At 41.8% G+C, this 72,089-nt stretch overlaps 3 protein-coding genes across 4 annotated transcripts in view; 1 reads left to right on the top strand and 2 right to left on the bottom strand.

The window, feature by feature from the left end:
* The window catches only part of slc12a2 (solute carrier family 12 member 2), an 80,475-nt gene extending 76,196 nt beyond the window's left edge, over positions 1–4,279 (bottom strand). For both annotated transcript variants that reach the window (XM_036976792.1, XM_036976793.1), the window contains exon 1: positions 3,190–4,279. In XM_036976792.1, coding sequence (XP_036832687.1) covers positions 3,190–3,726 — 537 coding nt within the window. In that variant the 5' untranslated portion in view covers positions 3,727–4,279. The remainder of the gene's footprint in view (positions 1–3,189) is intronic.
* Positions 4,280–50,478: 46,199 nt separating this feature from the next.
* On the bottom strand, positions 50,479–71,344 carry LOC110523206 (cortexin-3). The gene is made up of 2 exons (XM_021601693.2): positions 70,121–71,344; positions 50,479–51,011 (listed from the first exon to the last, which is right to left on the bottom strand). Exons 1-2 carry the CDS (start codon positions 70,149–70,151, stop codon positions 50,608–50,610), a joined length of 435 nt encoding a protein of 144 aa, XP_021457368.1. The 5' UTR covers positions 70,152–71,344; the 3' UTR covers positions 50,479–50,607.
* On the top strand, positions 65,502–68,127 carry LOC110523205 (diacylglycerol O-acyltransferase 2-like). Its single transcript, XM_036976791.1, has one exon. The coding sequence runs from the start codon at positions 65,642–65,644 to the stop codon at positions 66,620–66,622; it is 981 nt and encodes a 326-aa protein (XP_036832686.1). The 5' UTR covers positions 65,502–65,641; the 3' UTR covers positions 66,623–68,127.
* Positions 71,345–72,089: the final 745 nt, after the last annotated feature.

Raw genomic sequence — 72,089 nt, 5'->3', positions numbered from 1 at the left:
GTACACATCGATGCATCCCAAACATGCTCAATGGGTGAAATGTCTGATCATGGAAGAATTTCAGGTTCCAGGAATTGTGTACAGATACTTGCGACATGGGGCATTATGTCGAAACATGAGGTGATGGCGGTGGATGAATGGCACAACAATGGGCCTCGGGATCTTGTCACGCATCTCTGTGCATTCAAATTGCCATTGATAAAAGGCAGTTGTGCTTGTTGGCCGTAGCTTATGCTTCCGCATAACATAACCCCACCACGGGGCGCTCTGTTCACAACAAATCGATCGCCTACACAACGGCATACACTCTCTGCCATCTGCCCGTTGCAGTTGAAACCGGGATTAATCTATGAAAAGCACAATTCTCCAGCGTGCCAATGGCCATCAAAAGTGAGCATTTGCCCCCAGAAGTCAGTCACAATGCCATACTGCAGTCAGGTCAAGACAATGAGCACACAGATGAGCTTCCCTGAGACGGTTTCTGACAGTTTGTGCAGAAATTATTTGGATGTGCAAACCCAGTTTCATCAGCTGTCCGGGTGGCTGGTCTCAGACGATCCCACAACTGAAGAAGCCGGATGTGGAGGTCCTGGGCTGGTGTGGTTACACGTGGTCTGCGGTTGTGAGAACGGTTGGATGTACTGCCAAATTCTCTAAAATGATGTTGAGGCGGCTTATGGTAGAGAAATTAACATTACATTTTCTGGCAACAGCTCTGGTGGACATTCCTGCAGTCAGCATGCCAATTGCACACTGCCTCAAATCTGTGGCATTGTGTTGTGACAAAACTGCATACATGCCACACTTGTTAAGGATGCATTATCTTTGCAAAGGAAAAATGCTCACTAGCAGGGATGTAAAGAAATTAGTGCAAAGAATGAGAAATAAGCTTTTTGTGCATATGGAACATTTCTGGGAACTTTAATTTCTGCTCATGAAACATGGGACAAACACTTTACATTTTGTGTTATATTTTTGTTCAAGTTACATAACTAATGCATGCCTTTAATATGTATTCAAACAGAGCCTGTCTGAATCTCAAAATGTCTATGGCAATGTGTTGTGCTGCTGAGATATATTCCGGGATAAGGAGACGACCACAGATCTATAGTAGGAAACTGAAGTGGCGATTGTAACAAGACTAGAAAATAATCTCAGTCTTGACTACGAATTAACTGTTATTCCTTGTGTAGCCAATATTGGGCCACAAGAGCATGGCACACAAATGCCCTCAAGGACATACAGTAGGTCAGTTACCATGTAGAGCACGTGTCACTCATTCCACAGATGGTAGAGTGTCTGCAGATTTTTCACACCTCTTGTACTTGATTGATGAAATAAGGTCACCAATTAGTAAGGAACTCTCCTCACCTGGTTGTCTAGGGCTTCATTGAAAATAGAAAATAAAAACCAGCAGACACTAGGCCCTCCATGGAATTAGTTTGACAGCCCTGATGTAGAGGGTTGTCGCTTCATGAGTTCATCATGCCAAATATATTAGCCCACATGCCTTATCAATATCATAAGCATGTTCTCTACATACAAGCTGTAAGGCGTGTGGTTATAAAAGCCATATGGGAACGGTCTCCATACTCACTGGCAGCTCGAATGGACACCACTAGAATACAACAAAAATGACTGCAAAAAATGTAGGTATTGAGAAGACATGGGTGAAAAGTGGAAATGTATGTCTGGAGATATGGAGCCTAGACAAAGGCTAATGGATAAAGGAAGAGGTCATGCTGCCAGTTAACCTCCCATGTGTCAGTCAGGAACGCCCCCGCCCGCTTACCAGTCTCCAAGACATAATGGCCCATGGAATGTCAACATGGCACACGGCCTTCAGTTGTTTTTCTTTCATCCGCCAATATGTTTTACAGAACGATATGAAGAGCACAGGACTGGCATGCCATCTCAATGCCAGGGAAATGTGTCAATGCTTAGCAGTAATGCTCTGGAATTGAGAGACACGTTTGGGTTATTATTGGGGGCAAGTTTTAAATAAAGTAGGATTTACATAGATTTGCTGACCAAATATTCGTTCGTGCTTGGGATTCATTTGTCATGGTCAAGTGTAAAAGATTACATCAGTACTTAGATAAACCCATAAGCTACTAGACACAGAAATGGTATTACTTAGCTGTAACTATTTTATTTTACCAGGCAAGTCAGTTAAGAACAAATTCTTATTTTCAATGACGGCCTAGGAACAGTGTTCAGGGGCAGAACGACAGATTTGTACCTTGTCAGCTCAGGGGTTTGAACTTGCAACCTTCCGGTTACTAGCCCAACTCTCTAACCACTAGGCTACCCTGCCGCCCCCTAACATTATCAGGTAAGTTAATTTAAAATTAGGACAGGTCAGAAAACGTCTCGTATTACAAAGCAGGAAGTCCGGGTGTCTACAGACCACATCAATAGCCAAGTAAAATGTATCCAAGCAAATACACTTCAACCTATCCTGTGAATACAACTGCATAACTAACGCCAGTATAATACTTAAATAATAGCTCTACCAGAATGACTGATTATAAGTAGGCCTAGTTAGATACAGTGTAACGGATAGCTGAGCTGCGAGATAAATGTTGTGTTCATCCTAGTGGGAGTCTCACGTGCGCACAATTGTTGGACATATTCTGGAAATATTAGCTACTCTAATATATTACTCAGTTGGGAACTATCAAAATACACCGAAATATCGATGACTTGCCATAGCTAGGTAAACAAATGTGTTTTTGCTAAGTAAAACATAATTTTGTCAATTCCTGATTCCAATTTCCTACTTTGTGACAAAAGCTTTCATTCTTGTGACCCGAAACCATGCATTCTATGCGCTACGTAACACTGACAAATAATGTGTGACGACATCATTCAAGTACAATGAATACGTGGTGGAGCCTATCCACATGCGTTTCTATTGAAGAATGCGCACAGTTCCTCTGTTCCACACCGACATCCCACCAATGTTGCTAATGACAGGCATGTAGCTAGCCATCCTTTCTACCAAGTACAATAAACGAGCATGAGACTGTAAAATGATCCACTGACCACAACGTGGTCTAAATACAGAAACTAAAGCTAACAAATTGACGCCCCACAAGCTTGGAACGTTGATGCAGCAGTGGCGCCCCATGTGTGCTCTGTCCTAGCACGCGCTAGCATCCGTGTCAAAGCCATGAGTTTGCTTACTTTGTCTAGCTCGTCATGCAGCTCCGAAAGGGTGGGTCTTATCAGCTTGTCCCCCAGAGGCGCAGCAGTTTGCCGGTAGAAGTCGATGTTCGGCACGGCATCGATGGTGTTGTGACCAAAAGTCCTTAGGTAATAGGTGTTTGTATGGGTGTCGTAATGGTAGTGATGTTGGCCTCCTGTCGAAGAATGTAGGCTGCCCTCACTCATCACGGTGTCTCCATTCTGGAAACCTTCAGCGGGCACTGCTTCTGGAGGGCTTGCTCCACTCGGATCTACAAAGTTCACCACACGGAACCGACCCTTTGCCTCCTCGCCACCCGCCGCTTGCTCCGAACCTTCGGGTGCGGGAGCGTCTTTATCGCCAGATGCGAGCGTTTTATCAGCGGCACCGGCTGCTTCGGCCACCAGGTCCACCTGGAACCGACTCGAGCTGGGTGTCGGGCCGGCGGGCTTCAAACCTGTATCCACGGCCAGACCCTCATTTTCTGGCGCGGGGTTCTCTCCCTGGGCGGGAGGCAAGGAGGATGGCGCCGACATTGCAAATATTACCGGTAAATGAAGGACCTTTTAAGGGGAAAAATCCTAGCTAAATGTCCGGCACAACTCGTGTGCAATAGCAAAACTACACCGCTTCTAAACCCCGGTTCTTTCCGACATATAAGTAGTCAGCTCACACTCCTGGTACCGCCCAAGTGGTGGAAGACCGTCTGGATAGTTGGTCCCAGAGAAACGCGGTGCTTTCGAATTCAGAAAAAGCCGAATGCCACTTCTGCCTCTCTCAAAAAGGTAGCACAACCACAAAACATGCAGAGCTACAAATGGAGAAGGGTGGCTTGCTAGCTGTCTCAGTATACACTCTCAGAGATTAAAAAAGGCATCAACTTTCAGCCCTAGCCAACGCTACTCATCAAGAGATGAAATCTCCGAGTAGCCTCTCGGTCCTCTAGCTTTCCGCACACTTGTACGAAAGCGAATAAAATCCGCGATGTGATGTTTTTTTAAGACTTGGATGCTCTATCGACCTTGCCGCAACTCTTCCGAGATTCCCAAAACAACCCTCGCCTCGCTCATATATACACACTGCAGTAAGGCAACGCTTTAGGGTGGGTTCCAAACGGAAGGTAGAGCTCGCGAGATTTCAGCACAGCGTGTTTTTTTTGCACTGAGGTATGTTTTTTTTTTTTTACGTAATACAAAGGATGTTCCAGAGTCTGTAGGTAGAGAAAAAAGTACAATCATTCTAATAACATCACCTATAGATATGCAAAAATGTGGTTAACTTTCGTGCAATTGCGAATGGTAAATACTGTATACATCATCCCAAACCACAGAGAAGGAAAATGATAATGAAATTAAAGTTGCCTCACACGTTCTAATCATAGAAAATATATTACACACACATTAAAATAATATAAAATATATAACAATTTTGAAGTACTAAGTGTCAATTTATAGTGTCACTTGCAGGTCCAGACAAAACCAAGGATTTGGTTTGAGTTTATCGCAATTTAATTCAATAATTTTTGTAATTTCAAAGTTACAAGTGAGTTATGTGTCCAAAATAGAATGCTTTTTGGATTGGTCCACTAGCCCACACATTATGGTCATGTACGGTATGTTAAAACATTTTTTACGGTTTACATTACACCGAACAGCAATTGGTCTCTGTTTGGTGGTTGGCCGGGTCAAATGCACCAGCCGTTGTACTTTTTGTTTATCACATGCACAATTAGGGCCACCCTAAACTTGTTGTAAATGTTGGTATTCATTGTTACATTTGTCCAGCAGAAAACGGTCCATTAGGGAGGACCTGCAGGGTTTTTGGTTATTCTTTTCGATTAAGACGTAAACAACTAGGTGAGTGGAGTTCCTTACTAATTAGTTACCTTAATTTATCAATCAAGTACAAGGGTGGATTGAAAACTTGCAAACACTCGGCCCTCCGTGGAATGAGTTTGACACATACATTAAAGACATATTTAATCTGTGTTGTCGTTTATAGTCTAGATTAGATACAGAAGAAACAAAGACATCAGATTGCATGGGTTTGTAGTATTTTTTTGCAGGCTACCTTTCTGACGCGTAATAAGGACCTTTGGATGTCTGTCTGGAGAAGAGCTGTGTCCAATGCACAATGCTGAGGGCTTGTTTACTGTTACATCCACATGCATACCATAGATCACACTCATATCAATGGATTGTCAGCAATGTGACACCACACCCCTAATTCCTGACCCTTCCCACCCAACAACCCTATCTACCCTCTCCAAGTCAACCAATGTCCTTGTTAACAAAACAGTTGGGGCTTAAAGTTGGGAATATGGGATATTAATATTGGAAATGTGAAATATGTTTCCACAGGATATTGGCAATAGAGGGGATTTTAAATGGCAATGTATAATATAAAAATCCATCCGCACCACATGAAGACATCATCGTGATTGATTATGACATTTTAATGAATGACAAGTGCATTTAGAACAATACATTATTAATCGGAGCCCTATGATTGTCTGTTGATTTTTTTTTCCATTAATCCCATAGCTTTCTTTCCTCACTGCATAATACACTACTGTCCAATGTCCATCATTTGGTTGCAACTTCTAAGTTTTCCACTTCAATGGTCTGGAGGTCTGCCTGTAGTGTGGAAGTTGGAGATCTGGCTGCTTCAGTGTGCACTGCAGCTCTTTGCTCTTGGCACCGCAACATCTTTGCCCAGCAGTGTTCTAAGGCCAGAGGTCAGACCCATCAGAAAGTTTCGTCTCCTCATTACCTAGCTCCTCTCTAATCCTGTTAATACAATTCTCTACAGCCCAGGAGCTCATTACAGTGAGCCAGTCAGCCAGGTCAGGCAATGACAGCCACTCAGTCTGTCTGCTAGCTAGCTCACTAGCTCAGACACTCACGACCCAGTAAAATAAGTGTGCTGGTCACATCATTTAATTATTTAAAAAAAAGAGCTTTGGAGAGGTTGAGGGTAAGTAAATGTATAAGATCCTTGCCTGTCAAATGGTCCTTATGGAAGGCTGAGAGTTTAGGATGGGGCATAGTGGCCAGGGGATGAAATGTGGAGTCCAGACTGGTTCAGAAGAGGAGGCATGCTTCTTATGCATACGTACACTACCAGCATCAACGCATGTTTGTCCAGAGTGGCAAATGTGGAAGACTCCATTGCATGCACTGGTGGGCAATAGGCATCAGCCCATCTGTTGTGAAATTATTTCATTATTTGCGCAGGTCTTTTCATTTGAAGGTCATCTGTTATTTGAAATGAAATGGTTGCAGTGTATTTGTGAAAGTAAAAGAGCAAAATGGCAGAAATAATGGATAGATGATGGCCTTTAAAACAAAAGTATACAACTGCACAGGACCTTGATCACCTAAATTAGTCTGGTTATGGCCAGGAAACTCCCCAGGACCTTGATCAGCTGAATTAGTGTGGTTATGGCCAGGCAACTCCCCAGGACCTTGATCAGCTGAATTAGATGGCTCCCGAATGGTGCAGTGGTCTAAGGCACTGCATCAGTGCTAGAAGTGTCACTACAGACCCTGGTTCAATCCTGGGCTGTATCACATCGGCCGTGATCGGGAGTCCCATAGGGCGGCGCACAATTGGTCCAGCATCGTCTGGGTTAGGGGAGGGTTTGGCCGGCCAGCTCTAGGAAGAGTCTTGGTGGTTCCAAACTTCTTCCATTTAAGAATGATGGAGGCCACTGTGTTCTTGGGGACCTTCAATGCTGCAGACATTTTTTGGTACCCTTCCCCAGATCTGTGCCTCGACACAATCCTGTCTTGGAGCTCTACGGACAATTCCTTCGACCTCATGGCTTGGTTTTTGCTCTGACATGCACTGTCAACTGTGGGACCTTAGACTGGTGTGTGCCTTTTCAAATCACTTCCAATCAATTTAATTGACCATAGGTGGACTCCAATCAAGTTGTAGAAACATCTCAAGGATGATCAATGGAAACAGGATGCACCTGAGCTCAATGTTGTGTCTCATAGCAAAGGGACTGAACACTTATGTAAATAAGGTATTTCTGTTTTTTATTTAGAATAAATTTGCAAACATTTCCAAAAAACTGTTTTCACTTTGTCATTATGGGGTATTGTGGGTAGATTGCTGAGTTTCTTTTTTATTTAATCAATTTTAGAATAAGCCTGTAACGTAACAACATGTGGAAAAAGTCAAGGGGTCTGAATACTTCCCGAAGGCGCTGTAAGTGAAAGTAGGAATTTTGTGTGAATGAATGAAAGAAGTGCTTTTTTTCATAAAAGTGAATAATTCAGGGCAATAATCTGATCGCTGGGAGGAGGAGTGGGAGGGTGGATGGAAAAGCATCATTGATTGCCAAGCAACCTTGGACGTTTAAGTGGGTGGGTGATTTAGGGGTGGGGGTGAGAGAAACTTCTAAGAACATTTAGTATTACTTTAAAACTCTGTAATATGCTAAAAATGATCAATACTTTGTATTTCTGTACTTTTTTTATGTTTATTTTTAATTTGAGTGGCAGCCCACAAATAAATGCGAAATCAACTGAATATGAAGCTATATGAATTTGTATATTGTTTCTGTAACTCCTGCAACGAAAGAAATTACAAACAAATGTAATAAAATTGGTGACACTAAAAAAAGTGAATTATTCATCAAATTGAAATGAGTCATTGAAAGAGAAAAATTCCACTCTGGCTTTTAGTCTCTGCCTCTCCCCTTTCTCCCAGTCTTCCCCTCTCTCCCCATCTCTCTCTTCTGTTACGTGACACCCCACACCTCCCTCTTTATCATTCCTCTGTCACTTTCTCTGAAAATCATTTTCACCTCTTGGTCAGGAATTACAGCTTGTCTCTAAAACCACAGGAGACGAAGTTTCATCCCACTTGAATGTCTACACCTCTAACTAGTTTTGCAATCCATTTTGGAGTGTTCACACTTACCTTGGTGAAGACTGTTCGACTTTCCCTAGTAGGTGTAGTCACTTGCAATAACACACTCTATTTTCCAACAATAACATGATATTAAATGTTGGAAATAGTGATTACTACCATACCCTTTAGGTTATAGCAGTATACTCTGTTATTCACAGTGAACATTGAATTCTGAATGTGTACCGGGCCAATTCACTCTTGTGAATTGTACATTTTGCTGTATGATATTGTATTAAGGCATTTCAGAAGTGTGTAGCCTAGTAGTTACACTCCTTTTGAGTGAATTATAGTAAGGCTTCTCTCACAGACAGCCAGTTGTTCTGAGCCTCCACACTAACAGGAAGGCTCCTTTGACAGAGTCACTGAAGAGGAGCGCAGGGGTGTCGTAACCGGTCCCATTTGGAGGATGGATAAGGGGATTGTTCACAAAGCCTCGCCGTTGGGACTTCACAGGTCATCGCTTGTCTCTTCCAGTCTTTTCCCACAATTACCCCCTTTCTTTCTGGAGCCACAGAGAATCACATAGATTATCTCTCTGTGTCCTCCTGACTGAAAAAAACTAAACAAATTCCCACCTGGGCTGAGGGCTGAAGGCTTCTTGCAGCTGAAAGGGAGGGAATCCACCTGGCAACAAAGCAGGGGTGCCTGGGAGGTTTGGGGTTAGGTGAAACAGGTCTTGTGGAGATTCTAATGGTTTTATAAAGTGTCACTTACACTTTATCTTACGTTTTTAAAGTATAGTCAATACAAGTCCATTTGACAAAAAAATGTACCTAAATGTTATCAGGGTGAACAACTAGTGGTATGCCACATTATTATTATTTTTAAAATATTTTTTTCAAATCTGACCTAAAACTGTCAGTGACTGAGATCTGTTTTACACCTCTGATTAGGTTGAAATAGACTTGCAGTTTTTGTCTTTTGCTGAGCACATGAGTTCTCACTGATACACTACTCAAATGTCAACCAATTCTGTTCATATGTTCATCTGTTCATTCTGTCATATGATTATGAACAGAATTGTTATTATGTAAGATGTATCCTTTTTAACTACGAAATGTATTCTAAATGTACACCAATCAGATTTCAGACTAGGTCATAGCACCATCTCTGCTACTTCTTTGGATATAAATGATGTTCTTAACTGGTTGGATAAGAAGAAACACAACCCTTTTTATTGACCTGTCTAAAGCAATGGTTCCCAAACTTTTTATAGTCCTTCAAACATTCAACCTCCAGCCTTTATTTAACTAGGCAAGTCAGTTAAGAATATATTCTTATTTACAATGAGGGCCTACACCGGCCAAACCCGGACGACGCTGGGCCAATTGTGCGCCGCCCTATGGGACTCCCAATCACGGCCGGTTGTGATACAGCCTGGATTCAGGCGGAAGTTAGAGGGCCTTTTTACGGAAGTTGTTTTGCTTTCATTGTTTTCCGTTTGTATCTATTGTGTAATTGATGTGTATATAGATATGTATAGTGTTGTTTTGTGTTCATGCACAGCTCATCTGAAAAAGAGATCATGGTTTCAGCACGACTCCCTGCTTAAATAAAGGTTAAATAATAGTATGGTATTTATGAACGGTCCGTCACAAACTCCTTACCCACAGACTTCCATGTTTTATTGATGGTTATTCCAATTTCAATTATTTTCTCATGAAAGTTTTTACAGAGCACTCAGTGATATCACTGGTGTAAATAATCCTTACACATGCAAGTTTCTCGTTCTTCAGTCATCTCTCCAACAGCCTTTTTTTCCCCCGAACAAGCCATACTATGTTGATTACATTGTTGAGCCTAAATCCAGGAACCATTAGTTTCACATGAGCGCACTTAAGTGCTCTTTAAAGACCAGTGTGATTGGTGAGTAACTTGTGTCATATGAACCATGACATTTAAACACCCAATTCATGACTCTTATATTTGTAGTAGTGATTTAAGGTTAGAGAATAACTTGACTCCACTAAGATCCAATAAACATCAATCAGTAATGATAATATGACACCTAATGATGCCTTTCTCAAATATCCTAATTCTATTTAATTCAAAACTACTGTATATAAGCAAAATAAATGTTTATAGAAATACTGGTAGCTACTTGTCACAGTTAATGAAGTGTTCTCAGAAGATTAAAATGGCATATTTGTATTCCTTGTATTGTGTTCCATTCATAGTGAACCTCCCTGAAAAAATGTGTGGGAAATTAGCATTGTGGGAAAACGATATAGTTAAACTGAAAGTACCTACTTTGATAGAAGCCTACTTCGATAGAAAGTAATAATGACATAAGTTATACATTTGTAGTTACCCTGGTTTAACGCCTAATAGAACATGTGACCAATGTTTGCCGCCCCTACTTCCTGTAACTCACCAAAACCTCTACTATGACATCTATTAGGACAGTCACTGCAAAGTCAAGGGAATGTGTCATATCTGCAGGTCAGCTTCAGTGATGGTTTGACGCCCTTGGAGCCAATTGAGCGACCAAGCGGGCTTGCCTGTCGTACATGGAGGTGAATTTTAAGGATAGAGCCGGGAGGACACAGGCAGTGTTGAATTTGTAAATGGAGGTGAGTTTTAGGGAGAGAGCCGAGAGGAGAGTTTTAGGGAGAGAGCTGAGAGGTGAGTTTTGAGTAGAGAGCCGGGAGGAGAGTTTTGGGTAGAGAGCTGAGAGGTGAGTTTTGAGTAGAGAGCTGGGAAGAGAGTTTTTAGGTAGAGACCTGAGAGGTGAGTTTTGGGTAGAGAGCCGGGAGGAGAGTTTTAGGTAGAGACCTGAGAGGTGAGTTTTGGGTAGAGAGCCGGGAGGAGAGTTTTAGGTAGAGATCCGAGAGTAGAGTTTTGGGTAGAGATCCGGGAGGAGAGTTTTAGATAGAGACCTGAGAGGTGAGTTTTGGGTAGAGAGCCGGGAGGAGAGTTTTAGGTAGAGATCCGAGAGGAGAGTTTTGGGTAGAGATCCGGGAGGAGAGTTTTAGGTAGAGATCCGAGAGGAGAGTTTTAGGTAGAGATCCGAGAGGAGAGTTTTGGCTAGAGATCCGGGAGGACAGAAGCAGTGGTGGCATTCTAGGATGACGGAGGCCTCTGAGGTGTCTGGTGTCAGAACATGACACTAGATTGTTGTTAAAAAGTGTCTGCCAAAATGTTAGTGATCTAACTGTTGTATGCATGTCCAATTGGCAGTTCTCAGTACTGACTGCACAAATATCGTGTCCATTCCTTTTCAAAGGATATGATCCAGATTTCTAAATGTAGTCTACTGCCCACACTGAAACCGACATAGACTCATTAATCTCAAGATTATCAGTACCCAAAAAATAAACCACACAACCCATCTTAATTGATTTTTCAAGATAAGTGTCTATGTGCAGCCCCATTAAATGTAACATTCAGCCATGCAGGCTGCTGGTAGCCTAAACCACGTAAGCCCTGCAGCCAGTGAGCAAGACTGAGACACTGCACACAAACAAGGGCTGCATGACGCAGGTCCCCCGAGAGTCCCCTGAGAGGGTGACGCAATGAGAGACTATCAGGCTCGATAACTAACGAACAGCAGGCTCGTTCGACTATGAACGTATGGCGTCATATGCTGCGTTCAAAACAACTGGGAACTGGGAATCTCCGTCTTCCGACTTCAGTGCTTTCAGGACAACTGAGAACTGGAAAAATAATTTTGAAAGGTTATCCTTTATTGGAATTCCAAGTCGGAAACTCAGGCATCTTGCTAGAGCTCCGACTTTCCGACCTGAAGATCACTGAAGTCATGATTTGACCTCATTTTTTTCAGTTCCCAGACCTCTTGAAAGCATCAATAAGTTCCCAATAGAGCCTGGAACCACCACAGCACATCATTAACTGTGATTGGGTCACAGAACCAGCAGGATGTGTAGTCAAATGCAACAACTCGAATGCGTAGGCATGGCTTAGGCTTTTTCAATTATCAAATCACATTTTACTAGTCACATGCACCGAATACAACAGGTATTCCTTACAGTGAAATGCTTACTTTCGCGCCCCTAAACAACAATGCAGTTTAAAAAAACATACGGATAAGAATAAAATATATAAGTAACAATTAATTAAAGAGCAGCAGTAAAATAACAATAGCGAGACTATGTACAGGGGGTACCGGTACAGAGTCAATGTGCAGATGTACCGGTTAGTTGAGGAAATATGTACATGTAGGTAGAGTTATTAAAGTGACTATGCACAGATGATGACAACAGAGAGTAGCAGCGGTGTAAAGTAGGGGGTTGGGGGGCGCAATGCAAATAGTCTGGGTAGCCATTAGATTAGTTGTTCAAGGGTCTTACGGCTTGGGGGTAGAAGCTGTTTAGAAGCCTCTTGGACCTAGACTTGGCGCTTAGGTACCGCTTGCCGTGCGTAGCAGAGAGAACAGTCTATGACTAGGATGGCTGGAGTCTTTGACAATTTTTAGGGCCTTCCTCTGACACCGCCTGGTATATGGGTCCTGGATGGCAGGAAGCAGTGTTGTACTGGGCCTTTCGCACTACCCTCTGTAGTGCCTTGCTGTCGGAGGCCGAGCAGTTGCCATACCAGGCTGTCAATGGCGTTGTCGGAGGCCGAGCAGTTGCCATACCAGGCTGTCAATGGCGTGCGTACTGGGAGCGGAGTCAGGTGCAGGAGAACAGAGAGTTGTGAACAGGCACACACTTTACACAGGCAGACAGATGCCACTGCATAGAAACCTCCAGCCAATGCAAAAGTGCAAACGAGCAAACAGTCACAATAATATTGTGTAAACACAATAACATACCTCGTGAAATAAAACACGGAATAAACGCATACCAGTAAAACGCGTCAACATAGACACGTAACACAAACAATCTCACAAGACATGAGGTGGAACAGAGGAATAAATACATGTAGTGTGATTGGGGAATGAAAACCAGGTGTGCAGGGAACAAGACAAAACAAATAGATAAATGAAAAATGGAGCGGCGATGGCTAGAAAGCCAGTGACGTCGGCCGCCGAACGCCGCCCGAACAAGGAGAGGAGCCGACTTCGGCGGAAGTTGTGACACAAGCAGTGATGCAACCATTCTATCGATGGTGCAGCTGTAGAAACTTTTGAGGATCTGATGACCCATGCCAAATCTTTTCAGTCTCCTGAGGGGGAATTGGTTTTGTCTTGCCCTCTTCACGACTGTCTTGTTGTGCTTGGACCATGTTAGTTTGTTGGAGATGTGGACACCAAGGAATGTGAAGCTCTCAACCTGCTCCACTGAAGCCCGGTCGATGAGAATGGGGCGTGCTCAGTCCTCTTTTTCCTGTAGTCCACAATCATCTCCTTTGTCTAGATCACGTTGAGGGAGAGATGGATGTCCTGGCACCACACGGCCAGGTCTCGTCGTTGTCGATGTCTACCACTGTTGTGTCATCGGCAATGATCTCATTAATTCAGTGCTAGGATCATTGACTTCCTTTATGTGTAGCCTATTATTAGAACTTCAATATTGCTTTAAAATTCTTTATAGCAGCTATATTACTCACATCCTGTTTCATAGCCAATAATATCAGGAGTTGAGATTTTTCCAGGAAAACTGGAAGCCAAATGGAGCCAGAAAAGTAAGTTTTGTGGTCTGATATAATGATGTGAGAAGTGGAAAAGTTTTTCCATTCTCTCTTCCAAATTGAAACCAGTTCAGTCATTGATCCGATTCCCGACATGGAAAACCCAGTATAGGATGATTTTAGTTTCTCTCAGTAAAATAGAAATTGCTTACATAATTCTTCAATGGAACCAATTGGTGGCTCTGCACAATGTACACACGACTGGTTTACAGATTGATTAGTTTAGGACACATCTGTCCTAGAAGTAAAGGTTGTTGAAAGGTCAACGTTGTAATACAGGATTAGCTGTATGAAATGGATGCCATGACGACCAACAATGTAATTTGAAACATAGTTATGCCTTGACATTTCAACCTTATACTGGGCGAAACACGAGGCGATTGATGTTCAGTTGTCAAATCGTTCCAAACCTAATTTTGTCCCGTTAAGATATAACTATTCTCTCCAATTAACCACCTGGACTATATTATGACTCAGTAGGGGGATGATGAGGATAAGTCCCATAAGCCAATCAAACTGATACTCCCTTAATGTACCAGTGCAATTGATACTTACAGTTGGCCACCTAACATTTCAATATAATATAACATAGCTACTTTGGAAGACATCCAATGTGCTGCTCCCAGTTCTTAGTTACTAAACTTAATTTTTAAGCCCATGTTTAATCATAATTATTTATAAAAATATCTGTCAGCTGTATTTTGCGGAGGGGGCTAGATGACTGGACCAGGCAAGGCATGTCAACACTTCTTACAAAAACAAGTAATGATGAAGTCAATCTCTCATGAGAGATTTACATGCCAGCAGCATACCACCAGCAGCATATCACCAGCAGCATATCACCCTGCATCCCACGGCCTGCTGGCTGCTTCTGAAGCTAAGCAGGGTTGGTCCTGGTCAGTCCCTGGACAGGAGACCAGATGCTGCTAGAAGTGGTGTTGGAGGGTGAGTAGGAGGTACCCTTTCCTCTGGTCTAAAATAAAATATCCCAATTCCCCAGGGCATTCCCCCGTGTAGGTTGCTGTCTTTCGGATGTGTCCTGACTCTTGGTGGTCACTAAAAGATCCCATGGCACTTATCCTAAGAGTAGGGGTGTGCTAGGGTCCTGGCTAAATTCCCAATCAGGCCCTCATACCATCATGGTCACCTAATCATCCCAAGTTTACAATTGGCTCAATCATCTCCCCTGTAACTATCCCCCAGGTCATTGCTGTGAATGTGTTCTCAGTCATTTTACCTGGTAAAATAAGGGTTAAATTAATCAAATAAACATGCATATTATTAACGTTAGCTCTCCGTGTACATTTAAGGGCCAGCCGTGCTGCCCTGTTCTGAGGGCCAGCCGTGCTGCCCTGTTCTGAGGGCCAGCCGTGCTGCCCTGTTCTGAGCCAATTGTAATTTTCCGAGGTCCCTCTTTGTGGCACTTGACCACATGACTGAACAGTAGTCCAGGCGAGACAAAACTAGAGCCTGTATGACCTGCCTTGTTGATAGTGTTGTTAAAAACACAGAGCAACACTTGATTATGAACAGACTTCTCCCCATCTTAGCTACTGTTGTATCAACATGGTTTGACCATGACAGTTTTCAATCCAGGGTTACTCCAAGCAGTTTATTCACATCAACTTGCTCAATTTCCACATGATTTATTACAAGATTCAGTTGAGGTTTAGGGTTTAGTGAATGATGTGTCCCAAATACAATGCTCCTAGTTTTTTACATATTTAGGACAAATGTATTCCTTGCTACCCATTCTGAAACTAACTGTATCTCTTTGTAGGAGTAGGAGGCACCCTCCAGTGATTTCACTCTCGGCAGTAGCTGACTTCTATAGTGTTGCGTCATCCGCATACATAGCCACACTGGCTTTACTTCGTGAGGGCACACACTTTCTAGTAGGCTTTGATTGAAGATATGGCAAATAGGAGTGGCAATATCGTCCGCTATTATCCTCAGTAATTTTCCATCCAAGTTGTCAGACCCGGGTGGCTTGTCATTGTTGATGGATAACAATCATTTTTCACGTCTTCCATACTCACTTCATGGAATTCTAAATTACAATGATTGTCTTTCATAATTTATTTATAAAAAGAGAAAATATATGCTAGGCAGGACGCTACATACTCTAGTGCGTGTGTAGCACATGGGGATGTGTGAAACTTCTGCCTCCATGCGACGTGACTGATAAGACTTTTTGTGAGGGTGGTCACGTGTGCTAGCAAAGCAGAGGCCCTGGGTTCGAGCCTCAGTGTGAGCCGAATCAGGAGGAGGTGGTTCTCGCTAAGCAAGCAGCATGACGTCCTTTACAGTGGCACCTAGTGGCTGGGATCTCAGCCAGGGCGGGCTTCAGCGGGCCAGGGGGTACCTTGGGGCGGGCCTAGACCATGTATCTGATGCTGTCTGGACCAAAAGAGTATGGTATGACATTGTCTTTTTTGCCAGACCGCATCAGATACATTGGGCTACATATTGTAATCTCTGTTGTAACGGGGCTCCATCCGATCGCTGTTTCAGTCGATCGGATGCTAACGTGCGAAGGTAACCTACGTTTGGAAGTGATTTGTTTTACAATCAGATGAAAACACCATGACTGGTTGTATTCATCATTTTTTATTTTTTTACAAACAGTTGAAGTCAGAAGTTTACATACACTTAGGTTGGAATCATTAAAACTCGTTTTTCAACCACTACACAAATGTCTTGTTAACAAACTATAGTTTTGGCAAGTCGGTTAGGACATTTACTTTGTGCATGACACAAGTCAATTCTCCAACAACTGTGTACAGACAGATTTTTTTTTTTCCGCCTGGGTCACAGACAGCTGATGTGGTGTGCACTGAAGTCCACAAGCAAAGGAAAAAGGTGAGAGGAGGAGAGCGTGTAGATGCGAGAAGGAATTATACAATGATCAAAATGTTCATGCTGTTTGTATGTGGCTGGTATGAAAGTGAACTGTGTTTTCGTGTGATCATGGGTATAATCATACCGCCGATTCTATTGAAAAAACGCTTCTTACATGGAAGAAAACTCAAGGAAACGGGCATAACACACCAGAATCTGTCCAATAAAAACTATTGTTTGCATCTGTTGGACTAATGATTACACCCCAGATTAGCTAGAGGCAGGGAGGGGTGTGCAAGGCGGTATTGAATGTGTCACTGTCTGTCACATTGATTACTCAAATATTTCCCTTGACCTGTGCGCTCCAAGCTTTCACTCCAAAGCTAGGTTGTAGCAACCTCATAATGGGTATAGGGAAATTAGAACATCATGTATTAGCCTAAACCTATCGATGTTACATTGAGCTGAGGGAATGGAATACAAAATGGCAGTCATCCAATATGCTGTCATAGAAATAAGAATAGAAATGATCGTGCTCACTCCTCTTAAACGTCACCAACGGCCACTGGTACTGATGTTTCTACCTTTAACCAGTTGAACTGCCTGCATCAAATGTCTGCCAGTGTTGAATGGTTAAAGTTTGATGCCAGGCTGAACCGAGGACACACTGAAAATGTCAAAATAAAATAAAATGTTATTGGTCACATACACATGCTTAGCAGATGTTATTGGGGGTGTAGCGAAATGCTTGTGTTTTTGTGACTGTGTGATTCTGTAGCAGCTGATGTTGTGACTTCCTACAAGCCTCTCGGGCTGGTGTTTACAGAACCGTCGTTGCTGTATAGTTAATTTATAAGGGCCTTCTCAGGCCTGTTAGACATTTTCTCTGTTTTTTATCTGGATTTGTCTCCCTGTTGCAACTTGTAATAAACAGAATAGATTTTTGACTGACATTATGAACGACTGCTCTCCTTTCTGTTTACTTGGAAATGCCCTTTACAATAAGAGAAAAGTTAAAGGGTGTTAGATTAGTATTAGCTCTCTTCCAATGAGGAGAAAATATACTGTATTGCCAAACACAACACCGCAAGAGGGTTTCCATTACAGATAGGATGCAGGTGAAAATATTTATACTCAAGAAAGAGGCTCTGGGGATTTGCCGGCTAAAGGAATTGAACTTCAGTGTATGGATAGAACTTCAAATTTGGATGAATCCTACAATGACTAGTGTATGTTCAAACTGCAACTAACATTAATGTGCTTCAAATCCATTGGGCGAGGAGACCTTTTGTGACCATCCCCAATACCAATGGGAATAAATTGCTATTGTTCAACTGTACTGATACAGTTCTGATTTATGAATTACTGTATTATTGTGTGTGCCCTTACTCTCACAAAGTGATGAGCAGTGTGCAAACTACGGAGAGTTCCTCTGTCCAGTGTCTGTGTTATTTTGCCCATCTTAATCTTTTCTTTTTATTGGTCAGTGTGAGATATGGCTTTTTCTTTGGAACGTCCCGGAGTTGCCTCTCACTGTAGACGTTGACTGTAGACTGTACTATTTAATGAAATGGCAAGTTGAGGATTTGTGAGGCATCTGTTTCTCAAACCAGACACTCTAATGTACTTGTCTTCTTGCTCAATTGTGCACCGGGGCCTCCCACTCCTCTTTCTATTCTGGTTAGAGCCAGTTTGCTCTGTTCTGTGAAGGGAGTAGTACACCGTGTTGTACAAGATCTTCAGTTTCTTGGCAATTTCTTGCATGGAATAGCCTTCATCTCTTAGAACAAGAATAGACTGACGAGTTTCAGCAGAAAGGTCTTTGTTTCTGGCCATTTTGAGCCTGTAATCGAACCCACAAATGTTGATGCTCCAGATACTCAGCTAGTCTAAGGCCAGTTTTACTGTTTCATTAATCAGTACAACAGTTTTCAGCTCTGCTAACATAATTGCAGAAGGGTTTCCTAATGATTAATTAGCCTTTTAAAATGAAAAACTTGGATTCGCTAACACAACGTGCCATTGGAACACAGGAGTGATGGTTGCTGATAATGGGCCTCTGTACACCTATGTAGACATTCCATAAAAAATCTGCAGTTTCCAGCTACAATAGTCATTTACAACATTAACAATGTCTACACTGTATTTCTAATCAATTTTATGTTATTTTCATGGAGAAAAAAATGAGCTTTTCTTTCAAAACAAGGACATTTCTAAGTGACCCCAAACTTTTGAACAGCAGGGTACAGTTGAAGTCATAAGTTTACATACACTTAGGACATCTACTTTGTGCATGACACAAGTAATTTTTCCAACAATAGTTTACAGACAGATTATTTCACTTATAACTCACTGTATCACAATTTCAGTGTGTCAGAAGTTTACACACACTAAGTTGACTGTGCCTTTAAACAGCTTGGAAAATTCCAGAAAATTATGTCATGGCTTTAGAAGCTTCTGATAGGCTAATTGACATAATTTGAGTCAATTGGAGGTGTACCTGTGGATGTATTTAAAAGCCTACCTTCAAACTCAGTGCCTCTTTGCTTGACATCATGAGGAAATCAAAAGAAATCAGCCAAGACCTCCACAAGTCTGGTTCATCCTTGGGATCAATTTCCAAATGCCTGAAGGTACCACGTTCATCTGTACAAACAATAGTAGGCAAGTATAAACACCATGGGACCACGCAGCCGTCATACCGCTCAGGAAGGAGACTCGTTTTTTTTCCTAGAGATGAACGTACTTTGGTGCGAAAAGTGCAAATCAATCCCAGAACAACAGCAAAGGACCTTGTGAAGATGCTGGAGGAAACGGGTACAAAAGTATTTATATCCACAGTAAAACGAGTCCTATATCGACATAACATGAAAGGCCCTCAGCAAGGAAGAAGCCACTGCTCCAAACCTCCATAAAAAATAGCCAGACTACGGTTTGCAACTGCACATGGGGACAAAGGTCGGAGAAATGTCCTCTGGTCTGATGAAACAAAAATAGAATTGTTTGGCCATAATGACCATTGTTATGTTTGGAGGAAAAGGGGGAGACTTGCAAGCCGAAGAACACCATCTCAACCGTAAAGCATGGGGGTGGCAGCATCATGTTATGGGGGTGCTTTGCTGCAGGACGGACTGGTGCACTTCACAAAATAGATGGCATCATGAGGCAGAAAAATTATGTGGATATATTGAAGCAACATCTCAAGACATCAGTCAGGAAGTTAAAGCTTGGTCGCAAATTGGTCTTCCAAATGGAAGTCAAGGTATTGGGGTGGCCATCACAAAGCCCTGACCTCAAACCTATAGGAAATTTGTAGACAGAACTGAAAAAGCATGTGCGAGCTAGGATGCCTACAAACCTGACTCAGTTACACCAGCTCTGTCAGGAGGAATGGGCCAATATTCACCCAACTTATTGTGGGAAGCTTGTGGAAGGCTACCTTCAACGTTTGACCCAAGTTAAAAAATGTAAACGCAATGCTACCAAATACTAATTGAATGTATGTAAACTTCTGACCCACTGGGAATGTGATGAAAGAAATAAAAGCTGAAATAAATCATTCTCTCTACTATTATTCTGATATTTCCTATTCTGAAAATAAAGTGGTGATCCTAACTGACCTAAGACAGGGAATTATTTTGAGGATTAAATGTCAGGAATTGTGAAAATCCGAGTTTAAATGTATTTAGCTAAGGTGTATTTTATCTTCCGACTTCAACTGTAACTAGACATGAGGCCCCTTGATGATGTGAGGGCTGAGGCAATTGCCTATTCCATCTAATGGTGAGTCTGCCAGTGAGCACACTAACACCTCGTTCCTTGGATGGTGGAGGCTTGCCATGCCATTTTCCCATTGCAAAGAGAAGGGCAGGACATGGTTAAAGATGATGGCATTTTTTAGATATGTTTTTTTCTTCGTTTTTGGACATAAAATACTGTAAAAGCACCAGGAAATGAGCTCAAAGTGATTTTAATTTAGGAAATATTCTCCCAAGTATTCCCACGCATAAATGGAGAGGCATACTGTATGTGATCGCATTCCAATGTAATACATTTTTTAAATGAATCTATTTCGTATTCTTGCGGTCAATTTGCAGTGTATAAATTATTTATAACCAGGTTCGGGCCCCCAGACAATCCCGCTCAAGGAAAAATTGGCTCACGGCTGAATGTAATTGGGGACCCCTGCAATACTAGGACTACAGTACATACGGAGCCTTCAGAAAGTATTCATATTCCTTGACTTATTACACATTTTCTTGTGTTACAGCCTGAATTCAAAATGGATTCAATATTTTTTTTCTCACCCATCTACACACAGTATCCCTTAAATGACCCTTAACCTTGTTCTGAACACCTCCAAAACAAAGGTGGTTTGGTAAGAAGAATGCCCATCTTCCCACAGGTGTGGCAACCTCTGAGGGTTTAGAGCTTGAGGTAGTCCCCTCATACAAGTACTTGGGAGTATGGCTAGACAGTACACTGTCCTTCTCTCAGCACATATCAAAGCTGCAAGCTAAAGTTAAATCTAGACTTGGTTTCCTCTATTGTAATCGCTCCTCTTTCACCCCAGCTGCCGAAATAACCCTGATTCAGATGACCATCCTACCCATGCTAGTTTACGGAGACATCAGATCGGCAGGTAAGGGTGCTCTCGAGCGGCTAAATGCTCTTTACCATTCGGCCATCAGATTTGCCACCAATGCTCCTTATAGGACACATCACTGCACTCTATGCTCCTCTATAAACTGGTCATTTCTGTATACACATCGCAAGACCCACTGGCTGATGCTTATTTATAAAACCCTCTTAGGTCTCACTCCCCCCTATATGAGATATTTACTTCAGCCCTCATCCTCTACATGCAATACCCGTTCTGTCAGTCACATTCTGTTAAAGGTCCCCAAAGCACACACATCTGTGGGTCGCTCCTCTTTTCAGTTTGCAGCAGCTAGCAACTAGAACGAGCTGCAACAAACACGCAAACTGGACAGTTTTATTTCAATCTCTTCATTTAAAGACTCAATCATGGACACTATAACTGACAGTTGTGGCTGCCTTGTGTGATGTATTGTTGTCTCTACCTTCTTCCCTTTGGGCTGTTGTCTGTGCCCAACAATGTTTGTACCATGTTTTGTGCTGCTACCATGTTGTTTTGCTACCATGTTGTTGTTATGTTGTGTTGTGTTGTCATGTGTTGCTGACTTGCTATGTTGTTGTCTTAGTTCTCTCTTTATGTATTGTTGTGTTGTCTCTCTTGTTGTGATGTGTGTATCTCCTTTATTTATATTCTGTTTATTTTAACATTTTTAAATCCCAGGGCCCTGTCCCTGCAGGAGGCTTTTTGCGTTTTGGTAGGCCGTCATTGTAAATAAGAATTTGTTCTTAACTGACTTGCCTAGTTAAATAATAAAGTTTGTGCAAAACTTGTCGTCAAGGCGAAGAATTGTAATGCGTGCGTACTGGCGGAAGAGAAGTCAGGCGCAGGAGAGCAAAGACTGTGTTACAACGGTGCAGTTTAATAATCAAAAAATCACATTGAACAAAAACAATAAATAAATACAATGGGACGAAACCCTTCGCACGCCAGACATAACGTGCACAAACTCTTTTTTTTCCTTCTTTTAAATTTTTTTTTACCCCTTTTTCTCCCCAATTTCGTGGTATCCAATTGTTGTAGTAGCTACTATCTTGTCTCATCGCTACAACTCCCGTACGGGCTCGGGAGAGACGAAGGTTGCGATGAGACAAAGACATCCCTACCGAACAAGCCCTCCCTAACCCGGACGACGCTAGGCCAATTGTGCGTCGCCCCACGGACCTCCCGGTCGCGGCCGGTTACGACAGAGCCTGGGCGCGAACCCAGGGACTCTGATGGCACAGCTGGTGCTGCAGTACAGCACCCTTAACCACTGCGCCACCCGGGAGGCCCATGCACAAACTCTTACAATCAACAATACCGACAAGGACATGTGGGGAACAGAGGGTTAAATACACAACATGTAATTGATGGGATTGAAACCAGGTGTGTGGGAAGACAAGACAAAACAAATGGAAAATTAAAGGTGGATTGGCGATGGCTAGAAGACCGGTAACGTCGACCGCCGAATGTCGCCCGAACATGGAGAGGGACCGACTTCGAAGGAAGTCGCGACAAGAATCTCAAATATAAAATATATATTTTGATTTGTTTAACACTTTTTTTGTTACTACATGATTCCATATGTGTTATTTCATAGTTTTGATGTCTTCACTATTATTCTACAATGTAGAAAATGGTAAAAATAAAGGAAAAACCATTGAAGGAGTAGGTATGTCCAAACTTTTGACGAGTACTGTATATACTCCAGACTCCGACATTGCTCGTCCTAATATTTCAATATTTCTTTATTCCATTCTTTTACTTTTAGATTTGTGTGCATTGTTGTGTATTGTTAGATATTACTGTACTGTTGGATCTAGGAACACAAGCATTTCGCCATACCCGCAATATCATTAGCAAAACATGTGTATGCGACCGATACAATTTGATTTGATTTGATTTGAATGATCAGGTGATCTTCCTTTTTTGTATACTCAGTGTAGAAACCCAGTACATAGGCTTCACTCACACTTTGAGCGCTTACATTTTTATCTTGAACTTTAAACTGTTGGAAAAGTAACCATACGTATGGTTTTCAAAGTTAGTCTACACCTGTTGTTTACGAAGCATGTGGCAAATAACATTTGATTTGATATTGATTGATTTTAAATGGGACGTTGAACGGAAAGTTTTTGCCAATTCCCCTTTGGCCACCAGCGTTTGTTGTGACATGACACAAGGTTTTAACCCCAGAATTTAGATTTGGATATAAGGCGTGAAGCAATGAAGAGCTAGCTGCTCAAGTGGCTGAACTTTGAATTAAAGTAAACATTATGGGTATCAATATTGATGGTGCTCCTCAGGTAGGCAGGTTTTTATGCTTCGGAAATGTCAAATAACAAAGGCACTGAAGGCATATTCCACCTCGATCACAAACCCAATAACCCAACTACAGCCTTATTGAAATGAGTCAATGATTGAAAATTAGGTTTATGACATTTATTCCATAGAACACCAGATGTCTCTTTACCATATTACTGGACTATTTTATATACATCCTTTAATTGAAAAGCAAAATAGTGTTTTTCACTATGATTTAGTTTGACAATACTATGTATTGACAAAACTATGTAGGTGTAATAGTACACCTACTGGTCTATAAAATAAGCAAAGACGATATAGAGTATAGAAGACCACCATTGTACCACTATTTCAGTAGCAGGGGGCAACAAAGTGTCCCAAAGTAGAATTTCCAGTCCAGTGTTTAAAGTTGGAAATGAGTTCAACAGATCTGAGATTTTAAGATATGAATGATTGGAATAATGCTTCTAATCCCTGAACAATGCTTTCTCTGTCATTAGTTTGCAGACATTATTATTCACATTTCATGTTAATTTGGAATAAATTGACCATCTGTTTGTAACAATGACTTGAGATTTTGAAGTGACCACTTTCTCTCACCCGGGTACATCAAAACCAATTGTCAGCGAAGGTCATACATTTATTTTGATGCAGGGCAAGTCTGTTGGACAATACTCAAGTCCTCTTGCCTCTCACTGCAAAATGATGCAGTGAAGTATATGACAAGTATATGGTATTTGCGTATTTGGGCCCGTATTTGGGCCCGTATTTGGGCCCTATTCATTCAAAACTGGTATCCATGAGTTTACCAAAGTAAGCCAAAACATCACTAGTATTAAAACCTTTCCTAACCAGAAACAGTGGATTGATGGCAGCATTCGCACAAAACTGAAAGCACGAACCACCGCTTTTAATCATGGCAAGATGACTAGAAACATGACTGAATACAAACAGTGCAGCTATTCCCTCCGCAAGGCAATCAAACAAGCAAAGTGTCAGTATAGAGGCAAAGTGGAGTCACAATTCAACGGCTCAAACACAAGACGTATGTGGCAGGGTCTACAGACAATCATGGATTACAAAAAGAAAACCAGCCCGGTTGCGGACATCAATGTCTTGCTCCCAGACAAATTAAACAACTTATTTGCTCGCTTTGAGGAGCCACTGACAGTGTCACTGACACGGCCCACTACCAAAGCCTGTGGACTCTCTTTCTTCGGTCCAGACGGCATCCCCAGCAGCATCCTCAGAGCATGCGCAGACCAGCTGGCTGGTGTGTTTACAGACATATTCAATCAATCCCTATCCCAGTCTGCTGTCCCCACATGCTTCAAGAGGGCCACCATTATTCCGGTTCCCAAGAAAGCAAAGGTAGCTGAACTAAATGACTACCGCCCCATTGCACTCACTTATGTCATCATGAAGTGAGTGATAGTCAAGGATAATATCCCCTCCACCCTACCTGGTACCCAAGACCCACTCCAATTTGCTTACCGCTCCAATAGGTCCACAGACGATACAATCGCCATCACACTGCACACTGCCCTAACCCATCTGGACAAGAGGAATACCTATGTAAGAATACTGTTCATTGACTCCCGGGTGGCGCAGTGGTTAAGGGCGCTGTACAGCAGCGCCAGCTGTGCCACCAGAGACTCTGTCGTAACCAGCCGCGACCGGGAGGTCCGTGGGGCGACGCACAATTGGCCTGGTTAGGGAGGGCTTGGCCGGTAGCGATATCCTTGTCTCATCGCGCACCAGCGACTCCTGTGGCGGGCCGGGCGCAGTGCATGCTAACCAAGGTTGCCAGGTGCTCGGTGTTTCCTCCGACACATTGGTGCGGCTGGCTTCCGGGTTGGATGCGCGCTGTGTTAAGAAGCAGTGCGGCTTGGTTGGGTTGTGTATCGGAGGACGCATGACTTTCAACCTTCGTCTCTCCCGAGCCCGTACGGGAGTTGTAGCGATGAGACAAGATAGTAGCTACTAACAATTGGATACTACGAAATTGGGGAGAAAAAGGGGTAAAATTTAAAGAAAAAAAAAGAAAAAAAAAAGAATACTGTTCATTGACTAACACCATAGTACCCTCCAAACTCATCATTAAGCTCGAGACCCTGGGTCTCGACCCCGCCCTGTGCAACTGAGTGTTGGACTTTCGCAACGCCCCCAGGTGGTGAAGGTATGAAACAACATCTCCACCCCGCTGATCCTTAACACTGGGGCCCCACAAGGGTGCGTTCTCATCCCTCTCCTGTTCACCCATGACTGCGTTGCCATGCACGCCTCCGACTCAATCATCAAGTTTCCAGACGACACAACAGTGGTAGGCTTGATTACCAACAACGACGAGACAGCCTACAGGGAGGGCCCTCGGAGTGTAGTGTCAGGAAAATAACTTCTCATTCAATGTGAACAAAACAAAGGAGATGATCGGGACAGTAGTGGAGAATGTGGAAAGCTTTAACATCCTCGGCGTACACATCACGGACAAACGGTGAAGAAGGCTCAAAATGGTCCACCCATACAGACAACATGGTGAAGAAGGCGCAACAGCGCCTATTCAACCTCAGGAGGCTGAAGAAATTTGGCTTTTCACCTAAAACACTCACAAACTTTTACAGTTGCACAATCAAGAGCATCCTGTCGGGCTGTATCACCGCCTGGTACGGCAACTGCACCGCCCTCAACAGCAAGGCTCTCCAGAGGGTAGTGCGGTCTGCACAAAGCATCACCGGGGGCAAACTACCTCCCCTCCAGGACACCTACACCACCCGATATCACAGGAAGACCAAAAAGATAATCAAGGACAACAACCACCCGAGCCACTGCCTGTTCATTACACTATCATCTAGAAGGCGAGGTGAGTACAGATGCATCAAAGCAGGGACCGAGAGACTGAAAAAAAGCTTCTATCTCAAGGCCATCAGACTGTTAAACTAACATAGAGAGGCTGCTGCCAACATACTGACTCAAATCTCTGGCCACTTCAATAAATGGACTTAATAAAGGTATCACTAGTCACTTTAAATAATGACACTTTAATAATGTTTACATATTACTCATCTCATATGTATGTACTGCATTCTAAACCATCCACTGCATCTTGCCTATGCCGCACGGCCATCGCTCATCCATATATTTACATGTACATATTCTTATTCATCCCTTTACATTTGTGTGTATAAGGTAGTTGTTGTGAATTTGTTAGATTACTTGTTAGATATTACTGCATTGTCGGAACTAGAAGCACAAGCATTTCGCTACACTCGCATTAACATCTGCTAACCATGTGTATGTGACCAATCAAATTTGATTTGATTTGATTTGACATCATACCGCTCTCCGCATTACAACGGTTTGTTTGAATCAATACCCATTGAGTTGTATTTGTTACACCTAAGTATAGTTTCATTGGATAAATTAATGCAAACACACTCTCACTCAGTAAGACAAATGTTGTTCTGTCTTTCCTCAAAAGACTCGAACACCAGTGTAGATATACAGCAACATCTACCACAGGGCTTCCATTCTTCTAAATAAACTTGTAAATTGACTCTATAATGACTTGAATATATTACTATAATTCCTACAAAAACATTTTGATTTACAAGTTTATTTAGAATGGGAGCCCAAAAGTAGTTGCTATATCTGAGCTGGTATCCAAGTCTTATGACCTGATTGGCGGTATGTTAATGTGGATAATGTTGCACAATATTACTTGCTTGATTAATGTGTGGCTTGTCCTTCAAATGGTTTCCTTTAGAAAAAGTGATGATGCCCTGATGTTCTCTACAAATGCTTATCTGACTTCTCAAATCGCTCCAAATGTAGCTATATTTTCTCTTTCCTTTCCCGTTCACCCCCTTCTTTGTTTATCCTTTCTTGTGGGAGTCAACAGATTTGATTGGAACAGTTGATGAAATTATCCAGTGTTTTTGCATATATTATACCATATAGATGCAGTATTAAAGAGTACCGTTTCTGTAGGGGAAAATAGCGCTGCTTTATTTTGGCCCGGTTTACCAGACACAGATTAAACTAGACTAGGTTTATCTATGTCTGGAAAACCAGCCTTTTAAGGTAGAAGTTTGGACTGATGAGTCATCCTTTCAGAATGTCTCCATAGAACAGTAGTACTACAATATTGTATAGCCTACATGATTTGGAAAGGACTTGTGGCAGCTAATGGATGGTTATGTACATTTACATTTGAGTAATTTAGTCTTATCCAGAGCGATTTAAAGTGCATTCATTTTAAGATAGCTCGGTGGTACAACCACATATCTCAATCATAGTAAGTACATTTCCCCCAATAAAGTAGCTACCAGCAAAGTCAGTGCTAGTAGGGGGAAAAAAGATTGCGAAAGGCAAGGGTGTAAATTTGTTCCCAATTTTTTACAAGAGGGGAAGTGCTTGGAAATTATGATGTCATACTTTATCTTAATATCCACCAGAGCACCTCTGTCTTTATGGAGGAGTTTTGTCCTCTGGTTGTAATAAGATTGCATTACATCGAAGTTCAAGCAAGCAGAAAATACATTGACTTAATTCAATCAAATGAAATATCACTATAACTACGTGGATAATGGTTAAATGTGGAGAGATAGTGGATGGGCGAGTGAGGCAGTGACAGTGATGTTTTGGATAAGGTGTTGTTTAAGCTCTGATAGGGCAGATTGACTAATACTAACTGATGCACGTTGTAGAACATGGGCGACCAGCCCGCAAGTGATTTGATAAAACTGGGTGATTTGAGCCCTGAATGCTGATTGGCTGACAGCCGTGGTATATTTAAGCAATAAGGCCCAAGGGGGTGTGGTATATGGCCAATATACCACAGTTAAGGGCTGTTCTTAATCACGATGCAACACAGAGTGCCTGGATACAACCCTTAGCCGGGGTATATTGGCCATATACCACAAACCCCGAGGTGCCTTATTGCTTTTATAAACTTGTTACCAACGTAATTAGCACAGTAAAAATAAACGTTTTGTCATACACGTGGTATACGGTCTGATATACCCATAGCAATAAGGCACCTCTGGGGTTTATGGTATAGGGCTGTATCCAGGCACGACGCAATGAACAGCCCTCAGCCATGGTATATTGGCCGTATACCACAATAAGGCATACGGTATATTGGCCGTATGCCTTATTGCTTAAATATATTTAAGAATTTCTGTTTTTGGTTTAAAAAAAGACTGTAAAATCACAAGCAAAAAATGTGTTGCCATGTATTTCCACAAATAAAAGAGAGACAAATGAGATTTCGTCTCAATGTAATCGAGTCATTTTCAAATACATTTTCTTTTTGGCCTTGATTGTGGACAATTTGTAGTATACAAATTATTAGAGTTATGTTCCCCCGACAATCAGCTCGGAAAAAATTATGCGGCTGAATCTACAATATTTGCCTACCCCCCTAGTATAGAAGCTTTGATTCAAGGGCACTGCCATTTAAATCAAGGTTGGGGTCTGTTGCCTCCTATTGACGAATAGGTGAATTACATCTACTGTTCATTCTAACGTTGCCAATTGATATACAGGACATCGTGGAACCATGCTGCATTGTACAGGTAACTGCCAAGATAAAGTTAACACCAGCATAATGTGTATTGATAGGGCATTGGGCCACAATGAGCTGCCAGAACAGCTTCAACGCACCTTAGCATTCTATAAGTGTCTGGATCTCAATTGGAGGGATGCGACACCAGTTTGCCAGAACAGCTTCAATGCACCTTGGCGTAGATTCTGGAACTCTATTGGAGGGATGTGATACCATCCTTCCACGAGAAATTTAATTTTTGGTGTTTTGTTGATGGTTGTGGAAAACGCTGTCTTAGGCACTGCCAGAACCAATTGGGTTGAGATCTGGTGACACACACACACACACACACACACACACACACACACACACACACACACACACACACACACACACACACACACACACACACACACACACACACACACACACACATACAAATCCGGACCATGGACTGCCACATCCTATTTAGCTGACGTTGATTTGATTAAATTGTTTTTGGTATTTTTTAGCATAGGTGATTTGATGATGTTGAAATAGTGGAGGAAGCTCCACTATTTCACGCGACTTGCGGTTGTTTAGTGGTCCGGAAATTTCGGAAACATTACTTGCTTGATCGTGTTGTAGGTCATGTAACTCTTTCTTACATGCAATACGCTTTGTGGACTTTGTGGAGGTTGCTCTCCGGTTTTGTGATGAAACAAAGTTGTGGTTGAATTTATTTTGACATTGAGATGCAGCCCATGATATCTCTAGCTTAAACAGATGCATTTTGATGGGGATTTTAAAAATTATTTATTCATTACGTCTTGATCAGAGCATAAGGGGGCGTCAAGCGGAGAAATTATATATATTATATATATTATTTTTTATTTTTTTTATTTTAATGCCCAGCTCATGAGGCCCCTTGATGATGTGAGGCCTGAGGCCTCTTCTGTCTAATGGTAAGTCTGCCAGTGAGCATGCTAACACCTAATACCTGGATGGTGGAGGCTTACCATGCCATTTTCCCACAATGATAATTTCCCAAAGCTAAGAGCAGGGCAGGGCATGGCGATCCTCAACCAAATTGAAATGTTTTGGGATGAGTCAAACCACAGAGTGAAGGAAAGCAGCCAAGTACTCAGCATATGTGGGAACTCCTTCAAGGCTTTTGGAAAATCATTCCAGGTGAAGCTGGTTGAGAGAATGCCAAGTATGTAAAGCTGTCATTAAGGCAAGGTTAGCTATTTGAAGAATCTCAAATATAAAATATATTTAGATTTGTTTAACACTTTTTTGGTTACTATATGATTCCATATGTGTTATTTCATAGTTGTGATGTCTTCACTATTATTCTGCAATGTAGAAAATAGTAGAAATAAAGAAAAACCTATTGAATGAGTAGGTGTGTCCAAACTTTTGACTAGTGCTATATATACTGTATTCTAGTCAAGGCCTATCCTATTGAACTATTGATGTACATATACTATTATATCCTACATATTCTTCAGATATTCTACATATTATATCCACATACTGTTCATAATGTCTATACATCCCATACATGTATATACTCCGGACTCCAACATTGCTCGTCCTAATAGTTCTATTAGGAATTGTTAGATTTTACTGCACTGTTGGAGCTAGAAACACAAGCATTTCGCTACACCCGGAAAAAAATCTGCTAAACGTGTATGTGACTAATAGAATTTGATTTGATTTGAACTAGCAGGTGTTCTTCATTTTTGTATACTCAGTGTACAAACCTAATACATAGGTTTCACCCCACCTTGAGCGATTACATTTTTGTAATTTTTTTCTTTACTTTTGGAAAAGTACCCCTGTGAGTATGGTTTTCAAAGTTAGTCTACACCTGTTGTTTACAAAGCATGTGACAAATAACATTTGATGTGATGCTGATTGATTTTGAATGGGACGTTGAAAATAAAATTTTTCCCTTTTGGCCACCAGCGTTCATTGTGACATGACACAAGATTTTAACCCCCAGAATTTAGGTTTGGATGTCAAGAGTGAAGCAATGAAGAGCTAGCTGCTCAAGTGGCTGAACTTTGAATTAAAGTAAACATTATGGGTATCAATATTGATGGTGCTCCTCAGGTAGGCAGGTTTTTATGCTTTGGAAATGTCAAATAACAAAGGCACTGAAGGCATATTCCACCTTGATCACAAACCCAATAACCCAACTACAGCCTTATTGAAATGAGTCAATTAATGAAAATTAGGTTTATGACATTTATTCCATAGAATACCATATTACTGGAATATACTATATGAATCCTATCATTGAAAGCAAAATAGTGTTTTTCACTGTTATTTAGTTTTTCAATACTATGTTAGGTTACACCTACTGGTCTATAAAATAAGCAAAGACAATATAGAGTATAAATCAAATCAAATGTTATTGGTCACATACACATGGTTAGCAGATGTTAATGTGAGTGTAGCGAAATGCTTGTGCTTCTAGTTCCGACAGTGCAGTAATATCTAACAAGTTATCTAGCAATTTCCCAACAACTACCTAATACACACAAATCTAAAGGGGTAAATGAGAATATGTACATAGAAATATATGGATGAGCAATTGCCGAGTGGCATAGGCAAGGTGCAATAGATAGTATAAAATACAGTATATAGATATGATATGAGTAATGTAAGATATGTAAACATTATTAAAGTGGCATTATTTAAAGTGCATTGTTTAAAGTGACTAGTGATTGGGTCTCAATGTAAGCAGCATCCTCTGAGTTAGTGATTGCTGTTTAGCAGTCTGATAACGATCATATACTGTTTAGCAGGGGGCAGGGCTACGGACGTTAAGGCTAATCTGAAGATGGTGCTGGCTAAAGCTAAAACTGGCGAGTGTAGAGAGTATAGAGATATTGTTATTCACGTCGGCACCAACGATGTTAGGATGAAACAGTCAGAGGTCACCAAGCGCAACATAGCTTCTGCGTGTAAATCAGCTAGAAAGATGTGTCAGCATCAAGTAATTGTCTCTGGCCCCCTCCCAGTAAGGGGGAGTGATGAGCTCTACAGCAGAGTCTCAACTCAATCGCTGGTTGAAAACTGTATTCTGCCCCTCCCAAAAGATAGAATTTGTAGATAATTGGCCCTCTTTCTGGGACTCACCCACAAACAGGACCAAGCCTGGCCTGTTGAGGAGTGACGGACTCCATCCTAGCTGGAGGCGTGCTCTCATCTTATCTACGAACATAGACAGGGCTCGAACTCTCCTAGCTCCACAATGAAATAAGGTGCAGGCCAGGCAGAAGGTTGTTAGCCAGCCTGCCAGCTTAGTGGAATCTGCCACTAGCACAGTCAGTTTACTCAGTTCAGCTATCCCCATTGAGACCTTGTCTGTGCCTCGACCTAGGTTGGGCAAAACTAAACATGGCGGTGTTCGCCTTAGCAATCTCACTAGAATAAAGACCTCCTCCATTCCTGCCATTATTGAAAGAGATCGTGATACCTCACATCTCAAAATAGGGCTACTTGATGTTAGATCCCTCACTTCAAAGGCAGTTATAGTTAATGAACTAATCACTGATCATAATCTTGATGTGATTGGCCTGACTGAAACATGGCTTAAGCCTGATGAATTTACTGTGTTAAATGAGGCCTCGCCTCCTGGCTACACTAGTTATCCCCCGTGCATCCCGCAAAGGTGGAGGTGTTGCTAACATTTACGATAGCAAATTTCAATTTACAAAAAAAATATGACGTTTTTGTCTTTTGAGCTTCTAATCATGAAATCTATGCAGCCTACTCAATCACTTTTTATAGCTACAGGCCTCCTGGGCCATATACAGCGTTCCTCATTGAGTTCCCTGAATTCCTATCGGACCTTGTAGTCATAGCAGATAATATTCTAATTTTTGGTGACTTTAATATTCACATGAAAAACTTCACAGACCCACTCCAAAAGGCTTTCGTGGCCATCATCAACTCAGTTGGGTTTTATCCAACATGTCTCCGGACCTACTCACTGCCACAGACATACTCTGGACCTAGTTTTGTCCCATGGAATAAATGTTGTGGATCTTAAAGTTTTTCCTCATAATCCTGGACTATCGGACCACCATTTTATTACTTTTGCAATCGCAACAAATAATCTGCTCAGACCCCAACCAAGGAGCATCAAAAGTCATGCTAGAAATTCTCAGACAATCCAAAAATTCCTTAATGCCCTTCCAGACTCCCTCTGCCTACCCAAGGACGTCAGAGGACAAAAATCAGTTAACCACCTAACTGAGGAACTCAATTTAACCTTGCGCAATACCCTAGATGTAGTTGCACCGCTAAAAACAAAAAAACATTTGTCATAAGAAACTAGCTCCCTGGTATACAGAAAATACCCGAGCTCTGAAGCAAGCTTCCAGAAAATTGGAACGGAAATGGCTCCACACCAAACTGGAAGTCTTCCAACTAGCTTGGAAAGACAGTGCCGTGCAGTATCGAAGAGCCCCCACTGCTGCTCGATCATCCTATTTTTCCAACTTAATTTAGCAAAATAAGAACAATTTGAAATGTATTTTTGATACTGTCGCAAAGCTAACTAAAAAGCAGCATTCCTCCAGAGAGGATAGCTTTCACTTCAGCAGTAATAAATCCATGAAATTCTTTGAGGAATAGATCATGACATTAGAAAGCAAATTACGGATTCCTCTTTAAATCTGCATATTCCTCCAAAGCTCAGTTGTCCTGAGTCTGCACAACTCTGCCAGGACCTAGGATCAAGGGAGACACTCAAGTGTTTTAGTACTATATCTCTTGACACAATGGTGAAAATAATCATGGCCTCTAAACCTTCAAGGTGCATACTGGACCCTATTCCAACTAAACTACTGAAATAGCTGCTTCCTGTGCTTGGCCCTCTTATGTTGAACATAATAAACATCTCTCTATCCACCGGAAGTGTACCAAACTCACTAAAATGCGCAGTAATAAAGCCTCTCTTGAAAAATCCAAACCTTGACCCAGAAAATCGGCCTATATCGAATATCCCATTCCTCTCAAACATTTTTAGAAAAAGCTGTTGCGCAGCAACTCACTGCCTTCCTGAAGACAAACAATGTATACAAAATGTTTCAGTCTGGTTTTAGACCCCATCATAGCACTGAGACTGCACTTGTGAAGGTGGTAAATTACCATTTAATGGCATCAGACTGAGGCTCTGCATCTGTCCTCGTGCTCCTAGAGCTTAGTGCAGCTTTTGATACCATCGATCACCATATTCTTTTGGAGAGATTGGAAACCCAAATTGGTCTACACGGACAAGTTCTGGCCTGGTTTAGATCTTATCTGTCGGAAAGATATCAGTTTGTTTCTGTGAATGGTTTGTTCTCTGACAAATCAACTGTACATTTCGATGTTCCTCAAGGTTCCGTTTTAGGACCACTATTTTTTCACTATATATTTGACCTCTTGGGGATGTCATTCGAAAACATAATGTTAACTTTCACTGCTATGCGGATGACAGACAGCTGTACATTTCAATGAAACATGGTGAAGCCCCAAAATTGCCCTCGCTGGAAGCCTGTGTTTCAGACACAAGGAAGTGGATTGCTGCAAATGTTCTACTTTTATACTCGGACAAAACAGAGATGCTTGTTCTAGGTCTCAAGAAACAAAAAGATCTTCTGTTGAATCTAACAATTCATCTTGATGGTTGTACAGTCGCCTCAAATATAACTGTGAAGGACCTCGGCGTTACTCTGGACCCTGATCTCTCTTTTGACAAACATATCAAGACTGTTTCAAGGACAGCTTTTTTCTATCTATGTAACATTGCAAAAATCAGAAACGTTCTGTCCAAAAATGATGCAGAAAAATTCATCCATGCTTTTGTCACTTCTAGGTTAGATGACTGCACTGCTCTACTTTCTGGCTACCCGGATAAAGCACTAAATAAACTTCAGTTAGTGCTAAATACGGCTGCTAGAATCCTGACTAGAACCAAAAAATGTGATCATACTACTCCAGTGCTAGCCTCCCTACACTGGCTTCCTGTTAAGGCAAGGGCTGATTCCAAGGTTTTACTGCTAACCTACAAAGCATTACATGGGCTTGCTCCTACCTATCTTTCCGATTTGGTCCTGCCGTTCGTACCTACACGTACACGGTCACAAGACGCAGGCTTCCTAATTGTCCCTAGAATTTCTAAGCAAACAGGTGGAGGCAGGGCTTTCTCCTATAGAGCTCCATTTCTATGGAATGGTCTGCCTACCCATGTGAGAGACGCAGACTCGGTCTCAACCTTTAAGTCTTTATTGAAGACTCATCTCTTCAGTAGCTCCTATGATTGAGTGTAGTCTGGCCCAGGATTGTGAAGGTGAACGGAAAGGCTCTGGAGCAACGAACCGCCCTTGCCATCTCTGCCTGGCCTGTTCCCCTCTTTCCACTGGGATTCTCTGCCTCTAACCCTATTACAGGGGCTGAGTCACTGGCTTACTAGGGCTCTTTCATACCGTCCCTAGGAGGGGTGCGTCACTTGAGTGGGTTGAGTCACTGATGTGATCTTCCTGTCTGGGTTGGCTCCCCCCCTTGGGTTGTGCCGTGGCGGAGATCTTTGAGGGCTATACTCGGCCTTGTCTCAGGATGGTAAGTTGGTGGTTGAAGATATCCCTCTAGTGGTGTGGGGGCTGTGCTTTGGCAAAGTGGGTGGGGTTATATCCTTCCTGTTTGGCCCTGTCCGGGGTGTCATCGGATGGGGCCACAGTGTCTCCTGACCCCTCCTGTCTCAGCCTCCAGTATTTATGCTGCAGTAGTTTATGTGTCGGGGGGCTAGGGTCAGTTTGTTATATCTGGAGTACTTCTCCTGTCCTATCCGGTGTCCTGTGTGAATTTAAGTATGCTCTCTCTAATTCTCTCTTTCTCTCTTTCTTTCTTTCTCTCTCTCGGAGGACCTGAGCCCTAGGACCATGCCTCAGGACTACCTGACATGATGACTCCTTGCTGTCCCCAGTCCACCTGGCCGTGCTGCTGCTCCAGTTTCAACTGTTCTGCCTGTGATTATTATTATTTAACCATGCTGGTCATTTATGAACATTTGAACATCTTGGCCATGTTCTGTTATAATCTCCACCCGGCACAGCCAGAAGAGGTCTGGCCACCCCACATAGCCTGGTTCCTCTCTAGGTTTCTTCCTAGGTTTTGGCCTTTCTAGGGAGTTTTTCCTAGCCACCTTGCTTCTACACCTGCATTGCTTGCTGTTTGGGGTTATAGGCTGGGTTTCTGTACAGCACTTTGAGATATCAGCTGATGTACGAAGGGCTATATAAATACATTTTATTTGATTTGAGTAATCAACGTACTTTACTCAAAATACAAAAATACAAGGCAGATAAACGAGCCCACAATAACGGACCGTTTTACAAAGAACAATCACTCACAAACAAACCTGGGGAATGGAGGGTTAAATAATAAACAGGTAATTGGGTGAGTGAAACCAGGTGTGTAAGACTAAGACAAAGCAAATGGAAAATGAAAAGTGGATCGGCGGTGGCTAGAAGGCCGGTGACGTCGACCGCCAAACGCAGCCCGAACAAGGAGAGGGACCGACTTCGGTGGAAGTCATGACAGGCATATGATTGTAAGGAACTCTAGGTCGGGGGAGTAGAAGGACTTGAGTTCCTGTATGTTGTTATGATTACACCATGAGTTGTTAATCATGAAGCATACACCCCTGACATTCCTCTTCCCAGAGAGGAGTTTATCTCTGTCGGCGCAATTCATGGAGAAACCCGGTGGCTGAACCGATTCCGACAACATATCCAGAGAGCCATGTTTCTGTGAAACAAAGGATGTTACAATCTCTGATGTCTCTCTGGAAGGCAACCCTTGGGCGATATACTAGGGAGCGATGGGCGATGTGCACGTCTACAGAGCCTGACCAGGAGGATGCTCCGTCAGCCCCTTCTGAGGCACTGTTGTTTTGGTTCGGCTTCTGGGATTAGGTCCATTGTCCTGGGTGGTGGTCCAAACAGAGGATCTGCTTCGGGAAAGTCGTATTCCTGGTCGTAATGTTGGTAAGTTGACGCTGCTCTTATATCCAATAGTTCTTCCCGGTTGTATGTAATAAGACTTAGAAGACCACCATTGTACCACTATTTCAAATCAAATCAAATCAAATGTTATTTGTCATATACACATGGTTAGCAGATGTTAATGCGAGTGTAGCGAAATGCTTGTGCTTCTAGTTCCGACAATGCAGTAATAACCAACAAGTAATCTAACCTAACAATTCCAAAACTACTACCTTATACACACAAGTGTAAAGGGATAAAGAATATGTAGATAAAGATATATGAATGAGTGATGGTACAGAACGGCATAGGCAAGATGCAGTAGACGGTATCGAGTACAGTATATACATATGAGATGAGTAATGTAGGGTATGTAAACAAAGTGGCATGGTTTAAAGTGGCTAGTGATACATGTATTACATAAAGACGCAGTAGATGGTATAGAGTACAGTATATATATATGAGATGAGTAATGTAGGGTATGTGAACATTATATGAAGTAGCATTGTTTAAAGTGGCTAATGATATATTTTTACATCAATCCCATTATTAAAGTGGCTGGAGTTGAGTCAGTGTGTTGACAGCAGCCACTCAATGTTAGTGGTGGCTGTTTAACAGTCTGATGGCCTTGAGATAGAAGCTGTTTTTCAGTCTCTCGGTCCCTGCTTTGATGCACCTGTGCTGACATCGCCTTCTGGATGATAGCGGGGTGAACAGGCAGTAGCTCGGGTGGTTGTTGTCCTTGATGATCTTTATGGCCTTCCTGTGACATCGGGTGGTGAAGTTGTCCTGGAGGGCAGGTAGTTTGATGCGTTATGCAGACCTCACTACCCTCTGGAGAGCCTTACGGTTGTTGGCGGAGCAGTTGCCGTACCAGGCGGTGATACAGCCAGACAGGATGCTCTCGATTGTGCATCTGTAGAAGTTTGTGAGTGCTGCGCCTTCTTCATGACGCTGTCTGTGTGGGTGGACCAATTCAGTTTGTCCGTGATGTGTACGCCGAGGACCTTAAAACTTACTACCCTCTCCACTACTGTCCCGTCGATGTGGCTAGGGGGGTGCTCCCTCTGCTGTTTCCTGAAGTCCATAATCATCTCCTTTGTTTTGTTGACGTTGAGTGTGAGGTTATTTTCCTGACACCACACCCCGAGGGCCCTCACCTCTTCCCTGTAGGCCGTCTCGTCGCTGTTGGTAATCAAGCCTACCACTGTAGTGTCGTCCGCAAACTTGATGATTGAGTTGGAGACGTGCATGGCCACGCAGTCGTGGGTGAACAGGGAGTACAGGATAGGGCTCAGAATGCAGGGGGCAACACCATGTCCCAAAGTAGATTTCCAGTCCTGTGTTTATAGTTGGAAATTGCTCAAAATCTGAGATTTTAAGATAAGAATGATTGGAATAATGCTTCTAATCCCTGAACAATGTTTACTCTGTCATTAGTTTGCAGACATTATTATTCACATTATTCATGTTAATTTGGCACTCACTCCCTAACAAATGAAAGAGATGCAATGGAAGGTGTTATGAAATCCTGTGCTGCACAGTCACAACACACAGTCTAATTTAGACGACTCCATGTATTGGTTTTGAGGTGGACTGTCTACGTGTTTAGCTGCAAAAATACCTCAGGGCTATACGATGAGGCACACACTGGTTGAATCAATGTTGTTTTCACGGCATTTCAATGAAATTACGTTGAACCAACGTGGAATAGATGTTGAATTGACCTCTGTGCCCAGTGGGATGTGACTCAACCATTACAGTCTGTGGATTGATACATAGCTAACTGTAAGCTTATTTAACCTATTGCCTCCCTCAAAGGGACACCCACCTGGCTGTAGGCTATGGAGACAGAACACACAGCTAGCTAGCCAATGTATTTCCCCAAGACAACCACAACAGATGCTAACAATAGCATTAGCATCTCTGATGCCACATTCAGTCAATAGCCATATTAATTGCCTAGGAGGTTGCAACTGATACAATTAGAAAACCACATCATCATTAGCGCCAATCGATTCTGTTTTAAAGGCCAGAAGCCAGGTCCGATAATGTCACTTTCTCCCTAAATCAACAGAGATAAGCATCTTCTCTCTTGAATGGGCATATAGCCTGTGTCCAGAAAATGGTAGCTACCTGATAGGGAATCCTGTCAAAACCCACAAAGTGACACTGGAATAAATTGACCATCTGTGACAATGACTTGAGATTTTGAAGTGACCACTTTCTCTCACCCAGGTACATCAAAACCAATTGTCAGCGAAGGTCATACATTTATTTTGATGCAGGGCAAGTCTGTTGGATTGGCTTTTGGGGAAGTGGAAATTCTCAAATCCTCTTACCTGTCACTGCAAAATGATGCAGTGAAGTATATGACACACAGTTGATGAAATGATTGACTTTCATTGACTTAATTCAATCAAATAAAATGTCACTATAACTACTTGGATAATGGTTAAATGTTGATAGTGGATGGCCGAGTGAGGCAGTGACAATGATGTTCTGGATGAGTTGTTGTTTAAGCTCTGATAGGGCAGATAGTATTAGTCAAACTGATGCACGTTGTAGAACAGGGGCCACCAGACTGCGAGTGATTATATAAATGTTTGAACTGGGTGATTCGAGCCCTGAATGCTGATTGGCTGACAGCCATGGTATATTTAAGCAATAAGGCACTTCGGGGGTTTGTGGTATATGGCCAATATACCACAGCTAAGGGCTGTTCTTAAACACGACGCAATGCGGTGCCTGGATATAACCCTTAGCCGTGGTATATTGGCCATATACCACAAACCCCCGAGGTGCCTTATTGCTTTTATAAACTGGTTACCAACGTAATTACCACATTAAAAATAAATGATATTGAATATAATATACTATATAATATATAATATACTATTATATCCTACATATTCTTCAGATATTCTACATATCATATCCACATACTGTTCCTAATGTCTATACATCCCATACATGTATATACTCCGGACTCCAACATTGCTCGTCCTAATAGTTCTATTAGGAATTGTTAGATTTTACTGCACTGTTGGAGCTAGAAACACAAGCATTTCGCTACACCCGGAAAAAAATCTGCTAAACGTGGATGTGACTAATAGAATTTGATTTGATTTGAATTAGCAGATGTTCTTCATTTTTTGTATACTCAGTGTACAAACCAGTACATAGGTTTCACCCCACCTTGAGCGATTACATTTTTGTAATTTTTTTCTTTACTTTTGGAAAAGTACCCCTGTGAGTATGGTTTTCAAAGTTAGTCTACACCTGTTGTTTACAAAGCATGTGACAAATAACATTTGATTTGATGTTGATTGATTTTGAATGGGACGTTGAAAATAACATTTTTGCCAATTTCCTTTTGGCCACCAGCGTTCATTGTGACATGACAAAAGATTTTAACCCCCAGAATTTAGGTTTGGATATCAAGAGTGAAGCAATGAAGAGCTAGCTGCTCAAGTGGCTGAACTTTGAATTAAAGTAAACATTATGGGTATCAATATTGATGGTGCTCCTCAGGTAGGCAGGTTTTTATGCTTTGGAAATGTCAAATAACAAAGGCACTGAAGGCATATTCCACCTCGATCACAAACCCAATGGCCAGAAGCCAGGTCCGATAATGTCACTTTCTCCCTAAATCAACAGAGATAAGCATCTGCTCTCTTGAATGGGCATATAGCCTGTGTCCAGAAAATGGTAGCTACCTGATAGGGAATCCTGTCAAAACCAGCAGTGACACAGGAATAAATTCACCATCTGTAAAAATGACTTGAGATTTTGAAGTGACCACTTTCTCTCACCCAGGTATATCAAAACCAATTGTCAGCGAACGATACAGTGAAGTATATGACACACTGTTGATACAGTGAAGTATATGACACACTGTTGATACAGTGAAGTATATGACACACTGTTGATGAAATTATCCAGTGTTTTTGCATATATTATACCATATAGATGCAGTATTAAAGAATACCGTTTCTGTAGGGGAAAATAGCGCTGCTTTATTTTGGCCCGGTTCACCAGACACAGATTAAACTAGACTAGGTTTATCTATGTCTGGCAAACCAGCCTTTTAGGTAGTAGGTAGTAGTTTGGATTTAAAGTGTAATCATTTTAAGATAGCTAGGTGGGACAACCACATATCTCAGTCATAGTAGGTACATTTCCCTCAATAAAGTAGCTATCAGCAAAGTCAGTGCTAGTAGGGGGAAAAAAGTTCACGAAAGGCAAGGGTGTAAATTTGTTCCCAATTTTTTACAAGAGGGGATGTGCTTGGAAATTATGATGTCATACTACATCTTAATATCCACCAGAGCACCTCTGTTCTTCTGGAGGAGTTTTGTCCTCTGGTTGTAATAAGATTGCATTATATCGAACTTCAAACAAGTTGGTGAATGTGGCAAAAAATACATGGACTTAATTCAATTGAATGAAATGCCACCATAACTATATTAATATAGGTTTAATGTGGATAGATAATGGATGGATGAGTGAGTCAGTGACAATGACGTTGTGGATGAGTTATTTTTTAAGCTCTGATAAGGCAGATAATACTAGTCAAACTGATGGACGGTATAGATCAGGGGCAACCTGAGTTATTGTTGAAGGAATTTAATTCCTCTGTTATAATTCCCAATTAAAATTAAACACTCTGTCAATTCATAAGAATTTGTAAGACCCTTATTTTATAGGAATGGACAGAGCCCGGTCTTAAAAGTCAAGTAACAGCCTTTATTCAAGAGAGTACTGAGTACATACACATTTTACCACAGGTTATAAACTGAAAATGACGTCAGCGTTTTCTAAATGTTCCAGCCCCAATCCATGCCATATCCGTTCCAGTACAAAGGCTGTCTCTCCAGCCTTCCCACATCCGTCTCCCTACCAATTTAATATCATTTATGAGTCAAGGTTTTCTTGTGTAGATAAGCACTATAGCCAGTCTGATTCATTTGTACCAAGGAACAGACAGTCATTGTTCTAACTTTTGCCCACGTTCACACACACATTATTTTCAGTACTGGGATCAAGAAAGAAAACTCATACATGTACAGTAACATTTAGTATTCTGATTAGTACATATACAGTAACATAATAGTATTCGGATTAGTCAGTCCTGATTGAAATGTATACATAATTAGTCATCATTGATAAAAATTCCCTTAACAGTTATATATTTATAAACTGGGTGGTTCGAGCGCCGAATGCTGATTTGTTGACAGCCGTGGTATATCAGACCGTATGTCACGGATATGACAAGACATTTATTTTTACTGCTCTAATTACGTTGGTAACCAGTTAATAATAGCAATAGCACCTCGGGGCTTTGTGGTATAGGGCCAATATACCACTGCTAAGGGCTGTATCCAGGCAACAAACAGCCCTCAGGCATGGTATATTGGCCATATACCACACCCCCCCGTGCCTTATTGCTTAAACATATTGACACATTTTTGTTTTTGGTTAAAAAAATACCATAAATTCACAAGCTAAAAATGTGTTTCCATGTATTCCCACAATTAAAAAGAAAGGCAAATGTGATCGTGTCTCAGTGTAGTCCTGGCTTAGGAAGGCCACCAAAGATTCTGAGATTTCCATCCCCAACTACAACATTTTCCGTCAAGATAGAACTGCCAAAGGGGGAGGAGTTGCAATCTACTGCAGAGATAGCCTGCAAAGTTCTGTCTTACTTTCCAGGTCTATGCCCAACAGTTCGAGCTTCTAATTTTAAAAATGAATCTCTCCAGAAATAAGTCTCAGATTGGAAAGCTGCTGCGGTCATCAGCCTCTTCAAAGGGGGTGACACTCTAGACCCAAACTGTTATAGACCTATATCCATCCTGTCCTGCCTTTCTAAAGTCTTCAAAACCCAAGTTAATAACAAACAGATCACTGACCATTTCGAATCCCACCGTTCCTTCTCTGCTGTGCAATCCGGTTTCCGAGCTGGTCACGGGTGCACCTCAGCCACGCTCAAGGTACTAAATGATATCATAACTGCCATCAATTAAAGACAGTATTGTGCAGCCATCTTTATCGACCTGGCCAAGGCTTTTGACTCTGTCAACCATCGTATTCTTATCGGCAGACTCAACAGCCTTGGTTTCTCAAATGACTGCCTCGCCTGGTTCACCAACTACTTCTCAGATAGAGTTCCGTGTGTCAAATTGGAGGGCCTGTTGTTCGGACCTCTGGCAGTCTCTATGGGGGTACCACAGGGTTCAATTCTCAGGCTGACTCTTTTCTCTGTATATATCAACGATGTCGCTCTTGCAGCAGATGATTCCCTGATCCACCACTACGCAGACGACACCATTCTGTATACATCTGGCCCTTCTTTGGACACTGTGTTAACTAACCTTCAAACGAGCTTCAATGCCATACAACAATACTTTCGTGGCTTCCAACTGCTCTTAAACGCTAGTAAAACTAAATGCATGCTTTTCAATCGATCGCTGCCCACACCCACCCTCCCTAGCATCACTACTCTGGACGGTTCTGACTTAGAATATGTGGACAACTACAAATACATAGGTGTCTGGCTAGACTGTAAACTCTCCTTCCAGACTCATATTAAACATCTCCAATTCAAAATGAAATGTAGAATCGGCTTCCTATTTCACAACAAAGCCTCCTTCACTCACGCTCCTATACATACCCTCATAAAACTGACTATCCTACCAATCCTCGACTTCGGCGATGTCTTTTACAAAATAGCCTCCAACATTCTACTCAGCAAACTGGATGCAGTCTATCACAGTGCCATCCATTTTGTCACCAAAGCCCCATATACCACCCACCACTGCGACCTGTATGCTCTCGTCGGCTGGCCCTTGCTACATATTCGTCACCAGACCCACTGGCTCCAGGTCAGCTAAAAGTCTTTGTTAGGTAAAGCTCTGCCTTATCACAGCTCACTGGTCACAAAAACAACACCCGCACGTTGCACGCGCTCCAGAAGGTTAATCTCATCCCTAAAGCCAACACCCCCTTTGGCCGCCTTTCCTTCCAGTTCTCTGCTGCCAATGACTGGAACGAATTGCAAAAATTGCTGAAGTTGGAGACTTATATCTCCCTCACTAACTTTAAACATCAGCTATCTGAGCAGCTTACCAATCACTGCACCTGTACACAGCCCGTCTATAAATAGCCCATCCAATCTACCTCATCCCCATATTGTTTATATAAATGTTTTGCTCTTTTGCACACCAGTATTTCTACTTGCACATCATCATTTGCACATCTATCACTCCAGTGTTAATTTGCTAAATTGTTATTACTTCACTACTATGGCCTATTTGTTGCCTTACCTCCTCACTCCATTTGCACACACTGTATATAGACTTTTTCCTATTGTTTTTGTTGACTGTATGTTTGTTTATTCCATGTGTAACTCTATGTTGTTGTTTGTGTCGCACTGCTTTGCTTTATCTTGGCCAGGTTGCAGTTGTAAATGAGAACTTGTTCTCATCTGGCCTACCTGGTTAAATAAAGGTGAAACAATTTTAATAATCAAGTTATGAAATTAGTATGTTATTTTCAAATACAATCTCTTTTTGGACTTGGTTGTGGTCAATTCGCAGTGTACAAATTATTATAATTATGTTTTGGCCCCCCGACCATCAACCATCAAAAATTGGCCCGCGGCTGAATCTACAATAATTGCCTACCCCTAGTATAGAAGATTTGATTCAAGGGCACTGTATTTTAAATCAAGGTTGGGGTCTGCTGCCTCCTATTGACAAATAGGTGAATTACATTTCTACTATTCATTCAGACATTGCCTATTTGTATACAGTACATTCTACAGGTAACTGCCAAGATAAAGTTAACACCAGCATAATGTGTATTGATAGGGCATTGGGCCACAATGAGCTGCCAGAACAGCTTCAACGCACCTTAGCATAGATTCTACAAGTGTCTGGATCTCAATTGGAGGGATGCGACACCATTCTGCCAGAACAGCTTCAATGCACCTTGGCATAGATTCTGGAATTGCAGGGATGTGAAACCATTCTTCCACACTAAATTCCATTGTTGGATGTTTTGTTGATGGTCGTGGAAAACGCTGTTTCAGGCGCTGCTCCTGAATCAATTGGGTTGAGATCTGGTGACTGAGAGACACACACACACACACACACACACACACACACACACACACACACACACACACACACACACACACACACACACACACACACACTAAATCCCCTATGCATCTTTGAAACCCCTCTTTCAAAGTCACTGAGATCGCTCTTCTTCTAGCCTTGCAGCCAAAATAATGCTTTCAATATACTTTGTATCCAGCATTTACTGAAGTGTTTTGTTTCTTTTGGCAGCTTCCTGCATTTATGTGGTCAGAATCCTTGGTCCTTGAGAGCTACAGGCTTTTGTTCCAGCCCTGCACTACACACCTGATTCAACTAGTAAATTAATCAGGTGTTTCAGTGCTGGTTTGGATGTTTATTTTGAAAGAGAGTCATGCCTGCACACCCTGTGGCTAGCTCACAGAGTATCTAAGGGTTGACGTGATGAACAGGGATTCAGCTAACATTAAGTACTTTGTGTGCCAGTCGAGATGTCATTCTGAATTATGTTGTTTATTGTATTTGATTTTCATAATAATTTCCTGATTTAGATGGTTCGTCAATACAGTAATCTTCCTCTTCTAATTTGAAATGAGCTCACATTTGACCTCTTTTAGGGTGAATGGAAATAATTGCAGGATAATTTGGTAGTTTGATTGGGGTCGTAGTCTAACATTTTGAATGAGAACTACAGCATGATCAATGCATGAGAGAGTTATCATTAGCCACCTAGCTGAAAAGATAAAAGAAAAACAATAATGATCCACCAATTAAATGGATTGAAATGCCTTTCTCGTCTGTGAGAGCAAGACCATTTGGGCAGAAAAATATTTTTCAGCTGTAGAGCCCATTCATAGTGAATGCTTTGCATAGAGTGGGGGGCTTTGCAGCTGTGCAGGGAAGGTGAAGAGGATTACAAGTCCTGAAAACACATACACACACAAAAACCTGCATGCAAGTACACGCACACTAACGTGGTCGCACACATGCACGAACATACGCACACCCACCCAGATAATAAGAGATACAAACATGCAAGCTTGTTCACATACAAATACGTACACATACATATGCACTGACACACACCACAAAAATATGTCTGGATCGGACTTACGGTTACATTACACAGTGGAGCAGACCAACGGTCCATGTGGACGAGCTGTCACTGAGGGAGGGAGTAGGTCAATACTGCTATTGCTGCAGATTTAGATTCCAGGACAAGCAAATGGCCCACTGTCCTATGAAGTCATTTTTTAATTGATTTTTAACCTTTATTTAACCAGGTAGGCTAGTTGAGAACACCTTTATTTAACCAGGTAGGCTAGTTGAGAACACCTTTATTTAACCAGGTAGGCTAGTTGAGAACACCTTTATTTAAACAGGTAGGCTAGTTGAGAACACCTTTATTTAAACAGGTAGGCCAGTTGAGAACACCTTTATTTAACCAGGTAGGCCAGTTGAGAACACCTTTATTTAACCAGGTAGGCTAGTTGAGAACAAGTTCTCATTTACAACTGCTACCTGGCCAAGATAAAGCAAAGCAGTGTGGCAAAAACAATAACAAAGAGTTACACATGGAATAAACAAAACGTACAGTCAATAACACAATAGAAAAATCTATATACAGTGTGTGCAAGTGTAGAAAGACAATAAATAGGCCATAGTGGCGAAATAATTACAATTTAGCATTAATACTGGAGTGATAGATGTGCAGATGATGATGTGCTAGTGGAAATACTGGGGTGCAAAGAGCAATTTTTTAAAATAACAATATGGGGATGAGGTAGTTGGGTGGGCTATTTACAGATGGGTTGTGTACAGGTAGTGATCGGTAAGCTGATGCTTATAGTTAGTGAGGGAAATGTAAGTCTCCAGCTTCATTGTCTTTTGCAATTCATTCCAGTCATTGGCAGCAGAGAACTGGAAGGAAAGGTGGCCAAAAGAGGTGTTGGCTTTGGGGATGACCAGTGAAATATACCTGCTGGAGTGCGTGCTACGGGTGGGTGACTGTAATCACCAATTGGATACCATAAAAAATAAAATATCTGCTAAATATGTATGTGACCTATTTGATTGAATTATACATTAAAGAAGATTTGTATTCTGTTACTGTTCTTTGTTGTGAAATATTGTGTTTTACTGAGAAATTGAAACAAGTAATATGATGCTAATTTACTAAGTCAATGTGTGTGTCATTACTGCAGTGTAACATTAGGGTACTCTTTTCATACTGAACTATCCGTGACGTCAATAACTCTTTGAGAAAGATTCAAGCAGTCTTGAAAGCTATAACAGCTTGAAGCATAGCGGTATATGGCACTCTCACAGCAGTATGTGACACTCTCACAGCAGTATATGGCACTCTCACAGCAGTATGTGACACTCTCACAGCGGTATATGGCAGCATGCACTGTCTAAGTCGACATTCATTATCACATTTTAGGGAAGACCCAAATCTATTTTATTATTTATTAAGGCAAGCCAGTTAAAAACAAATTATTATTTACAATGACGGCCTAGGAGCAGTGGGTTAACTGCCTTGTTCAGGGGAAGAACGACAGATCTTTACCTTGTCAGCTTGGGGATTTGATCTTGCAACCGTTCGGTTACTGGCCCAACGCTCTAACCACTAGGATACCCACCGCCCTACAGACAGCGGGGTGAAGTAACAACAGTTTATTACTAGAACAGGAGCAGGCAAAACGACAAGTCAAGGCAGGCAGAGGTCAATAATCCAGATCAGCGTCCAGGGCGGTGTGACAAGGTACAGAATGGCAGGCAGGCAGGCTCAGGGTCGGGGCCGGCAGTATAGTCAAAACTAGAAAACATCAATTATAGAAAAAGACGGAAAAAGCGGAAAACCACTGGTAGGCTTGACGGACAAAACGAACTGGCAACAGAGAACACAGGTATAAATACACTGGGGATAATGGGGAAGACGGGTGACACCTGGAGGGGGGTGGAGACAAGCACAAAGACAGGTGAAACAGATCAGGGTGTGACATTTATATTCACAGAATATCTTTCCACTTGACTTTTTGAACCATAAGCCAAACGTCAATAACTACATCTTCAGAGAAAGTGATCTGGAAACACTTTATTCATCGCCATTCTATCACATTGAATGGGAAGGGGTTGTTTTTACATTTTAAAGGTTCTGTTGCTCCACAAGATTCTGACTGACCACTACATGCAATTGCCGCAAAATCATCACTATAACCCTGCATATTTACATAGACTTTACATAGGCTGATCTAGTGACTGAGTTATGAGGTATACTTCACAGATTGAAAAGGGCATTCCTTCCAATGTCAGTATTGAAAAAGGAGTGAGTGTTATTTGAACAGTACCCTGGTCACTGCAACACACTCAGGTGAGACACAGTTAGTGGACATAGCCTGCCTTCTGTAACAGAAGTGATTTTTTACCAACGACACATTCATTTGATTCGAAGCAAGTATACTCTGGATGTCACAAGAGAGCAAATATCTGTTGTACAACGTATTCTTGGGTTTGTGGACTACCGGGCCAGGATTTAATTACTTGGTGACACTTTATTTGGATAGTCCCCTATGTTCAAACTCTAAGCAATCTATCATTTTGATTTATCAAGTGTCAACTGCTCTGAATCCCATGCAAGATCCAACAACTACATTTACTAAACATACTTTCAGCAACTAAGTTGCATGCAGTTGATTATAAATGAAAGTGACAGCTTCAACTGTAGAGCCCTATCCAAACACACTGTTGTTGCCACCTACAGTATTTCATTACATTTTACACATAATCCCCACATTTTATAAAGTGTCAAAGTGTTAGTCCACTCAAAAATATAAGTTAGTCAGATATTTGAAGAAAAAACAATTTACACAACACATGTACACATCTTGATATTAGACTACTTTTGAGGTCTGAAAACAAAGAAGAGGACCGTACGGGGATCTGCAGTGGGGACAGCAGGTAATCTTTAGGAACAGGTATCTGATTGATAGGAACACACTTGTGTCACAGGTAGGATCTGAACCCAGGTTTCCTATAGGAGAAACCACATCTGATAGTTTTAATATATTATTGCGTTGACTTGAAGTGCTTAGATATAGATAGATAGATAGATAGATAGATAGATAGATAGATAGATAGATAGATAGATATAATATGTACATTTATGTCTCCCTTCTAGCCATCTGCTGACTGGGTCAAATGATATCAGCTATTATCTCAATCTATACCAACAATATCAAATTATTGAGCTATAAAAACAAGATGAGGAATGCTTGTTTTTGGCCATTGAAAATAATCTCATCCTAAATCGAATTCCCTGATTGTGTAAATACGTCCTTCTATAATAGATTAACATAAATCAATTATGAGCAATGACTATAAAATGACAAAACGATCACCATAATAATATGTTAGGTCAGCATTCAGCATTTAACATTCTGAACACACATTTCTGGGACATACATATATCAACAACAACACTCCTCATGGACAGTAGAAGATTTCAAATGTTCCTTTAGTACAAGGTTGAATAACTTAGCAGCCTACGACAGCACAGGTTGACATAGCGTTGGCATAGTTCTTGACTCGGATGGTGCGGTATTATGAGAAGGAGGGGTAAAATAGTTTAGTTCTTGACTCGGATGGTGCGGTATTATGAGAAGGAAGGGTGAAATAGTTTAGTTCTTGACTCGGATGGTGAGGTATTACGAGGAGGAGGGTTGAAATAGTTTAGTTCTTGACTCGGATGGTGAGGTATTACGAGGAGGAGGGTTGAAATAGTTTATTTAGTTCTTGACTCGGATGGTGAGGTATTACGAGGAGGAGGGTTGAAATAGTTTATTTAGTTCTTGACTCGGATGGTGAGATATTACGAGGAGGAGGGTTGAAATAGCACTGACATTGTTGTCAACTTGAACGGTGAGGAGGACACGGAGGAGGATGAGAACTACCCTGTAGGAGTGAGGCACTGAAGGAGCCCCAGGTGGCCTCTTGTGTCAGTGTGTGTGAGTGACATTAGCTGTCTACGGTGTAAACAAGTGGGAGAAAGTGAACCCAGAAGGATGCAACCACACTGCAGTGTGTGTGTGTGTGTGTGTGTGTGTGTGTGTGTGTGTGTGTGTGTGTGTGGTTAAACCGGCTCTTCTCTTGCCCATGCATACTGTGAATCCAGGAGGATACAACCACATGTGTGTGTGTGTATTGTGTGTGTGTATTTCATGACATACAATGCATGTTGGTCTGTGTCCTTACACCACAGCGTGTGATCAAACTGACCATTCTCTCTAGCCCATCCAGACCGTCAGCCAAGGTGAATGCAGCCATTCTGCATATTCGTGTGTGTGTGTGTGTGTGTGTGTGTGTGTGTGTGTGTGTGTGTGTGTGTGTGTGTGTGTGTGTGTGTGTGTACAGTATACAGTACATGGACGCCCAACCCCCTATGCCAGTGTATAGTCGAATTGGCCCTTCTCCAGCCCGTCCAGGCCGTCTGCCCAAGTGGAGGTGGGCATGCTGCGGTAGGGGTCCAGCAGGATGCGAAAGCACCGCACGATTAGGATGAGGAGGACACCGAAGAGGAAGAGGACCAGGGCGAAGGTGGTCTTCTGCTCCAGGGTCATGGCGGCGACAAGGGCAGTAGCGGCCACTGATGAGGAAGAGGACGAGGAGAGGCGCTGTCCTCCGGCAGAGTGCAGCAGGGAGAGAGGAGAGGTGAAGGGCTCACCCTCCGTCATCCAGGAGGAGAGGTGCTGGGCGGCTAGGCTACGGGACTCCCACAGGGGGTGCTCTGGCATCCTCATGAAGCCAGCCCCATCCCTCATCCCCTCCAGACGGACCTCATTGTCTAGACAGAAATAGAGAGTGGGGGAGAGGTGGGGAGGGGGTGAGGGAGAGAGAGGGAGGGAGGAAGAGGTGGGTGAAAACAGGGAGACAGAGCAGGGAGGGGTGGGGAGGGGAGAGGGGGATTGAGGGAGGGAGAGCGAGGGAAGGGGGGAGGAGATGGAGGGAAAGAGAGGTGGGAACAGAAAAGGGGAGATAGGGGACAAGAGACAGACAGGGAAAAGAGGTTAGGACAAAAAGACAGACAGCAGTGAGCTCAGAGAAAGATAGACAGACAGAGACAGAATCTGTGTTTTTTTTATTTTTTATTTCACCTTTATTTAACCAGGTAGGCAAGTTGAGAACAAGTTCTCATTTACAATTGCGACCTGGCCAAGATAAAGCAAAGCAGTTCGACACATACAACGACACAGAGTTACACATGGAGTAAAACCATTACAGTCAGAACGGGAACAGTATTTTGTTATTCGTCACCTGAACATAAAAATGTTGACTCAACGCGAATATGATGGGCCAAATTTGAGGGATGGTACAGCTTATCTGAAGAACAGACAAACAAAAACAATTTTCCAAGCAAAATTCCAACTACAGCGTGAAATAGTTTTTTGCTTGTGCTGCTGTTTCTATTAGATTTATCTGAAACAAGGAAAAAAGGGAACGCGACAAGGTGTCCCCAGTTACCCTTTTCGCTTTCATTTTAATAACTTAAAAAAATCGCTGTGAGTCCATATTCTGTGCTGTGCTGAGTAATGTATCTTTAAGGTATTCTAGGATAAATCAACTGTCAAGAACTTGTTTGAAATACGAGTGTCAAGCACTGCACTTTTTCTGACACCTTTTATAGGTTTGACTGGCTCTACAAAGAAGAAGTAAGACACAATCCACTCTGATACGATTTATACTGCAATAAATCAAACAGACAAGCTTAAAAAACAAAATACGGATTCAATTAACAGAAAATGACGTGGAAATTCCTGATGGAAGAAGTCCTATGAGAACTTTCAAGCACCTTAGAACTGCCTCAAAACATCCAAGTTTATTTTTTTAAATTCATTTTTGCTTTATTTAAATGCCACCTTCGAACTTTGAAAACTGCAAGCTTTGGTGTTTATTTTAGAACTGATTGAATTAACACAAGGACATAGGAAAGTAATTTGACGGAAGCTTAATTGTAAAGTGTATGTCTACAAAAGTTCTTCGACAAAAGTTATTTTGATTGAAAAATGTATTTGTCAAATGCCACCTGCCAGATATGAAGTTGCAGTGAGCGTGAGTGAGTGTCAACTGCTGTTTTCCTCAAATATATATCCTGTCTGAAAAGTCCACAGTTCCCCATGCAGTGCTGCCACTTCTAACATGTGACCAAAGTCAAGTTGGCAAGTGCAGATTTGGGTGTCAGTAAGTTGTCACAACTGATTCACAGCTTGGATTGAGCTGCGAGGAGTGCAGACTACCTCATGTAGTTACAGTTGAAATCGGAAGTTTACATACACCTTAGCCAAATTCACAATTCCTGACATTTAATCCTAGTAAAAATTCCCTGTCTTAGGTCAGTTAGGATCACCACTTTATTTTAAGAATAAAAATAATAGCAGAGAGAATGATTTATTTCAGCTTTTATTTATTTCATCACATTCTTAGTGGGTCAGAAGTTTACATACACTTAATTAGTATTTGGTAGCATTGCCTTTAAATTGTTTAACTTTGGTCAAACATTTTGGGTAGCCTTCCACAAGTTTCTGAGTCAATAGAATCACCTTGGGCAGTGATTACAGCTGTGAGTCTTTCTGGGTAAGTCTCTAAGAGCTTTCCACACCTGGATTGTACAATATTTGTACATTATTATTTTAAAAGTTCTTCAAGCTCTCTCAAGTTGGTTGTTGATCATTGATAGACTGACATTTTTAAATCTTGCCAAACTGTAACTAGGCAACTCAAGAACATTCAATGTTGTCTTGATAAGAAACTCCAGTCTATATTTGGCCTTGTGTTTTAGGTTATTGTCCTGCTGAAAGGTGAATTTGTCTACCAGTGTTGGTTAGAAAGCAGACTGAACCAGGTTTTCCTCTAGTTGGTTTATTTTTATCCTAAAAAAACTCCCTAGACCTTTCCGATGACAAGCATACCCATAACATGATGCAGCCACCACCATGCTTGAAAATATGAAGAGTGGTACTCATTGATGTGTTGTGTTTCCCCAAACACAACGCTTTGTATTCAGATATAAAAATATTTTTTGGGCTTTTTTTTGTTGCAGTTTTACTTTAGTGCCTTATTACAAACAGGATGCATGTTTTGGAATATTTATTTTCACTCTGTCATTTAGGTTAGTATTGTGGAGTAACTACAATGTTGGTGATCCATCCTCAGTGTTCTCCTATTACAGCCATTAAACTCTGTGACTGTTTTAAAGACACTATTGGCCTTATGGTGAAATTCCTGAGTGGTGTCCTTCCTCTCCGGCAACTGAGTTAGGAAGGACGACTGTATCTTTGTAGTGACTGGGTGTATTGATATAGCATCCAAAGCTGAAAGGGATATTCAATGTCTGCTTTTTTATTTTTACCCATCTACCAATAGGTGCATTGGAAAACCTATCTGGTCTTTGTGGTTGAATCTGATCTTACAGATAATTGTATGTGTGGGGTACAGAGGTGAGGTAGTCATTCAAAAATCATGTTAAACACTATTATTGCACACAGAGTGAGTCCAAGCAACTTATTATGTGACTGTTAAGCACATTTTACCCCTAAACTTATTTAGGCTTGCCATTACAAAGGGGTTGAATACTTACTGCCTCAACACATTTTAGCCTTTCATTTTAATTAGTAAAAATGACAAAAAAATATAATTCTACTTTGACATTATGGGGTATTGTGTGTAGGCGAGTGACACAAAATCTCAATTGAATCAATTTTAAATTCAGGCAGTAACACAACAAAAAGTGGAAAAAGTCAAGTACTTTCTGAAAGCACTGTACTGTGTGTTCAGGCTCTGGCCCAAGCCATCTGTTTCTGGGACCAATCAGAAAGGTTACAATGTGTTTGCATTCTAGAAATCGCCGGGGAGGTACTCAGATCCAGACTCATTGCGGAGAAGAAACTAATGTCTGTGGGCATGACGTAGCGTTTAGCCGGAGCAAGTAGTTTGGGTAGCCTGGGAAGGCTAAAGTCTCTAAAAAACATCCCTAAAAGCCTCTACATTTTAAACATTACTAATTTCACATTCTTCATCATGCAGTCTCTAAAATGGCAGCCAATAGGAAGTGAGTGGGGGACTTTAAGTGAGTGCGTTCTTAAATTCAGGATTATAAAATACAGCGGGAGTTCTTTGCGCTTGGCGCTAATCAAAGACAGGTATGTGGCAGCAGCCTTCTCCAAGCAGATCAATGCCTGGTACATATTTAGTCCTAAAACTGAGGGGCTCAGGCTTGTTCAAACTCAGGACACATTAGAAAACGGAGAGACTGGAGAGAGAGGGAGACATAAAGGGAAGGAGATAGACAGGAGAGCGAGATAGAGATAAAGAGGGAGAGGAAAGGAGAGAGGCGGCTGATGTATCATCTTCATTCTATTGAAGCACTATCTCTCTCTCTCTGTCTGTCTCTCTCTCTCTCTCTGTCTGTCTGTCTGTCTCTCTCTCTGTCTCTCTCTCTCTCTCTCTCTCTGTTGAAGAGGACACACACTGACTCACAATCACTGCTGCAAATGAAAGAAAATACAATAAACAGATCCATTAAATGTGTCTCATTCTCCGTTCAAACAGTATTGCAGAGGAACAAAACAGTTTAGGACTGTAACGATGAGGGATAAACAAGAGTCTGTGGCAGTCGCATTAGACTTGCGCTTCCAACATTTGATTTGATCTGTTGCAAAGCAATCTGTTGGCTTTGGTTTAGTGCGGCATTGGTGATTGTTTGGAGAGCTATTTTTCAGTCAGAGCTGGAGGTAGAGAGCTGTATATATCAATGCCTTGGTGAATGAATGAATGACTAATAAAGCAGTCTTGCGGAAGGGTTTCTGTGTGCCAGGGATTCTAGAAATATTCAGTCAGTGGTGATAGTCTCCAGTCTTTGAAACATCTGGTGCAGAAATTCAGAGCTATACATTAGCCTAGACACACACTGGGAAAAACAATGCTAGCATTGTTGTACAGTAGAAGTCGACCCAACTGGAACTCAACCTACATACACACACACACACACACACCTGTACACGTTCCCGTACACACACCTGCACACACACACCTGTGCACTCGCACACACACACACACGCACTTGTACACGCACCCGCACACACGCACGCACACACAAACACACACACGCACCCGCACACACGCACGCACAAACACAAACACACACACACACATACACACACATACACACACATACACTCGCACCCACAAACACACACAAATACTCAGGCATTGAGGTACTGGTGCAATGCAGTAAACAGAGCACAATTCTTTCAGAAACAGGGAAAAGCTGTCAGAAAGAGCGTTAGAACACAACGGTGGAATATCTATTCCTTGACAGGTAGTTCAATTTATGGAGCTACTTCAGTGATGTCCCTCTGAGCGGCCCGGTGTCAATGTCGATGTACCGTAGCTGAGGATTTTGTCGTTCAGATCAGGAGTCGTATAGACTACTGTACAACTCACAATACCTGAGGCTTGAAATTCAAGTCTCTTTCTTGCTTCATTTCTCTCTCTCTCCACTCTCGCTCACTTTGCAGAAAAGGGAAATTCTAAAGTCCACCATCCAATTCACTTTATCAGCAAGAACTGACTTTTCTGACATTAGAACAAGTGAGCATAAAGCATTACACAGCACATTACAGGAAGCACAATACCAGTCGCACACCATTTAAAGTATGAACAGACCCATCATGGGAAGTACAACTGCTTCTAGATATCACTCTGCAGTGGAATTAATATACACTATAGACCATATCTTAATGGAAACAGTGAATTGGTTCCAAGGATAGCTACAGACATGTGGTTGCTGTTCTGAGAGCACGTACGTATATTCCTTATGCCAGGGGTGTTTTATCTGCAGAGTACGGGTGTGGGTGCAGGCTTTTCTTCCAGCCAAGCAGGAAGACATAATTGTTGACTGAAGATAATGATTAGTTGTATGTCAAATCGGATGTGTTGACGCTTGTCTGGAACAAAGCCTGCCCTCCCACCAGCTCTCTGTGGATATAACTCTCAAAAGAGGGATGGGAATGTTGAGGAAACCCTTTAATCCACTATTGAATAAGAGGGAAGCTGCAAGTACTCCACACTAAAAAGCAATGTTCCTAGCAGAATTGTCAGAGTCTCTATTGAAACCAATTTCTTAAACACATTTCCCTCCTTGTTGTATGCACTGTCTCTGTCAGTGTCAGAGAGTGATTTGACTGGCTCAGGGGTCTGGTTGTGTCTGTCCTGTCCATCTTGCTCAACCAACCATGAGCTTCCCCCTACAAACTAAAACAAGAAACCACAGCTAGACCCTGTCTGCAGACACCGTGTTTGGAACGCTAACAAAGTGTTGTTCTTAGAACCTGTTTTTTTTTTTTCCCCCTGGGCAGATCATTATTGAAACCAACCATTGTTTGATGGTCAGGCTATGCTGTATCAAAGTTAGTTTGATTGTTACAACGTATCTTATAAAAGGTATAGGTCTTTAAGAATGGTTCCTGCAATACGAACCAAGCATTTCCAAAACAATCCGTACTGTTAGTCAGTGACCTTTAATTCAACCTTATTTTAAGCTGAAGAGAAATATCACTTAACATTCTAAGAACATTCTATGTTTGCTTGAGATTCTTCCTCCCAGCCCTCTGCTGCCTCAGTGGGAAGATTCTCTTCTCTGTGACAGTAGTGGGCTCTTAAACGGTGACATGGTGTCATACAGCCGCCATTGTGGGCAGACAGGGATCAGCTGTGTGTCTGTGACATTTGATTAGCTGTTCAGGAGTCTTATAGCTTGGGGGTAGAAGCTGTTAAGAAGTCTTTTGGAACTAGACTTGGCACTCTGGTACCGCTTGCCGTGTGGTGGCAAAGAGAACAGTCTATGACTAGGGTTTCTGGAGTCTTTGACAATTTTTAGAGCCTTCCTCTGAAACCACCTGGTATAGAGGTTCTGGATGGCAGGAAGATTGGCCCCAGTGATGTACTGCAAAATCTAAGCGGGTTGTCACATGCCTTTTACTGAGGAGTTGCTTCCGGCTGGCCTCTCTACTATAAAGGCCTGATTGGTGGAGTGCTGCAGAGATTGATGACCTTCTGGAAGGTTCTCCCATCTCCACAGAGGAACTCTGGAGCTCTGTCAGAGTGACCATTGGGTTCTTGGTCACCTCCCTGACCAAGGCCCTCCCCCAATTACTCAGAGCTGGGTGGCCAGCTCTAGGAAGAGTCTTGGTGGTTTCAAACTTCTTCCAATTAAGAATGATGGAGGCCACTGCGTTCTTGAGGACCTTCAATGCTGCAGACACAATCCTGTCACTGAGCTCTGCGAACCATTCCTTCGACCTCATGGCTTGCTTTTTGTTCTGACATGCAGTGTCAACTGTGGGACCTTACATAGACAGATGTGTGCCTTTTAAAATCATATCCAATCAATTGAATTTACCACGGATGGACTCCAATCAAGTTATAGAAACATCTCAAGGGATGATCAATGGAAACAGGATGCACCTGAGCTCAAGTTTGAGTCTCATAGAAAAGGGTCTGAAAACTTATGTAAATAACATTTTATTTTTAATACATTTGTAAAAACGTATATAAAAAAATGTTTGCTTTGTAATTATGGGGTATTGTGTGTAGATTGATTAAAAGGAGACAAAATAATTCAAATAATTTTTGAATAAGGCTGTAACGTAACAAAAATGTTGAAAAAGGGAAGGGGTCTGAATATTTTCCGAATGCACTGTATCCTTTGCTAGTTAGTGAGTTCTTAGCCCAGTTATAGATCAAATCAAATTGTACTTCCCGAATACAACAGGTGTAGTAGACCTTACCTTGAAATGCTTACTTACAAGCCTTTAACCAACAATGCAGTTCAAGAAATAGATTAAGAAAATATTTACTAAATAAACTCAAGTAAAAATGTTAGAAAAAGTAACATAATAACATAACAATAAGAAGGCTATATACAGGAGGTACCGGTACAGAGTCAATGTGGAGGCTATATACAGGAGGTACCGGTACAGAGTCAATGTGGAGGCTATATACAGGGGTACCGGTACAGAGTCAATGTGGAGGCTATATACAGGGGTACCGGTACAGAGTCAATGTGGAGAATATATACAGGAGGTACCGGTACAGAGTCAATGTGGAGGCTATATACAGGAGGTACCGGTACAGAGTCAATGTGGAGGCTATATACAGGAGGTACCGGTACAGAGTCAATGTGGAGGCTATATACAGGAGGTACCGGTACAGAGTCAATGTGGAGGCTATATACAGGAGGTACCGGTACCGAGTCAATGTGGAGGCTATGTACAGGAGGTACCGGTACAGAGTCAATGTGGAGGCTATATACAGGAGGTACCGGTACAGAGTCAATGTGGAGGCTATATACAGGAGGTACCGGTACAGAGTCAATGTGGAGGCTATATACAGGAGGTACCGGTACAGAGTCAATGTGGAGGCTATATACAGGAGGTACCGGTACCGAGTCAATGTGGAGACTATGTACAGGAGGTACCGGTACAGAGTCAATGTGGAGGCTATATACAGGAGGTACCGGTACAGAGTCAATGTGGAGGCTATATACAGGAGGTACCGGTACCAAGTCAATGTGGAGGCTATATACAGGAGGTACCGGTACAGAGTCAATGTGGAGGCTATATACAGGAGGTACCGGTACAGAGTCAATGTGGAGGCTATATACAGGAGGTACCGGTACAGAGTCAATGTGGAGGCTATATACAGGAGGTACCGGTACCAAGTCAATGTGGAGGCTATATACAGGAGGTACCGGTACAGAGTCAATGTGGAGGCTATATACAGGAGGTACCGGTACAGAGTCAATGTGGAGGCTATATACAGGAGGTACCGGTACAGAGTCAATGTGGAGGCTATATACAGGAGGTACCGGTACAGAGTCAATGTGGAGGCTATATACAGGAGGTACCGGTACAGAGTCAATGTGGAGGCTATATACAGGGGTACCGGTACAGAGTCAATGTGGAGGCTATATACAGGGGTACCGGTACAGAGTCAATGTGGAGGCTATATACAGGAGGTACCGGTACCGAGTCAATGTGGAGGCTATATACAGGAGGTACCGGTACAGAGTCAATGTGGAGGCTATATACAGGCGGTACCGGTACCGAGTCAATGTGGAGGCTATATACAGGCGGTACCGGTACTGAGTCAATGTGGAGGCTATATACAGGGGGTACCGGTACTGAGTCAATGTGGAGGCTATATACAGGGTATTACGGTACAGAGTCAATGTGGAGGCTATATACAGGGGGTACCGGTACCGAGTCAATGTGGAGGCTATATACAGGAGGTACCGGTACCGAGTCAATGTGGAGGCTATATACAGGAGGTACCGGTACAGAGTCAATGTGGAGGCTATATACAGGGTATTACGGTACAGAGTCAATGTGGAGGCTATATACAGGGGGTACCGGTACCGAGTCAATGTGGAGGCTATATACAGGGTATTACGGTACAGAGTCAATGTGGAGGCTATATACAGGAGGTACCGGTACCGAGTCAATGTGGAGGCTATATACAGGAGGTACCGGTACCGAGTCAATGTGGAGGCTATATACAGGAGGTACCGGTACCGAGTCAATGTGGAGGCTAATACAGGAGGTACTGGTACCGAGTCAATGTGGAGGCTAATACAGGAGGTACCGGTACCGAGTCAATGTGGAGGCTATATACAGGAGGTACCGGTACTGAGTCAATGTGGAGGCTATATACAGGGGGTACCGGTACCGAGTCAATGTGGAGGCTATATACAGGAGGTACCGGTACCGAGTCAATGTGGAGGCTATATACAGGCGGTACCGGTACAGAGTCAATGTGCAGGGTTGCAGGTTAGTCAAGGTAATATGTACATGTAGGTAGGGGCATAGATAATAAACAGCGAGTAGCAGCAGTGTAAAATGGGGGGGGGGGGGGGGGGGTCAATGTAAATAGTCTGGTGGCCATTTGATTAATTGTTCATCAGTCTTATGGCTTGGGGGTATAAGCTGTTAAGGAGCCTTTTGGACCTAGACTTGGTGCTCCGGAACCGCTTGCCGTGTGGTAGCACAGAGAATAGTCTATGACTTGGGTGACTGGAGTCTTTGACAATCTTTTGGGCCTCCCTATGACACCGCCTAGTGTATAGGTCCTGGATTGCAGGAAGCTTGGCCAAAGTGATGTACTGGGCCGTACGCACTACCCTCTGTTGCGCCTTACGTTCAGATGCGGCGCAGTTGTCACACCAGGTGGTGATGCAACCGGTCAGGATGCTCTCGATGAGGATATGAGGACCCATGCCAAATCATTTCAGTCTCCTGAGGGGGAAAAGGTGTTGTCGTGCCCTCTTCACGACTGTCGTGGTGTTTTTGGACCATGATAGTTCATTGGTGATGTGGACATCACACTCTCGACCCAATAGGATCAGCAATAGGGTAGTGATTGCTTCCTACAAGAGCACAAAATGTGTACATTTCTAGACATCTTTGAAAAACAAGTCAGGTAAAGAGCTTTGTCAGGTAAAAATACAGTGTTGTATTTTGAGGCAGGCTTGAATAAGCTTAGTAGCCAATAGGCAGAGGGTAGCATAATGTGTCTGATTCTCTGTAATGATGGTATGGGAATAATAAAGCACTGTATTTTGTACAGTGGTTACTTGCATCAAACAACACAACAAAAGTGTGAGGATAGTGGATAAACAGGTTAATGTCAAGCCCTGCATGTTTTTTTCTCATGGAATGTAGGCCTACATTGAACACCACACATTGGCTGCTGCTGTGGCTGAATGATAGAACAGCTCTTTCCATGTTACAATTGGGATGCATGTTTTCCATTGTTTTTGATGGTAGGACACTCTAGAAGGTCTACATTACGATCAAATAGCCACAGTAGCCTACTTGGTCATTGTTAAAACTGTAACTTAAAGTCGGTACAGCCTCAGTGTTCGCATTAAATGTGCCTTTGAAGTGGCACAGAATTTTCACAACATTCAAGTTTGCTCAGCAGACCTGAAATTTGCCCTGTTCTGAACGGTAATAATGAAAAATGGTGTAATATCAAAGATTAACAATAATTTCTCTGTTAAACTATTATGAAACCACAATGCCTTAGAGACACACAAAATAAGTTTATGTCCATAACATATTCCTATAGGGCCCGATTTAGATTTCCGAAATTAAGCCTTATCTTAAGCATGCCTTTCCTACACACTTCTCAGTAGTTGCTATTCAGACTTACCTTATGAAGGTGCGTAACGGGCTTTGCAGGCATGGTTCCCTTGAGCACACTGAATAAATGTAATTGATCAGGAGAAAACCTTCCCACTTGCCTGCCAACATATTTTCTTGTGGAGTTTTCATTCAATTCCCTTTAAATACAGTGTACCTTTTAGTTCGAATTTTGTCTACAGACTTAAAAGAAAATATTGAGAGAATGGGTTCAGAATATTAGGGATCAATGAAACATTTAAATATTCGTCTCTATTTCGGCAGCAATTGGTAGATGGAAAAATACTCTGATCTTGTAGATTATTTAGGGCTAGGAAAGTATTAGGTTATGGATATAAAAGAAAGAAAATGGTGTTTGCACAAAAGAAAGAAAATGGTGTTTTGATTCATTCTGAAAATTGCTACATTCAGTTCTTTAACACATGGTAATATTGGAAGATTAGTGTACGTAGAATTATGATAGGGAGAATAGTGTACAATAGTAGGCTTTACCCTCGTCTATTGCCTGCACTAACCATGGAACTGTGTGATGACACAGTCAAGTATTGTGCCATGCGTCAGGTTCAAACTGCTTGGTCTGCGCTCCACTTCATAATGATTGAATTAGCCTACATGTCTTTTTTTATATATTACCCTCAGCAACAACCACATGGCTGTGACTGCGTTTACAGAGGAAGCAAATGAAGGTAAACGAAACAATGGAATTAAATGGAATTATAATGTAGGCTATACCAACTAAAGGGAACTAACAGAAAATTGAATATGTTTTGTTATTAGGCCTACTGACGGTCCATACTGATAGTGACTAATATTTAACATGATAGAAACAGGAAACAGAGAAAGTCACGGTAACCTATAATTAAGACATTCAAGGGTACTCATCCCTGCAAGTTAAAAGGCTGTGCAATTTAAATTCTGCACAATGGTACAGCGTTTTATAAACTACTGTGGGAAAGTTGATATGTTGATTTGCTTCAGTGTGCTGCCATATGACTGGTTTCACATTTGTCTCCAGCGATTATAAGGTCAAATAGATCTAAAATAAGTGTAATTTATTACACAATTCCCTTATCTAAGCAGATTACTCATTTACCTAGCTCTTATCAAGTTAGAAAGGACAGTGCATGGGGAATGGTGTAATTTCTATAGGAAAAAATGTAGTTGCCGCTATTTCCACGTGGAACTGGTAGGTTTGCTAGACCTTATTCATGTTACCCTCACGTGTAAAGGTGATGGAATTATTAGGACATTAAGTCAAGATCAGAATAAGGCGTATCTGTAGACACACCTCCACCACACCTTAATTTATTGGACCTGCACACAAAAAGAAATAGCAGGTGAATAGCATGCTATTCTCACGCTTAAGTTCAAGGTCAGAATACGCAGAGAGAGAAAAGCGCATTAAAAGGGAATTATGTTCCATTTACTCGTGCTTAACTCCGGTTGGAATCGGGTCCATAGCGAAATGCTTATTAAAATGCAACAGGGGATCTGTGAAAAGGATACGCCTGGAGACAGACCGACCTGCTGCAGGAACATTTGCTCAAGACATCACAAGGGAACACGGGCAGCGAAAGTACAACTTGAAAGACCTTGGAGAGGGACTTAATGCAATATGTACGGTCAGAGTAATGCAATAATGGTATGTGTGTTCTTGTAGTACATTTTGCCTGTTAGAGGGCATTGTCATGACTCTTGTCAGCAAATTCCTATAAGAAATATTATAAATGGTTTTATTGTTATATTCATAGTCTCGTATAGGGGGTAATAAGTATGTTCATAAATCATATGTTTTTTACATTTCAGCAGACACTCTAATCCAGAGCAATTTGGGTTAAGTACCTTGCTCAAGGGCACAACAACAGATTTTTTCCACCTATTCAGCATGGGGATTCAAACCAGCAACCTTTTGGTTACTGGTCCAATGCTCTTAACCACTAGGGTACTTAATAAGAGCACAGTGAAGTGTTCTTGTTGTTCTTTTTACTCTTTGTGTAGGAAAAAACCTTACACAACTGACCATAAGTGCACTTATTAATCACATAGATTCGACTGGGAATGATTGTTAATTGACTACAGCAATAACCAAGCCAGCAAAGATCCATTCCATCGATTTTAACCTTTAAAATCAATATTCATTTGGACCGTGAGGGGAGACTTCGGCATTAAGTAATTGATGTTTCATGGGTTAAAATATCCTGCCTTTCCTTGTCTGTGAACAAATGCCACACACACACACACACACACACACACACCTATATCTAGCCACTCCATGACTCACAATCACACACACTCTTTTGTTTCTCTTCTTCCTCCTTTTTAATTATCCGTTAATCACAATGTTTAACTAAACAAATCATTCCCAAACCCATGTGAGCAAACTGATCAAATCAAATGTGATTGTATTACTCTATATTACTATTTTTTAAATATAATTTGTTTTATAAAACCTTTATTACATGACTATATCATAATGTATCCTGTCTGTCTGTCTGTCTGTCTACATTAATCTATTCAATGTCATCTCTGTAACCTCTCTGTCTGTCTTTCTGTCTCTATGTGTCTGTCTGTCTGTCTGTACCTGGGTATGGGTGTGGGATGGGGGTGTTACTGGGGTGGAGCTGGGATGGGGGTGGGGATAAAATGGGGTGGTGCTGGGGTGGGGGTGTGGTGGTGATGGGGCTGGGGTGTGGGTGGGGCTGGGGTGGGGTGGGGCTGTGATGGGTGGGGCTGTGGTCGGGGTGGTGATGGGTGGGGCTGGGGTAGGGTTGGTGTTGGGTGGGGCTGGTGATGGGTGGGGCTGGGGTGGGGCTGGGGTAGGGGTGGTGATGGGTGGGGCTGGGGTGGGGCTGGGGTAAGGGTGGTGATGGGTGGGGCTGGGGTAGGGCTGGGGTAGGGGTGGTGTTGGGTGGGGTGGGGCTGGGGTGGGGCTGGGGTAGGGGTGGTGATGGGTGGGGCTGTGGTCGGGGTGGTGATGCCTGGGGGTGGGGTTGAGGAATACAGAGGGGAGGAAATAGAACACACACAAAAAATCTGATATTTTCAATGCCTGCATAAGCGTTTGACGTCAATTTTTATTTATTTAACTAGGCAAGTCAGTTAAGAACAAATTCTTATTTCCAGTGATGGCCTACCCCGGCCAAACCCTAACCCGGACGATGCTGGGCCAATTGTGCGCCGCCATATGGGACTCCCATTTCCCGTCGGGTGTGATACAGCCTGGAATCGAACCAGGGTCTGTAGTGACGCCTCTAGCACTGAGATGCAGCGCCTTAGACTGCTACGCCACTCAGGGGCCCCTAATGAACCACATCAACATAATATAATAATCTTGTAATATGCGTATGCCCACGCAGAATATGTCATAATCACAGCCAATCAGGTCAGATTTCAATGCTTGTCTACAATGAAATATACTGGAGATTTAAATATTGCAACTGACTAACATGATTTACGAAACTTGCCAAGCAGTCCATGCATTGTCTGCCTGCTGTGAGCTGTAACTCGACAGTCTATGGAGTTCAAACCTAGGCTTTGATTTGACTGCTGATCCGGGAACTCACCAAGGGACATAATCTTCCGCTCCGAGATGTGTTCTCATAAACAGATTATCTCGAGTTACGATAATAGTATTGTTAATATGCCTACTGGATAACTTATTTGTATTGCTTTTAATCTTTTTAAATGAATTTATCTTATTAACACTTTGTTCTAGCTAGCTATTTGGGTAGGTAGCTATCAAGTAAACCCAATGAAGACATGGCTAAAGGTCAATCAGATTTGTGAACATGGTCCTTAGCTGTGTGTTGCCGCTTTCCATGTTGTCTATTGTCTGTAGCTTGTGAGGTGTGGAAACACTTTGTTGCTTTTATGGATTTTGTCTTGTTACTTTTTGTACTGTCTGTGTGGTTGAAAATTAGACGGCTGGTTAAAACCGGCACTTTTACTGAAACGTTGATTAATGTGCACTGTCCCTGTAAAAAAAAAAAAAAAAAAAAAAACTATTAACTTGGTGCGCTGTAAATGGTTAAAGACTTTGGACTCTGTCATGTTTATCAAAGTGTTGTGGGAGTGGAAGTGATTGTTATCTGCAGCCTCACTGGAACTGTGATCAAAGTACATTCACACAGGGCACTGGTGCTCTCAGGAAAGTTGCACTTGTTCGCGCAGTCACGTTGTGAACAACTTTGGGAAAAGGACAGAAAAGGTTGAAGGGATGAAGCAAGAAAAGACTCAGATGAAGGATTTCCTGGAGAATATCAGTGTTCTGCAAGCGGTGCTGACACTCCCCCTCTTAGGTCCGGCGTGTATTGGGTTGATGGTGTACCTTATGTTTACGTCTCTGTGGCTGCTGCCTACTCTCTACTTCATATGGCAGTTAAAGGACCGGCACACACCTGAAAGAGGGGGTAGGAGAACTGCATTTGTGAGAAACTGGAAAGTGTGGAAGCTGGTAAGGGACTACTTCCCAATGAAGTTGGTGAAGACAGCGGAGTTGAACCCAAACAAGAACTACATCTTAGGGTGTCATCCACATGGGGTCTTGAGTCTCGGAGCTTTTACTACTTTCACCACGGAGGCCTGTGGCTTTATGGACCTCTTCCCTGGGGTGCGCTCCTGTCTCTGCATCCTGAGTGGCCTCTTCAAGATCCCCCTCTACAGGGAATATGTCATGGCCACAGGTTGTTGTCCAGTCAGCAAGCCCAGTCTCAAGCACCTTTTGTCTAAAAGTGGGAAAGGCAACGCGCTGGTGATTATTATAGGGGGCGCTGCTGAGTCTCTGCTGAGTGTGCCTGGGGTCAACGCTGTGGTTATGAAGCAGAGGAAAGGCTTTGTCAAGGTGGCCCTGGAGTTTGGGGCTGACCTGGTGCCCGTCTACTCGTATGGGGAAAACGATATGTTCCGCCAGGTGATCTTCTCAGAAGGCAGTGTGGGCTGGAGGTTACAGCAGCTCTGTAAGAAGATCATGGGCTTTGCCCCTTGTCTGTTCATGGGTGAACGCTGGTTCTGGATGCCTTACCACTGCCCTGTCACCATTGTCGTGGGTAGTCCTATCCCAGTGCCAAAGAGGCCTTCTCCCACTCAGGAGGAGGTGGACCACTATCATGGCCTATACATGGAGTCCCTGGCCAAGCTCTTCAATGAGCACAAAGTCAGCTGTGGACTCTCAGACAGCCACGAGCTGCTGATCACATAAGCCAATCATTTTGACAACGTGAATGAGGTGATTTGTCATGGTGTCCTTCTCTGTACTGTAGCCCACCGATCTCCACAGTGAGTATGTTTACACGCACAGTAATAATTCTATATTAACTGATCATATCGATGATATACTGATTATGACAGTACTGCGAGTTTGGCAGTAGTCATGATTATCTTAATCGGCGTAAAGCGAAGCATAAACGGACTAAAATACCTATATTTTTTTGCAATCTTTTAAATTATTTGGATACCTTATTCAGAGATCCTGCGGTGTAGTTGATCTGCACATGTGCTATCATAAGCGCGAGCCTCCCTCTTTGGCGCATGTGAATTGAATTCATATAATCTGAAAGTATGCATCTAAGAAATAGGTTTCACAGACAAACTCTATATTTCCGAAGTCAAAGTCTTCCCAAAAAATGATATGATTGCTGTGATAGGACCTTAATTTGTATTGGTCATTTTCTACATTTCTTTAAGTCCCATCACCCTTATTATCAGCTGACCATGTAAACAGGATGTTTAGGGAATTATTTCTTCTTGCAAATCATAACAATGTTTTAATCAAATTATTATATGAATCAGAGTATTCACAACGATCCTATTACTGAATGCATGTTAACATACTCAGTGAGACTACTCGAATGAAAGCATTCCAACTCAGTATCTGATCCAGCGATGTCCCAATCATTGATCCCTGGATCCACCAAGCTGCCTGTCTAATTGACGCATCGCTTTGACTGCATTTACTGTAAGAATGAATTCAAGGGGAAATTGTATGTGGTTTATATGTAGCAATAATTTAACCATGAATCTGAATACCTTTAAGATCCACTCAATTTCATAACAAACAGTAATTGATTGTGTGACTTAGGATTTATGAAGAAATACTGTGCTTACATGTTGAGTATAATCAATCAGACCTTGTGGCCACCAGCAGCACCTGAGCAATGTTAATCAGGGATCATAACATTCTTTCATGTTTAACAGTTGACTTTGAATAACTTGTGCAGTAGAGCTGCCGAATACTGACTATTTGCAATACAGTAATATATAGAAACTATGTATTTCTGCTGATATGTATTTTAATAAATTTGGCTTGTGGTGAAGGTTCACTTTGACCACAGGATTTTGCCACAATGTTTTAATTTATTTAATCCTTCCTGTGAACTGCGAAGTGGATGCAGATAGCGGCGGTGAGAGGTTTTGGACATAAACAGAGTGGGAGTGTCTTTCAGTGCTATGATTCACAAGCTGTAGAGATCTATCATAACATTTCAATATTTCTCTCTCATCACATACACATATTACGGAATACTCTTCTCTACAGGACAAAGTAGTTGTTACCCAACTATCCCAATCATCTTTGACATGGAAAATGAATGTAGATTTAAAATACACCACCGTTCAAAAGTTTGGGGTCACTTCGAAATGTCCTTGTTTTTGAAAGAAAAGCACATTTTGTGTCCATTAAAATAACATCAAATTGATTATAAATACAGTGTAAACATTGTTAATGTTGTAAATGACAATTGTAGCTGGAAACGGCTGATTATTTCAATGGAATATCTATCCATTATCAGCAACCATCACTCCTGTGTTCCAACAGCACGTTGTGTTAGTTAATCCAAGTTTTTCATTTTAAAAGGCTAATTAATCATTAGGAAACCCTTTTGCAATTATGTTAGCACAGCTGAAAACTGTTGTTCTGATTAAAGAAGCAATAAAACTGGCCTTCTTTAGACTAGTTGAGTATCTGGAGCATCAGCATTTGTGGGTTTGATTACGGCTCACAATGGCCAGAAATAAAGCACTTTCTTCTGAAACACGCCAGTCTATTCTTGTTCTGAGAAATGAAGACTATTCCAGGTGAGAAATTGCCAAGAAACTGAAGATCTCGTACAATGCTGTGTACTACTCCCTTTACAGAACAGCGCAAACTGGCTCTAACCAGAATAGAAAGAGGAGTGGGAGGCCCCGGTGCACAACTGAGAAAGAGGACAAGTACATTAGAGTGTCTCGTTTGAGAAACAGACACCTCACAAGTTCTCAACTGGCAGCTTCATTAAATAGTACCCGCAAAACACCAGTCTCAACATCAACAGTGAAGAGGTGACTCCGGGATGCTAGCCTTCTAGGAAGAGTTCCTCTGTCCAGTGTCTGTGTTCTTTTGCCCATCTTAATCTTTTCTTTTTATTGGCCAGTCTGAGATATGGCTTTCTCTTTGCAACTCTGCCTAGAAGGCCAGCATCCCGGAGATCATTCATGAAAACCAGCTTCAGAGCGCTCAGGACCTCAGACTGGGGCAAGATTCACTTTCAAAGGTGCTTCAACAAAGTACTGAGTAAAGGTTCTGAATACTTATGTACATGTATTATTTCAGTTTTCTATTTTTAATACATTTGCAAAAATGTCTAAAAAAACAGTTTTTCCTTTGTCATTATGGGATATTGTGTGTAGATTGATGAGGGTAAAAAATTATTTATTCAATTTTAGAATAAGGCTGTAACATAACAAAATGTGGAAAAAATCAAGGGGTCTGAATACTTTCCGAATGCACTGAAGACAATGTAAACCATGTTAGCCATTGTGTAGCATTTAGAGTAGAACAAAAAGCTGGCCACTCTACCAGACAGCTTAATGTCATGAGTGGTGACAGGTTTTAATTATAAATATGATTCTGCCTCAGTGCTGGACCAAATACACGTCCAGGTGTGCCCATAACATGTTCAAATCTAAATCATTGCAGTTTTCTGTCATCAAAGCAGACATACCTATAAAAATACATAGATAGATATAAATATATACTACAATAGCCTACTGGTATTCAGTATCTTGAAATGTTCTGCACCTGGTCATACAACATACTTGTCTTTATGCAGGTCATCAATAGACCATCAAATACAAATTATGAGTACATAAATCTAAAAACAGACGAAAAATAATGACATTTATAATATGCAGAAGATTCATTCAGAAGTCAAGAGGGCTAACATATACAGGCTACTGTTAATTAGATTTACAATTGGAATTTTATGCAGTAGCCTATGGAAATGCGACCTCATCAAATCAAGGTGCTTCTAATGAATATTGGAATTAAATATTAAAAAAATACAATTTAAAAGTTAGTCACAACAAACAGGCTAACACCCAATGTAACACTTAAAACATGTAGCCTAGTCACAGGTGTAGGCTACAATATCAAATGTAACGACACATTAATTTAGGTGGCGATTTAACCTTCAGCCTAAAATAACCTATAGTTATAGCCATTTTCTGTTCCACCTACTGAGGTGACCTCACCTCAAGCATATGCTCATTCACTCAACAAGTGAAAAGCCGATATCGATGCCGACGACCCTGTCACAGGCAATCAGACACTACTGGAGAGTATCTTCTCAATACACAAAACAAACAACGAAATCTTTGAGAAATTAACAGGAAAAATAAGAAAATATTCACAACTATTTAGGTGAAAACATTGAGTTTATACCTTTGTCTCCCTGCGAGAACGTCGGATCCATTTCCAGAGTTACACAGGGAACCAGAGGGTTTCGCCCATTCTACCTTCCCCTCTCCCCTTCAATATCAGCACATATTGAAAAGACAAGACAAGGACGAAAAGGAAGAAATGTTGTGAACAAAAGGTTAACTTGGGTCTTCAAAAATGGTAACAATGCAGTCCTCGGTTCAATGAAATTGGCAATGCAGGGAGACTGGCTCCAACCGCTCGGCGCACATCGTTGCGCGTCTGCTGTGTGTGCTAGAGTTTATGGACTCAACTGGTAGAGGAAATCACCGGGTTCCCCCCATACACACTCCATCATACAGCTAGGAAGGGAGGGGCACCCATACTGAATTTGCGCCAGTGATGCGTTTTTTAAATAGATTTTTCTAGAGCAACAATTGGAAAGTATTGGTCTATTTTTTAAATAGCGAATAAATATTTTGGGGGGTTTGTATTTGATTAGGACTATATATTTCTCATTGATAGGCTTCTACTGATATAAGCCTATAAATCCATGGAAGATGGTAATCAATCAAATATATGTCTACGACGGAGTCAGTGAAATTACGCACAGCTTTCTCAAAATACAGTATGTCAGTCTATGGATATTTTTCGATTGATAAAACACTCTGTCAAAAAAAAATTACACAGTCATGCATTTTCAAATCTACAAAACGGAGGCTTAAATGTATTATTGTACTCAAACCATTTCTGGACACAATAAATCCTCAGGGAGATTATGTCATCAGCATATGTTCTCACATTGAGTGGGTGAAGCAAATCAATTTCCTGATTTGATATAAAAATCTTTAGAAGCAATAATCCTCTCATATAGATATCTAAGCAGATGAGAATAGTCTCCAGATATCGTATTCCCCTTCTCTCTGTATAATTATCCATCCATTATGAGTAAAAAAATAGCATATGAAACAGAAACAGGGTTCTCAACATACTCTGATAATGGCAGGGTATGTTTTTCAATGGAAATATATTTATATTTGACTTAAATGGCACTCTGAGCTTTCCATTGGTCCTCATAATGAAGAGTGATCGTGCAGGGTTGTTTTACTGTTAAAACAACAGTTTTACTGAAATTGCACTACAGTGACCATTAACTAAGGAAGCTCCACAACAATCAGTTGGCCCTCTATAACCTTACGTTACTGCCTTATTCTAAAATGGGATTCAACTGTTTTTCTCCCCTCATCAATCTGAACAGAATAACCCATAATGACAAAGCAAAAACATTTTTTAAAAACTTTTTTGAAAATGTATATATATAGTTTCCTGATCTTTCTTATATCTCTCAGATATGGGACAGACACTTAAAAACAAACTTCATTGTGATATTATTCCATGTAGTGAATGTAATTCAATGTGTTTCTATTGGCTAATATCAGTAATGCCAAATTCAATGTGTTTCTATTGGCTAATATCAGTAATGCCAAATTCAATGTGTTTCTATTGGCTAATATCAGTAATGCCAAATTCAATGTGTTTCTATTGGCTAATATCAGTAATGCCAAATTCAATGTGTTTCTATTGGCTAATATCAGTAATGCCAAATTCAATGTGTTTCTATTGGCTAATATCAGTAATGCCAAATTCAATGTGTTTCTATTGGCTAATATCAGTAATGACAAATTCAATGTTTCATCTAATATATATATTTTTTTATACGTTAAGGGGTCTTAACATTTGAAATCAAATAGCTAAATTATCCCTGATAGGACCATCTTAAAACGGCTTAGAACCACCCCACCCCCTCCCAGCTTAGACAGGGCTTAAACGCTAAAGGGGTTAAACAGTATGATTATTACACAGGTGCACCTTGTGCTGGGGATAATTAAAGGTCACTCTAAAATGTGCAGTTGTGTCACACAACACAATGCCACAGCTGTCTTAAGTTGAGGGAGCTTGCAATTGGCATTCTGACTGCAGGAATATCCACCAG

This window comes from Oncorhynchus mykiss, chromosome 5 (assembly GCF_013265735.2).
Source record: "Oncorhynchus mykiss isolate Arlee chromosome 5, USDA_OmykA_1.1, whole genome shotgun sequence".
NCBI classification, from domain to species: Eukaryota; Metazoa; Chordata; class Actinopteri; order Salmoniformes; family Salmonidae; genus Oncorhynchus; species Oncorhynchus mykiss.
This window is presented reverse-complemented; position numbering and strand designations above follow the sequence as displayed.

What these genes read in the sequence shown, in the direction of transcription:
- LOC110523205 (XM_036976791.1), top strand. Translation starts at nt 65,642, where the DNA reads ATGAAGCAAGAAAAGACTCAGATGAAGGATTTCCTGGAGAATATCAGT.
- LOC110523206 (XM_021601693.2), bottom strand. Translation starts at nt 70,151, where the DNA reads ATGGATCCGACGTTCTCGCAGGGAGACAAAG. An exon ending in GTTCTCGCAGGGAGACAAAG is followed by an intron (nt 51,012 to 70,120) that starts GTATAAACTCAA and finishes ATTTCTGTCTAG; the next exon opens with ACAATGAGGTCCGTCTGGAG.